Raw genomic sequence first — 72,089 nt, 5'->3', positions numbered from 1 at the left:
TGAATAAAAACAATTGATCAAAGGAATAAAAAACGTTTTTGAGTAAAAACAATTGATCAAAAAGAACAAAATGTGCAGCTTTTCAAATTCTACAGACCAGGTGAATTTAGTAGAGAATGAGCAAAGTAGTTTACAATATAAAGATTTCTGAATTCAGTGGTGTGTGTGTTCACTGCCCCAAAGAAATGAAAACAGAAAACATTGAGAACCCGTTAACGGGACAATCAGCAGAGAGTCGCTCTGTTTCCTTTTCACCTGCTACTTGGTCTTCATAAGACTGTCTCAGTTCCACCATCCTGGTCTGAAAGCCACTTTGTTGCACATGGCAGTGTGTTGACGTCAGCAAGAGCCAGTCTTTACAGATCTTTGCAAATTACTACCAAGTGTGACTGGGTATAGATAGCCCTTAAGCACTGCACCCCAATTCCCCAGTCTGCAATATGGAAATAATAAAATCTAACTCTGAGACATAATTTAAATTATGAAAAGGTACATTACAGTAGGTTATAAACAAAGGTTCATTCTCTTTCCTGCCTTTTATCATCTAATCTAGTTTCTTGGGAGGAGAGAGGGAGCTTGTGTGTTTCAAATGTCACTTATAAATAATACGCTACTGAATTAAAGACTGGGTCTAAAATTTTGTTTTTAAATTGATGATTTTGATCCACATATTTTGTATGATTTCTTTTAGAGTTGGATTTATTGTCATCATCTAGTTTTGTGCTTTACGTTTTCCTCCTGTTACTATGTTGTCCTTTTCTTTCCGTTTTTCTTTCCCTTTCCCTCTTTCTTTCTCTCCTCCCTCTCTCCTTCCTTCCCTCTTTCTCCCTCTTTCTCTCCTTCCTTCCTTCTTTCCCCTTCTTCCTTCCTTCCCTCCCTCCCCTCTCTTTCTTTTCTTTTTCCTTCCTTCCTTCCTTCCTTCCTTCCTTCCTTCCTTCCTTCTTCCTTCCTTCCTTCCTTCCTCTTTCTTTCTTCTTTCTTTCTTTCTTTCTTTCTTTCTTTCTTTCTTTCTCTTTTTTGACTAAATTTTGATTTTAAAATTATTTTTACCCTCTCTACTCGTTTGGAAGCCACAAATCCTTTTTCTAATCATTCTATGGTTGCTCTTAATAAAATCCAAAATGAATCTGTTCTCCTCGCTAGCAATGTTGTATCTTAATTCTCATCAATTGCCTCCTGCTTCACATTGTATTTTTGTGCATTATTTAGATTCTGCCTCCACATATTTACACTGTTTTTACTATTTCATTTATACCAGTTTCCTTGTTTATTGTTCCTTTTTTTCATCCCAGATCCTTTTTATGGAACCATTTTACTTGTATCTGAAGTTTTTCCTTTGGTAATTCCTTTAGCAAGAGTCTGATTATATTAAACACAGATTCTGCTTGCCTAAAATGCATTTATTGTGTCCTAATTATGATGCAATAGTTTGCTGAGCCAACATCTTGAGAGGGATGCTGTCTTCTGTCAGAATTTTAGACTAGGGCTTTGTTCCGGATCCACTGATACTGTTGGGAAAAATTGTTTTTCATATAACTGCTATTTCATGGAAGGTAAAGTTTTTACTCTGGCTGTTTTTAAGATCTTTATTTTTTTTTAATTTTGGTGGCCTGGAGTTGAAGTTTGTGCCTAGATGTGGGTTTCTTTTCATCTGATCTGCTTAGGAATGTTTGGTTTCTCTTATTTCTCCATCTTCACCTCCTTTTTTTTAATTTTTAATTTTTAATTTTATAGAGATGGTTTTTTGCTATGTTGCCTGGGCTGGGCTTGAACTCCTGGGCTCAAGCAATCCACATACCTTGGCCTCCCAAAGTGCTGGAATTACAAGTGTGAGCCACCATGCCCAGCCAGTCCTCGCCTTCTGGCCACTCTGCAGAACCTGTTGTGTCTTTGAGGGCTGCTCTTCATGTATCTTAACCTTCTTTCATATTTTGCATTTCATTATCTCCGTTATGCCTCTGAGCTTCCTTCTAGTAATTTCTCTATCAGTCATTATTTTCTTAGCTACATTAATCTTTTGTTTATCTTACCTATGGAATTTTTAATTTGAGTGATTACATTTTCTGTTTGAGAGGTTCTTTTTGATTCTTTTTTCAAATAGCCTGATTTTTTTGGTATAGCATTTTGTTTCTAGTTCATAATTTCAATTTCTTTTTTGAATAATTTAAAAAATACTTATTTTATAGTTTGTATCCAATATTTTTATACTTGAAAGTCCTTGGTGGTTTATTTCTGCTGTTGGTTGTTTCTGCTAACTCTTGTATTTTGCTTTTTTAAAAATATATTTTGGATTAAGCTCACATTTAAATGTCTGGGCTTTATGTGCAAGAACCTGTCAAGGTTTAGATTGAGGGTGCACCTTCTGCAGAGAATTTGTGTTTTTGTTTCGTGAGCATTCCAAAGCATAACAGAGTCCAGGTTCTATAAAATAGCTTCTTGGTTTGAACTTTCCTGGAATTACCAGGTAGTATGATTTTAAACCCAACTCCAGAGTGTGTCAACTCTGTAGTTATTGTCATGAAAATCATCTATTTTTGTCACTCTGAGTCCAAACTAAGAATGGCATTTTTTGGTCATCTTTTGTCATCTTTTTAAACAGTGGATCTTTTGTCATCTTTTTAAACATCTGGAATTACAGGTGTGAGCCACCACGCCCAGTCATTATATATCTTTCTATATAATCTATATAAAGTATATAAACATTTACATCAATTTTATGGGCGCTGGCTTTATTCGTAGACCTTACTTGTAACTTCCTCTTCGGGCTGAGATCATGCCTCTCCTCCAGTCCCCTGTACCATGCGAAATGCAAGCCTTCAGGCCCAGAGGCTGCTGCCTGATCACTCCACAGTCGCAGTGATAGTTCACCATTCGGAATTCAAGTCTTCTTTTTATTTTTTGGCCTGTGAATATTTTTATGCCCTTTAAAGTTAATTATGTTATTATTATTTCTTGCCTAGCTAAATGTTTTAAAGATTTAGAAATATTTATTTATATAATATTTATTTCTATATATTGTATATGGCGAAAACTTTTCAGAAAACTCTTACCAAGATGGAATCCAAAATACAAAACAGTCTCTCAATCCGTCTCACCCTCTTCTTTAGCCTCTTTCCAATCCATTTTCCGGCAAGCAGCCAAAGTGATGTTAAGTGAAAATAGGATCATATTGTTACTGGAAGGAGGGCCTCGAATGTTGTCAGTTGTCCAGGTTCTTTGGTGTTTTGAACAAGGAATTGGACAAAACCCACAAAGCAACAAAGGAATGAGACACAGGAACAAAGCAGTGACAGCTGAATTCACTGAAGCAAGACAGCCCTCCACAGGGTGGGGCAGGAGCCCGTTTTCTGGGTTTGAAGTCCCCCTGCTGAGGCTCCTGTCAGTTGCCTCTTGTCTGGATGAAGGGTTTGGACCCTGGCTAATTAAGGGCTGAGGTGAACTGGTGGCCTCTGCAGATGGAGGGGTGGCTCGTGCTTGGCCAGTCAAGGCCCTCTCCCTTTCCATCTGAGGTGTGTTGGAAGCAGGAGGGCTGCAGGGAGATTTGATCCTTTGTTGCTCGGTGTGGAACGTGTGGAGAGATGGGATTTCCCCTTCCGGTTTAGCTTTAGGAAGTTCGTGTTCACTGGCCTTAGGTTCCCTGCCCCCAGACCCAGGTGTCCTCCTTTTGATCCAGCTTTGAGAAGTCAGCACCAATTGGCCTCAGATCCCTTGAACCCACACCCTGGTGCTTTTCCTTGATTCAGCACAAATCGGCCTTAAGTTCCCTCCTCCAGACCCTGTTTTCCTGCCTCCATTTCACTCCCTTGGTAAAAATTCTTCAATAGCTTTCTCTTAGTGATGAAATTGCATCCCTCAAAAAGACTTGTTTAAATCCTAACCCTGGGTACCTTGACTATGACGTTGTTTGGAAATAGGATTTTTGCAGATATCATCAAGGTAACATGAGCTCATACTGGCTTAGGATGAGCCCTAGCCCACAGTAGTATCCAAAAGACGGAAATGTGTACACAGAGACGGAGACAGTCCAGGAGAAGCCATGAGACCATGAAGGCAGAGGTTGGACTGACAATGCCACAAGCCCGGGGACGCCAGGGACTGATGGCAACTGTCAGAAGCTGGGAGGAAGGCAGGAGACGGCTCCTCTCTCTGAGTCCCCAAGTAGGAGTCAACCATGCTGTCATCTTGCTTCCAGACTTCTGCCCCCCAGAACTGAGACAGAATAAATTCCTGTTGTTTGAAGCCACCCAGTTTGTGAGTTTTGTTATGGTTGCCCACTAGTAAATGAATGAACTAGTGAAGAAAAGTAGTACAGCAGACCAGAGGAAACGGAAACACAAGTGCTTTCGTAGGGAGGCCTGGAAGCGAGCTGATTGACATTGCAGAATAAATACACTTCCCCTTATAATTAGTATAAAGTAAAAGATCATTAGCATTGCCTAGTTTCATCTTTCCGCTCTTTACTTTTGAGCTTCAGGTTGCTGTCATTGCTTTCACTGGCCTTTTTTCAATTTCTTGAACAAGCTAAGCTCTTGCCTGACCCAGGGATGTTGTATATGCTGATCCCTCTGCCTAGGAGACTCACCTGAGTTTTGCTTGAGTAACTACTACTTATCAGATCTGTTTCATAACAGCTTCCCTCGTCCGTCGCTAAATTACGCCCCTTATTTTTATTTCTGCACTTTCTTTGTCTTCATTGCATTTATCACAGATTATGACTAGAATATGCATGTTGTTCGTAAGATGATTTTGAAATGTCTGTCTTCTCTGCCAGACTATACCCCCATCAGGTAGTGATGTGCCTGTTTTGCTCTGCTCTGTTTCCTGGCGAACAGCACAGAGGTGGGTATGGAATAAATATGTTTGAAGAAAGGAAAACACATTTTTTAGACTTGTAATTAGAAGGATGGATACAAAAAGAGAAATACCTATTTTCAAGTTGTTTTTATATTAAGGCCAGAGTGTTAGACACGTTGTTCCAATCATTCTTATGGAAGCAGCTGTTCTGACAGGTCGATAATAAATGCCACAGTATTGAAAAAGCAACCACCCTTCCTTGAAGCAGAGTCACTCCTTGAAATACACTCGAAATGTCGTATGTTAGTACAGTCAGTATTATTTCACCAGTTACAGCAAGTGCTGCTTAAATACTTAATGACTAGATTGGTTCAGTGTTCAAGCTCAATACTCTGCTTATACCAAGTGAGCAGAAACATTCACTAAATGTATTCTGAAGCATGTGCTTTCTTTAAAACATTAGCATAAACTTGTCATTTTGTGCTTAATTACAGGCAATATTTAGGGTCGTTTGGGATCTTCTAGGTAACAATGTACAAAATTTCTTCTAGCATGTGGTTCTTCAGGCCGCATCACAGATTTCTCTACCTGCCTTGGTTTGGCAGAGGGCTAGCTTACTGACCCTCAGAGCAGACTGCAAATTCATCTTTTAGACCATGTTTATTTCCTGACTGCTTTCTCTGTACTTGTGCCCTGAGACAGGTAAATTATGAAGAGTGCAATTCTATAAATCCAAACATGTTACAAATAATTGTGGCTCCAGAGCCCAAAGAGTTACCGGAGAATACAATGGAAGAAACAGCTACTACGTTTGCCACTCCATTAAAAAAAGAACCCATTCTCGCTAGCCTCATTTAGTAGGTCAACTTTGCAACAGTGTTGAAGAAAGTAAGAAAATACATAGGCGACCACACATGGAAATGCCACTTTGCTAAAATGACATTTTGATCTATTTCTTACGGAATACTGTGGATGGTCCTTAAATCTGTTAGAGACTTACGGTCTAATAATGTTACATGCTCTCAAAATTCTGGAAATGTTTTTACGGTTGTAACTTGCATTCAGCAACATTGATAATTGTGATTTGGAGTGACACCAGCAAGATGGCAGAATAAGAGGACCCAGGCTTCGCTACCATCTCCTGTCCCCTGCCACACACAGAAAGTTCAGCTAGCAACCACCTACAGACAAGAATACCTTGGTGAAAACCCTAACATGTGGGAATAAGCCAGAGTCAGCTGTGTGGTCCAGAATGGAATAAACACTACATTAAAGGGTAAGAAAAACAATCCCATGTTGACCATGTCACTCCTCCTCCTCCTAAGTCAGCACAGCACCTCACGGATAGAATTCCCCAGAAACTACTGTTCCCACAGAGCAAAAGGAGAATCAGAGGCAGACATGGAGCTGCCTTAGCATCCCGAGATGCTCCCCACTCTGGTCTCACCTCGGGGAATAGAGGGGAATGGTGTGGCTGGACCACCTTGGGTCTGATTCTCACCTCAGGGGGAATAGAGGGAATGGTGTGGCTGGACCACCCTGGGTCTGATTCTCACCTCAGGGGGAATAGAGGGAAGTGGTGTGGCTGGACCACCCTGGGTCTGATTCTCACCTCAGGGGGAATAGAGGGAAATGGCGTAGCTAGACCACCCTGGGTCTGATTCTCACCTCAGGGGGAATAGAGGGAAGTGGCATGGCTGGACCACCTTGGGTCTGATTCTCACCTCAGGGGGAATAGAGGGAAATGGCGTAGCTGGACCACCTTGGGTCTGATTCTCACCTCAGGGGGAATAGAGGGAAATGGCGTAGCTGGACCACCCTGGGTCTGATTCTCACCTCAGGGGGAATAGAGGGAAATGGCGTAGCTGGACCACCCTGGGTCTGATTCTCACCTCAGGGGGAATAGAGGGAAGTGGCATGGCTGGACCACCTTGGGTCTGATAGAAGCAAAGCGAGGAGACAGAGTCCACAGTGACAAGCAGACAGATCCTGGTTGTAGCTCTGTGCACCTGCCAGCAGTAACACCAAATCAATAGTACCAGCTAACCCCATACCCACCTGCAAATCTGAGCTGGTCACTCTCAGAAGTGGTGGGAAGTTCTGCCTGGCTTGAATCCTCAGATGACCAACCTCAGACCCTGCCCTGAGAACATGTCCAGGGAGCGAGATAACCACTGCAGCAAATTTTGGCAAAGACCCAGGGCTAGTGTTGTCGTACTCAGGAGTTTATCACTGTTATCACTATCATTTGGGACAGGGCCTTGCCATGTCACCTCGGCTGAGGTGCAGTGGCCTGGTCACAGCTCCCTGCAGCTTCGACTTCCTGGGCTCAAGTGATCCTCCTGCCTCGGCCTCCCAAGCAGCAGAGACTACAGGTGCACACCACCACACCTAGCTAATTTTTAAACATTTTGTAGCCATGGGGTCCCACTATGTTGTCCAGGCTGGTCTTGAACTCCTGGGCTCAAGCAATCTTGCTGTCTCAGCTTCCCAAAGTGCTGGGATTATAGGGGCGAGCCACCATACCTGGCCCCACCGAGGAGTGTTTAAATAGTACTTTGCATGGCCTCAAAGCCCACACCCATACCCCACCCAAGGAAGGGGACAACCACCACAGCAAACTTCAGCAAAGGGCTGGGGCTTGACCTCGCACACCCAGGAGTTTAATGCACAGCCTAGTCTCAAAGCCCACCCCAAGACCTCACCTAAGCAGGTAGGCAAACCTCAACTGCATTTCTACCAAGCACAGTAGGTGGTCCCATCATCCTAGTCAGTGACTCCACCTAACCGCAGAGTGCTTCCTGCAGCCCTGTTTAACTGCTGACTTTAAATTGAGGGACCATCTGGTCAGAGAATACTACACTTCATGGATCAGTCTAGTCAGAGGCAAGTTGCAGTGCCCATCCAGCAGTCCATCCTGATCGCAGAGTTCAGCTTAGTGGTCTTGCTTGGGAAGCAGGTCCCAGCCAGCTGCTCCACTCAAACTCACAGAAAAGGCAGCATGCCATCAATGAAATAGCCCCCAAAGAAGCTCCGCATATTCAGGGTTTTTATGAGTGGACCCACTCAGAACCACAGGCTACACTAAACTGTGAGGACTATTCCTGTCAAAGAACACCTGCCAAAGCCGGGGAAGGTGGCTGTCACCTCAAATATGCAGACACGAATGTAAGGATAGAAAGATAACATCCTCACAAGGATAACAAAGACTCAGGAAATCATGACACCTCCAGAAAGAAAAGTCAACTAAAATAGATTCAACAGTGAACCCCAAGGAGAGGACAATTTATAAAATGACAAAGGGTTTAGAAAAATCCTCTTAAAGAAGATCATGAACTACAATAATATAGGGATAGAAAATTAAATGAAATTTGGAAAACAATACATGAACAAAATGGGAACTTCAATGCAATAGAAATAATTCTTAAAAAACAACAGAAATTCAAGACTTGAAGAACACAATGACTGAACTGAAAAGATGCAATTGAAAGCTCCCACAGCAGGCTTGATCAAGCTAGAAGAAGAATCAGTGAACTGGAAGACAGAACATTTGATATTATCCAATCAGAGTGGCAAAAATTAAAAAAAGTAAGAATGAAGAAAGTCTGCAGAAATATGCACCACCCTCAACAGACTGAATATATACATAATATAAATTCCAGAAAGAGAAGAAAGATAAAAAAGGGTAAGAAAGCATATTTAAAGAAATAACGGCTGAGAATTTTCATAATATGAGGGTATATCCCAATACCCAGGTATATGAAGCACAGAGGTCTCCAGTCAAATTCAACTCAAAGAGGAGTTACCAAGACACATAATAATTAAACTATCACAAATAAAAGACAAAGAAAAAATTCTGAGAGCGGCAAGAGAGAAAAAGCAACACAGCACATAGAGTAGTTTCAATAGACTCTCACCAGATTTCTCAATGGAAACCCTGAAGGCCAGGAAAGAATGAGATGATAGATTCAAAATGTTGAAGGAAAAATAAAAATAGCCAACCAAGAATATTTTACTCAGAAAATCTGTCTTTCTGAAACAAGGGAGAAATAAAAATTTTCCCAGACAAACCAAAGCCAAAGGAGATCATCATCACTGGGCCTGCCTTACAGGAATTGCTAAAGGGAATTTCTTAAGCTGAAATAAAAGGCCAATAATTATTAACAGAAAATGTACAAATGCACAAAACTCAATGGCATAATAAAGAGTCATATGTGGAATACCCTAGGACTATAATGTTGATGTGTAAAGCAATTTTATTCCTAGTATGGGGTTAAAGACAAAATTATTAGTAATAACTTAGCTAAAATACATTTTCAAGAGGTAGATACTGTAAAATAATGTAAATTCTTACATCAAAAACATAAAATATCTGGGAGATAAAGGTGGAGAGTTGTGTGACTTTGACTATGTACAACTGTTACAGGCTAACAGTTATATGAACTGTCTAAATAGACTGCTATACGTGTAAGTTGTAAGATGTTCTATGTAAGCTTCATACTAATCACAGAGCAAAAATGAACAGTAGGCCCACAAGATAAAAATAGAAAGAATTCAAAGTATGCCACCGAAGAAAATCATCAAACCACAAAAGAAAACAGAAAGAAAGGAAGATGGAAACAAAGTATCTACAAAACAATCAGAAACCAATTCACAAAATGGAAGTAGTAAGTCCTTAACATTCGTAATTACCTTGACATTCATGTAACATAATTATGAATGGTAAGGACTTACCACTTCCATTTTAATGTAAATGTATCACATTTAATGTAAATGTATCAAATGCTGCAATAAAAAGACAGAGTGACTGAATGGATTAAAACAAGACCTGGTTATATGCTACCTACAAGATACTCACCTCAGTTTTAAAAACACATATCAACTAAAAGTGAAGAGATGTAAAAAGATATTCCATGCTTGTGAACTAGAGGAATTAATATTGCTAAAATGTACTTACTACCCAAAGCAATATGCAGATTCAATACAATCCCTGTCAAAATTTCAATGCCATTTTCACAGAAATAAAAAAAAAAAACTACAATTCACATGGAATTGCAAAAAACCTTGAATAGCCAAGGCAATCATGAGTAAAAAGAACAAAGCTGTAGGCATCACACTACCTCATTTCAAACTGTACTCCTACAGCAGCTTAGTACTGCCATAAAAATAAACACATCAAAAAACAAAAAAAGAAAAATAGACACATCAATGAATGAATCAGACAGCCAAGAAAGAAGCCAACCCAACACATGTATGATCAGTTGATTTTCAATAAGGTGGCCATAGCTAATTATTAAATAAATGAGTCTGGCTGCATTCATAGACCAAATAAAACAGATGATTGTCAGAATTTGGCCAGTGGCTTGAGTTTGCTGACCCCTGATCTAGGCATTGAGCATTAAAGACTGCCAACATAAAACAGATAGGGAGAGTCAACCAGATAGTACGTGATTCCTGATGGGAGAACACACTACAAGGTATATTCTTGTCAAATAAACCTCTGGATTCAGTTAGCAATTTGTAACAGAATCAGAGTTCGGAAGGCAAAATCAGCCAAGTCTAAAACCACAAGCACCTCTCCAGGTTCTGCAAAGGATCAATTATAAAACTAAATAAATACAAAGGATCAAAACCGAAAAGTGTGCCAAGAATACACAATATAAAATGAATAATATCTTTAATGTTTTTTGGGAAAATTTGATATCTATATATAGAAGAATTAAATTGAACCCTTTTCTCATATCATGTGAAAAAATTAACTCAAAATGGGTCAGAGACTTAAGCGTAAGATCTGAAACTGTAAAACTACTAGAAGAAAACAGGGAGAAAACTACCTGACATTCGTTTATAGTTTAGCTATAGAAGCTTATGATTCTATATGTCAAAACCCCCAGAAACTCTTAGACATCACCTGGCACTTTAAAGATCAGACTTCCCTAGGAAGGGAGTCAGGACCCTTTAGGACATGTATAAACCCAGTACAACAATAGACCTCATATGCCTGGAGGCTTAACTGACCCAGGTTGCTGCAAATGACCAAGCTTCTTTCTCTTATACGGCTAAATGGTATTTCACTGTGTGTGTACAGACCATGTTTTATTTATCCAATCATCATAATTAAAAATTCTGTTTTTAATTTTACTCTACAACCACAGACAACAAAAGCAAAAAGATGAATGGGATTTCATGAAATACAAAAGCTTCTGTATAACAAAGGAAACAACAGAAACAACCTACAAATTAGGAGAAAATATTTGCAAACCATACATCTGATAAGAAGCTAATATCCAAAATGCATAAGGAATTCAAACAACTCTGTAGAAAGAAAACAAATAAGACTAATTTTAAAAAGTGGGCATAGGACCTGAATAAACATTTTTCAGGAGAAGATATGCAAATAGCCTACAAATATATGTAAAAAGAAAAACTCTATCACTAATCGTTAGGGAAATGCAAATTAAAACCACAATGAGACAGCACCTCACACCTCTCAACATGACTATTAAAAAAAAAGAAGAGATTTAAAAATTTTGGTGAGAATGTGGAGAAAAGAGAACTCTTGTACTATGTTGGTGGGAATGTAAATTAGTACAACTTTTATGGACAACTGTACGGAGGTTTCTCAAAAAACTAAAAATAGAATTACCATATGACCTGGCAATCCTGCTTCTGTGTATTGACACAAAAACCATATCTACACCAGAGAGACGTCTGCACTCCCGTGTTTATTGCAGCTCTATTCACAATAGCCAAGTTATGGTATCAACTTAAGCGACCCTCAGCAGATGATTGGATAAATAAAACATGATCTATACACACACACACAGAGAAATACCATTCAGCCGTATCAGAGAAAGAAGCTTGGTCATTTGCAACAACCTGGGCCAGTTAAGCCTCCAGGCATATGAGGTCTATTGTTGTGGGTTTATACGTGTCCTAAGGGGTCCTGAATCCCTTCCTAGGGAAGTCTGATCTTTAAAGGTCTAGGTGATGTCTAAGATTTTCTGGGGGTTTTGACATATAGAATCATAAACTTCTATAGCTAAAGGAATCTTTTCTTATATTTCATTTATTCTTTTTCCCCTAGTTTAGAGATTAGATCTAAAGAGGTTCCTTGACTTGCCTGAAGCAATGCCTCTGGTTAGTGATGAACCAGTATTGGAACCCAAGTCTCCAAATTACCAGTCAGGTCAGTGCTTTTGCACTGAGCTCTGCCACATCTGAAAGACGCCTTGTTCCTGGTGTTCAGTAAAGAATGGTCTATAGATTAGACAAAAACGGACACATTTATAGACAAAAATAAAAACACCAACAAACAAAAACATTTTGCTGCCTAGAGACAGGCAGACCCTGTAAGTGCTGTTTGGTTCAGGATACCTTGGGCTTGTCCTAGACATGAAGCAACTCACCCCTTGACAGGAGCAAGACCTTGCAGAACACCCGTCTGTAAAGGATAAGGCTGCCAGAATCATCGCTTCCGTTGTCAGTTGAGTTCCTCTGGTCTAGACAGTCATCTTACAAATTCCTTCACCAGATTTTAAAAGGCAATAAAAGGACCAGTAGATAGAATGAATGAACCTAGATGTAGAACGAAAACTATATATGCATACATTTTTTTCATACAGGAAACAAACATTAATAATCAACAAACTAAATGTACATTATGGTTATGGTAAAATGTTAATAATCAACGAACTAAATGTATTTTGCATCATGGCTGTGGTATTCACTCCGAATCTTCCTTACTTCGTAATTCATGAAAATCAAAGCCAGAACTGGGGGAAAAGAGAGATCTCTGAGGTACGTCATCTCTTCGTCATCTAGATTGCATGTTGCAGGATAACTTTTCTGTTTGTCCTGCGCTGAGCGGTGTAGGATTGGTTCCCCACGTGGATCCTAGTGTTCAGTACTAATTGTGCAGAACTTTTAGAACTTTCTGAAGGGTTTCACATTCTAAATTTAAGTAAAGACAGCTTGGGGTATATAATTTATATACAATAAAAGGCCTGCATTTTAAAGATAAGTTCAGTATGGTTTGACAAACGTGTGTGCTGGTGTGCCCAGGATGTGGAACATTTGTGTGACTCTGGGAGTTCCCTCTTGCCCCTTGTCAGTCCGTCTTCCCCAGTAATTTTTCAGCCCCAGGAAATCACCAACTGCTTTGTGTCACTATAGATTGGTTTTGCTGGTTTTCAAGCTTCATATAAATGGAATCGTACAATATGTATTCATTTGTGTCTGAATTCTTTTCTCAGCATAAAAGATGGCATATTTTATCAAACATTTCTAAGGAAGGTGATTGCATTCAATGCATCCTGAAAATACAGGTTGGCCATTGTATCTTGTCAATAACCAACCCCTTCTGCTGGGTCTCTTCTCCAGGCAACCTCTGCCGTAGTGTCTGCTGCAGCTACAGGGGTTGTTGATCGGGACTAGACCTTCAGAGGTGAACGTCAATTATGAAGAAAAACTAGATTCCCTACCAGAAACTATTCTAGCCCTTCCCATATGTGATGATTAAACACCCCACGGCTGAAACTGTCGCGACGTTTAATGTGCCACCATTTTGCTGCGACTGGTGGGCACTCAGACCCTTTTTACCTTAGACGCGTTGGGCTTGCGAGGACGGTGTGAGGACGGCCTTCCTCAAGGGGAGGCCCTGGTAAAAAGTGCAAAGCAGAAGAAACCTGTCCTTGGTGCCTTTCCCATTACTCTGCTAGTTCCCTGCTTTTTCCTTGTCGCTCCCATCAGTCCCTCAGAGATCAGCAATCTCCTGTTGTTATTCCCATTAAGGCCTGTCTTCCATCCCTTTCTCTGCGGACAAAACCTTCCTTTTCAGGGTCTTATTTCACCACTGCTCCCAGCGACTTCCCACTCTAGACAAGATCGTTGATCGAGTCACCCTAAGTTACCGGCTGCAGCGTGTGTCCAGCACCGTGTCAGGCACAAAGGGTGAGGAAAACAAGGCCCTTGTTCTCGGCGAGTCCCCAGGGTGCTGGGGGAGATGCACACAACAACTCTCATCGACAATGGTCTTTTCTCTTCCCCTTAAGGGCCCCTCTCACGGATTCGAAGAGAGACTTGTGGGCCACCGCCTTGAGTTTCTCATGGGTTTTTTTCTCTTCCCCTTAAGGGCCCCTCTCACGGATTTGAAGACAGATTTGTGGGCCGCTGCCTTGAGTTTCTCATTTGGCCACCACTTCTCCAAGTCCTGTGCTTTCCCTGCATGACTGCGGACCCCCATTCACTTTGCCAGTAGGTGTGGTCTGGAACTAAGGATATAAACCCTCTTGTAGCCATGGCGATGGCACTGCATGCAACTGGGGTGGGGGGAATGTGTGACCGTAGGGCAGGTGTCAGTTCCCCTAATGAACCCCAGGGTCCTGTCTCTGGGCCACCATCATTGACAGTTATGTACAGAAACCAGCGGAATTGCAGCGCACTTGGGTAAACTTAAAAATCATCTCCCAATTATTATTTATCTTATTGTTGGAGACGAAGTGCCCAAGAATTAAATGGGAGGCGGGGTGGGTGTGTCACCTTATAGCCCAAGAATCATGAGTCAGGAGAGCCTATTTATACAAATAGCTTGCTAAGAGGATTTTTAAAGACCATAGAACACCACATTTCTGCACTAGTTTTACTAAAAGTGTAAAAATTAGACTTTTAAATAATTTGATTACAGAGGCAGGTTTTTTTTTTTAAATGTAGTTTTTGAGAATTATAAAAGGTATATTAAAAATTTTGAAGTTTGTCTGTTTTTTTTGAACCTGAAAATTAATATAATGCTATTCTTGTCAACTGAAATAGGGGACAGCTGAGGGACACAGCACGGAAAATAGGAGAGAGCTGAGGGACACGGCACAGAGAATAGGAGAGAGCTGAGGGACACAGCACGGAGAATAGGAGAGAGCTGAGGGACACGGCACGGAGAATAACATAGGAGAGAGCTGAGGGACACGGCACGGAGAATAGGAGAGAGCTGAGGGACACGGCACGGAGAATAACATAGGAGAGAGCTGAGGGACACGGCACGGAGAATAGGAGAGAGCTGAGGGACACGGCACGGAGAATAACATAGGAGAGAGCTGAGGGACGCAGCACAGAACCATAGTTACAGTGATCCAAAATTACTGGATACGGTTTGAAGCTCATGGAATAGGAAGAAATTTGGAACTTGAGAATGTGTAAGGATATATTAACCTTTTCTCAGGGGTTATGTAGCAGATGAGACCAGTTCTACAAAAATTACTGGCTTTAGTGCACGTATTCAAATACAAACTCCACAAATGGGACCTGAATGAGTAGATTGGCCAGGAAATTGTGGTTGAAATGAATGCTGCTGGAAATGATGAGTTTGGAAAATGAATGTGTTTTTATTAAGATGTGAAGCGAAGAAAAAGGGAAGAAGTCATATGACTCATGAAGATTTTGTGATCTGGTACTAAGCAATGTGAACTGGTTCTGGCGATTCGGCCTGTGTAGATACTGTCCCGTCGTCCGGAGATTCGGCCTCTGTGTAGACACTGTCCCGTCGTCCGGAGATTTTGGCCTCTGTGTAGACACCGTCCTCTCCTCTGGAGATTCGGCCTCTGTGTAGACACTGTCCCGTCATCCGGTGATTCGGCCTCTGTGTAGACACCATCCTGTCCGGAGATTCAGCCTCTGGGTAGATACTGTCCTATGATCATTTACAACCAAGGATCTGGGACTGAATACAGGACACTATTTGTATTGATCACATAGTCTTATTTCATCAGAATTTAGATCTTTAAAATAAATGGAAGGCATTTGATCACATTTGTATAGAAAATTGCTGAGATTTGATTGCAAGTGATAAGATAGAAAGAGGTTGAAAATAAACTGGTAAAAAAGATTAAACAACTATAATTGCCAGTGAAAGTAAAACTGGTTTATGTAGCTTTGGACTCAGGCTCTGTTTTCTTGTGGTTTGACAGGCAATCGAAACACAAAATTAAACAGCAAAGGATATGCCTTTAAAAATAAATGAATCTAAAGAGCCATATTTTTTTTAATCTCAGAAGGAATCCAAACTTACTGCAAATCTACTTTGTTGTCCCAACATTCCTTTCATGTCGTAAAAGTTTTTGTTTGCAGGAGGTTATGGATTTCTTATAAGATTTCGTCACTGAAGAGCAGCTTTAGTGAAATATGCAAAGTGATTTTTATTCCTGATCTTCCATCACAAAGCAAATTATGGTCACTTGCAGAACCTACTTTGGGATTTTTTTGGGGGTAGGGGGTATTACAGTTAATTTAATTAATTAATGAATTTATTTTGAGATGGAGTCTTGCTCTGTCGCCTGGGCTAGAGTGCAGTGGTGCGATCTTGGCTCACTGCAACCTCCGCTTCCCAGGTTCAAGTGATTCTCCTGCCTCAGCCTCCTGAGTAGCTGGGATTACAGGCGCCTGCCACCATCCAATCCCGGCTCACTGCAACCTCTGCCTCCCCAGTTCAAGCAATTCTCCCACCTGAGCCTCCCGAGTAGCAGGCACGTCACCACGCCCGGCTGATTTTTGTGTTTTTAGTAGAGACAGGGTTTTGCCATGTTAGCCAGGCTGGTCTTGAGCTCCTGACCTCAGGTAATTCACCAACCTTGGCCTCCCAAACTGCTGGGATTACAGGCATGAGCCACCGCAGCGGGCAATTTTATTTGTATTTTTGGGAAGTGCTGCCTGTTTTCCTGCCAGTCCCCACTCTCACAGAGGCAAACAAAAGATGGGTTTCCAGGATTTTGTTTTTCTCAGTGATCGCCCAGAAGAGTCCCTGGATCTTAGGGCAATGATGTGTTTTTGTGCTAAACCTGGGAGGCAGGATTGGTGGTGCGAGTGTGGGCCGTGCTCTCACTCACAAGTGCTCTGTGCTTAGCAGGGCCCTGTACCTGATTTAATGGTTTGTGGCTATGGTCTTGAAATACTTGATGACGTTTGAACAAGGGGCCTTGCATTTTTATTTTGTACTGGGCCTCACAAAGTAGGTCATCGGTCTTACTGATAGTAACATAGTAAGTGACATTGATTGTGTTCTTAGCAGGAACTGTTTTCAGCTCCTTACCTGTATCAGTTCATCTAATATTTGTAACAATCCTCTGAGTCAGGTGTTATGGCTCTCAGCTGCAGATGAGAGACTGAGCACAGAGAGGAGAAACTGCAGAACTCATAAGCTGTGGGGCAGATTCCAACCCAAATCACCTGCTTCCGGAGCTGGTGCTAACCGCTGACTGTGCTGCCTCCGCCTTGTTTGCATTCTGAACTTCTCATGGCTTGTGTGTGCTGGAACGGGCACCACCTACAGCAAACTGCACACGGTTTGTTTGCTGAGAATGCATTCAACAAATGCAAATATATGACCTGAAGAAGTCAAGCAGAATTCCTCAATCTCATCTAAAATTAACCAGCTGTTACCTTGAGCAGGTTTCAGAACCAGTGGAGGGAAGAAGGGAAATGAGCAAGGAAAAGAGGTTTAAAAGATGTGAAGGTCAGCATGAGCAGCAGAGTGAGATCCTGTCTCAAAAAACAATACTAAAGGTGGGGGCATAGCTGCATCTGGCAGGGTCCCCGGTGGTCAGCTTGGGAGGAGTGAGTTAGGGTAGGAGGGGGTCAGGCTGGAGAACAAGGGAACACAGGACTGAGTAGAGCCCACGCTGCCAGCTTAGCTGTTTGGTTACCGCGGATGCTGGAGACAAGTCATGCAGTTTTAAATTGTCTCAGGGACCAAGTGAGAAGAACATTTTTCTGGTTTGCAGGTGACTGCACATGTGAGTGCTGGTGGGTGAGTGGCTGGAGGTGGCTGATGGAGCCCAAATGTTGAAAAATGCAGTGAGACACCTTCCGGCAGGGGCGGCTGGGCCTGGGATTTACAAGCTGTTGCCAGGCTGCCAGGGAGACTTTGTTTCCAACCTTTAGAACACACCACCCAGTAGGCGACACAGAGTAGGCACCTCATAGTATGTGAGCAGTGAGCACGTGAATCTCACAGTTGCCCACTCTGCTAGTATTTAACGTGGGTTCCGTGTTCAACAATTCTTGTTCTGACTGACTGATTAGATCTATCAAGAAAATTTGGGACGTGTGCGGTGGCTCCTGTCTGTAATCTCAGCACTTTGGGAGGCCGAGGTGGGTGGATCAGTTGAGGCCAGGAGTTTGAGACCAGCCTGGCCGACATGGTGAAACCCTGACTCTACTAAAAATACAAAAATCAGCCTGGCGTGGTGACGTGCCTGTGACTCGGGAGGCTCAGGTGGGAGGATCGTTTGAACTGGGGAGGCAGAGGTCGCAGTGAGCCGAGACTGCACCACTGCACTCCAGCCTGGGAAAAAGAACGAGACTCCATCTGGAAAAAAAAAAAAAAAAAAGTTATAATTTGTTGTACTTCTTACCACCATTGTTGATCCATAGAGTAAACAGGGTCCTTGAGCACCTGAGTTTTGTTTGATGTTACCATCGCAGTGCCCAGCACACTGACTCTGCTTGGATGTTGTTAGGGTGGGATAAGAAGAAAGCCAATCTTTAGGTCCCGAGTTTCGTGTTTCCCACTGTCGGCTAAACGTGACGCCTGAATCTCAATATCGTGACGTGGTGTGTTCATTCCTACTAGACTCAGAGGAAGGCTTCTTGCTTCGAGCTGCTGTCGTGCTAAACAGCGGTGTGATACTGCAACATCCTGAGAAATATATATTTGACCTTCATCCCAGGTTCTTTGCTCAGAGTTCCCACAGCCCGTGTAATTTCCTAGGAGATGGGGTGAGAGGACCATCTTTTCTATTCATAATAAGCCACTTACAACTGCGTCTGAGTTTATGGTAATGACCCTGATGGGTCTGTAGATCGCTTCGGAATGGGGCTGGTTGCCAGGAGAACCAACTCTCTGATTAGAGGGTTGGGTGGACACATTAGCTTTGAAGGAGAATTGATTTTTGAGGAGGATATAAAGTACCTACTTTGTAGTCAATGACCTCCTTGGAAGAATGTTTTTTCTTTTTCTGTTTAATATCTCACCCAATGTGGAACTCAAAGAAGCAGTCGCTATGTGATTATAGTTAGAGATATTAGACGTCTGTGCCATCCCTGCAATAAAGTACATCCCAGCATTCCCAAGGCTGTGTTTTAACAAGGCAGTCCCAGGTGCTCCAGGCGTTTGCCTTCTTTCTGGAGATTTTACCTTTTGTTTTCCTTTTTTCTTTTCACATAAGACCTGTATTTCTGATCAGAGAGGTGAAGGACTGTTGCTTACCACTGTTTTAAAGCATGACCTTGCTAGGCCACCTCTGCTTATTTTCAGAGCCAAATTTGGGGATATTCTGTCCTACTTAAGATGGGTCTCTGCCCACCTCCGGTCGGAAGTGTTCTTTTTAATTTCTGCATTGATCTAAAAGGCATGATACACTAAATATAAAGAAGTATAGGCAAATACTAGGCATTTAAAAACCTCAATTGCACCATACCAAAAAATGCCTGTGTGTGGTTTAACGTGTTTACACACCTTGAAAATCTAAAATTCAGACATTTTATATGTGGCGTTCCTGCTCCTTGTGAGCAAGGATCTTGATTGTGATATTTAATGCCCTGCACCACTGCCTAGCGGTGGGCCTGGCAGATCCTTCCCATCTTAGCATTCTCGACCTTAAATTTTGAAGATAATCAAAATTATTGATAATTTTTAAGGGACACATGTGTTATTATCCACCTCCTAACCTGTGCACTTGAAGGGGTGATAGATTAGTCCCTAGACATTCTGAGCGGTGCTGCTGGATACATTGACAGAGGGCGAGAGGACAGAATTCACAGGACAAGAATTGCTATCACCCTTAGTTCTCCCTGTTTCCCTATTGAATATGGGGCTAGCGAGAGGACTAGGAAGGGAGCACTTGGAGGGGAATGTGGAGGATGGAAGGACGGGTACCACTGAGGTGCAGGTGTAATATGTCTACCATCTAGTCATCTCCTTCTCTGCAGAAACACCAGGGGAAAGGATGGTTTCTGAAAGAACATCTTAGGAATGCCGTGAAAACCAAGGGTGTGCATCTGTCCCTGTGTGGGTGTTCTCTGCTAATGAGTTTGGAAATGAGAATACCTTTGAAATAAACAGACCACTGCAACCATCCAAGGGGTTCCTTTTGCCCGCTGCCAAGATAGAGCCCGTTTATCAAGACCAGGGGATTGCAACTGAGAAAGTGTTTAATACACGTAGAGTCAGCTAAAAGGGAGACTCGAGCTTTCTTATGACTCAAATCAACTTCCCTGAAAATTCAGAGGCTAGGATTTTTGAAAGCTGATTTGGTGGGGTGGGGGCTAGGGAATGGGCCGTGCTGATTGGTTGGGCTGGAGATGAAATGACAGGGAGTCGAAGCTGCCCTCTTGTGCTGAGCTCGTTCCTGGGTGGGGGCCAAAAACCAGATGAGCCAGTTTACCCTTCCATGTGGTGCCAGCTGGTCCATCAAAATTCGGGGTCTGAAAATACCTTGAACACCAATCTTAGGTATACAATAGTAATGTTATCCGTAGGAACAATTGGAGAGGTTAGCGATTTGTGGCCTCTGGCTGCATGATTCCTGAGCCATAATTTCTAATCTTGTGGCTAATTTGTTAATTTTCCAAAGGTCGCCTGGTCTCCAGGCAAGAAGGGGGTTGTTTCAGGGAAGGCTGTTGTCATCTTTGTTTCAAAGTTAAACTGTTACCTAAATTCCTCCCATAGTTAGCGTGGCTTCCACTCAAGGATGCGCAAGGGCAGCTTGGAGGCCAGAAGCAAGATGGACTCGATGAGGTCAGATTTGTTTTGCTGTCATAATGTTTCTGTGTCAGAGTTTTCTCATGGTCAAAATTTTTGCAAAAGCGTTTTCACTACTAAGTCCTAGGAAAACATTTTCTCTTTCTGTAAGAAACCTCAGGAGGTTATGTACTTATCTATTTGCTCTTCCAGGTATAATTCTAGGTGGCTGCTAAAAGGTTAAAAGTGATCAGGTGGAAAATATTCATGTGGGCTTAGGGCACAGGGGCAAAGCACCCACCACCTCCAGCAGTTTTCACAGTGCTGGCATCTGCCGGCACTGTAGGCAGCAAAGAATATTATGAGTAATTCTTCACTTCCTCAAGTATGTTAGAATGTGAAAATCTTCAGGAGAAACTCCAGATTTTGGGTGGGTTTGAAACTGCATTACAAGTTGGTTCTGCAAAATCCATGTTGCCCGTAAGCTACAGCCTTTGAAACGAAACACATTTCACAAATTGGGCTTTGCCAGCGTTTCTTTCAGGGAAGCAGCTGTCCTGTTTCCTCTAAGAAGGCAATACGCCTGAAAATGCCGTGGAAGCTTCCAGGGTCAGTGATTAGATGGGTTTTGCCCACACAGGCTGAACGGACCCTCTGAGCAGCTGGACGGCCCCTCGGTCGGTTGCAGCAGCTCCTCCTCCTCTGTGGAGAGGGGGTTTGGCTGAGTCTCTCCTTCTCCTCCATGGAGAGGGAGTTCGGCCTCCATGGAGAGGGGGTTCCGCCTCCATAGAGAGAGGGTTCGGCCTCCGTGGAGAGGGGTTTGGCTGAGTCTGCTGTTCTATCATGTGGTGGGTTGGGTGTGGGGAGCATTGACTTCTAAGAGCAGAGCGAGGCTGCAAGGACCCACTTTCGAATGTCTAGGCCTGTTACACTGAAGCACTGGGTCTGACCCCACAGAGCACACCCTGGAGTGGGATCATCCAGGGACTGTTCCACTTACAGACTGGACAGACTCACTGCTTCTGCGCGTTGGAGTTGGGAAGGAATTCCATCCAGAGAGATTCTAAAGAGAGTCAGCACGACGCCAGAGGAGGAGAGAAATGGCTGAGAATGGAGCCTGACTTTCCCTGGAGTCCTGACTTTTTTCAGAATAAATGTTTCTCTAGAGCCTGATATTCTGCAAGTTTCGAGGGGCTGCTGGCCCTTCTCCCTTGAGCCCTGGCTGACTGAGCTCCTAGATAAGGTAGGGAGGAACATTTTATGTGACGATTACTGCCAGGGAGCTTTATCTCTTGCGAACGGACGTGGTGAAACAATTTGCACAATATGGTAAGAATAATAGCTTTTGATTCGCAAGGGCCCCCTGAAGCCAGGTCAGTTCCAGTGCTTTAGAAAGAGGACGGCGCTGCTGGTGCTTTTACTTACCACATGAGATGGGCATCGTCGCCTTCATTTTAAGTATGAAAAAGTGGAGGCTTAGGGAGGTTAAATGCCTGGTCTAGGATCAAACAGCTAGGAAGAGGCAGAGCCATGGTTCCACAGGCCAGTCTCACTCCAAAGCTTGTGCCTATAACCACTGCCCTCCAAGATGAAAATAAAAACGGGACGGAACTGCATAATATTTGTACAGTGTAGTGGTTTCAATCTCAGCTAAATGCTCAATATTCTAATTCTCCCCTCCCTCTTTCTTGCCATGACCCATTGGGAATTACTGATATTACACATGTAAACCTATAAAGGGCCTTCATGTCCATTTTCTCATTTACAAATTGTGATTTTTCCAGCTGCTCTATCCCTGACAGCTGTTTTATTTTCTTTAATGATGGAGCAAGTTCTAAAATACCATGTAAATCATCAGTGAGTAAAATTAGAGTAAGTTACCAGGTAAAACCCAAAACATCAATTAAGCTGAATTTCAGGTAAATAGCACATACTTTTAAAAGTTGTAAGTATTTACTAAGTAGTGCATGGGACATACACTAAAATATTTTTAATCATTTTTTGAAATTAAAATTAAATGAGGTAGTCTATTTTTTATTTGCTGTGTTGGGTAACCCTGCATTAAATTAAAGAGGTGTATGTCCAAAGAATGAAACTTGGATTTGGCGTTTCATGATAGTCCACAGAAGTCAAGGGAAAACTCCTGGGAAATGGGTAGCAGAGAAACATTGGGACAGTAAATACTTGAATCGACTTGCCTTGTATAATTAGTCTTTTCATATAATCTTGCTCACGTCAAACGGTGTTTTCAGTTGTCATTGATATTTTGTGTAGAATGAACGATTAGAACCATCTGAAGGATGATTTTGTCTTTACAAATAGTTCAGCTGAGGCTCCTCCAAGGTGGGACTCAATGCAAACCTTGTTTTAGTATTTCCATGTTTACTTTTTATCTGAATGTACTGCAGGTCCTTTGAGGGATTCTGGAAAAAAGTCCTTCCATCAGCAGGAACTTGAAATTTTCCGTTGTGATGAGCGTTTCTGCTCTGGAAAGCGGGTGTAGGGACTCCTAAGGCTGTCCCTTTAATTCTCGGTTCTGAGCGGCTGACTGGACACAGTAAGTTCTCTACTTACTTCCCTAATAGCTCTGACTCGGTCTCACAAAAGCTGCCTCTTTCCTTGTGTAACGAAACCATGAAGTGTTGAAGAATGCCTGATTTCCTGGGCAAAGGAGCTTCCTGAGTAATAATATTTAGTGGGAATTGAGGTGGTGGGAGTGCTGGCGGCAGCGGTCCTGTGGTGGTGTTTTTGTTACTGGAAGTTGCAATGTGCTTGTGGTGGTGTGTGTGCTAGTGTCAGTGGTGATGTTGTAATGTTGGTATGTGTAGTAGTGGCAATGGTGATGTGGTGGTCGTGGTGGTGGTGGTGTGTGTAGTAGCAGCAGTGGTGTTGTGCTGGTGGTGGTGTATGTGCTAGTGTCAGAGGTCATGTGGTGGTGGTGGTTTTTGTTACTGTAAGTTATGATGTGCTGGTGGTTGTGTGTGTGCTAGTGTCAGTGGTAATGGAGTGGTGGTGTGTGTACTAGCGGCAGTGGTGATGTGATGGTCATGGTGATGTGTGTACTGTCAGTCTTGGTGATGTGGTGCTGATGGTGGTGTGTGTGCTCGCGGCAGTGGTGATGTGGCGGTGGTGTGTGTACTAGCGGCAGTCGTGATGTGATGGTCATGGTGATGTGTGTACTGTCAACCGTGGTGATGTGGTGTTGATGGTGGTGTGTGTACTAGCGGCAGTGGTGATGTGATGGTCATGGTGATGTGTGTACTGTCAGCCGTGGTGATGTGGTGCTGATGGTGGTGTGTGTGCTCGCGGCAGTGGTGATGTGGCGGTGGTGTGTTTCCTAGCGGCAGTCGTGATGTGATGGTCATGGTGATGTGCGTACTATTGGCCGTGGTGATGTGGTGTTGATGGTGGTGTGTGTACTGGCCTCAGTGGTGATGTGGTGGCTGTGATGTGATGGTGTGTGTGCGTCTGCATGGAGGATGGAGGGAATAAGGTGTTTATTTCCTTCGTAGAGTAATTTTGGCCACAAAACTACTTTGCTCTGGGTATTTACTACAGGAGTATTTTAGAAATATATCTGTTCGTTGAGTACTGCATATTTTAAGCAACAAATCAGCCCGTAAACTGCATTGCCACAGAATTTATTAAGAAAGAGGTGCACATGGTATGTAGAGAAACATTAATGGGACTTTGTGAAATGAAATAAATGAAAAAATCTTCATTTTCGGACAGTATTTATGGTTTTTAAGGCCCCGATTGCCGGTGCTTTGAGTTGCCTTCGCTCTGATTGAGGATGTGTCCTGGATTTGGTTACTTTTCCCCACATGCAATTTCAGATGTTTTTCGCCGGGTGAATACGGATTGATAATATACAGGAGAGTAAAAACACACAGGAGAATTTTAATACACAATGAAAAGAATTCATTTGTAAGTGATCTGAGAGCCCAGTCCTCTCACCCACTCTTTCATTTAACAGCTCCCAGTCTATTAAGACTTTGCTTTACTCAATGATTTCATGTTAATCTTCTTTTGTTTTATAGCCCTTTATTTTCCTGCTAGAATCAATATCCCATCAACGTCACCAACCGCCTACTCTGTGATCTATGAGATGGTGCTAGTACAGGACTGAACTTACACCAGAGCAATTTGCTTTAAATGTTACCAACTCTTTATCTGAAACATTTCTTCCAGCTTATTCTCATAATTTTACTACTTCTTGCAAAGCTGCTTCTCTGCTTCTAGAGAGTGGAGAGTGACAAGCGAAATGTAAAATGCCTGTATAGAGCATATAGAGGTTGGGCTTGGAAGCACAAAAGTTAAATCCGTGAAATGATGTCAGTCAACCCGGAGAAGTGTTGGCTGTTTTCACACTGTGTGGCTGCTTATGACACAAACTTGATGAATTCATTTCCACCTAGCTAGCGAAACCAAATTGTTTCAGTGAGACCATATTTCAGAACAGTTTGGATCCTGCTGGTATATTCAGATTGCCTGAAAATCAAGCAAAATCAATCAGTTTTGGTGCCCTGTATCATATGGTGATCTTGGACCTCTTTGCTTCCCTAGGGTTACCCTCATTCGGCTGGGTGGACGTTGTCCTTCAGATCATTTGTATGAATCCAGCTTGCACATCACAGGGGACTCTGAGTTCTTTGCAAATATTAACTTAGAACTCAAAAGTACATTATCCTCCTTTAAAAATACATTACCCAAATTGTGATACCAGTGTTTTAAATACAATAAATGATTAGGTTGCTTCACTTAATCTTGTCACTGAATATAATTGCAGTCACTGAGAGGTGGACATTGAATTCTTTCTTGATGCCTGTTAAGACATTTTATCTCATTAAAGGATGTTACTGGTAATTAGGACACCTTGTGCTTTTCAATAGTTACATTTATTTTAAAAGACACTGTTTTCTTCTTAACTGGAATAATTTCCTCTCAACGTGGGAGGAGGTCTGATTCCCAGTGTCCACATGAGGCAAATATGCAGGCAGCCCCCTGTGTCTACAGGCTCCCCGTCTGCAGGTGGCTGAAGCCAGATGGAAAATAGTACAGTTGACCCTCTGTATCTGAGTTTCTATCCAAGGATGAGAAACCCATGCATAGGGAGGGCTGACTCTCTTTTAATTTGTTTCAAGATGTCTTTTTCCATTCTGTTTTGAGTATATAATGAAACAGTAAAAAGGCAAATTTAGTATCTGTGCAAACTCATTTTCTTGCTGAAATTGCTTAGACTTGGTCCTTTAAGGGAATGTTCAGAGAGCTAATTTTAGAGGTCAGAATCTAAGAAGACTTTTGGTTTTAGCTTTCTTCATTATGAAACGGGAATAGTAATTCCTGTCCTCATGTCTTCTCAGGGCTGCATGAAAAAATATGAAAACACTTTAAAAATGAAATTAATACAAAAATTCAAACTTATTTTAAAGAGTGTGAAGCATGTGAGGATTACATAAGACAAGGGACATGACAAGATATAGAGTCCAGTTCCAATGTTGAAAATTATTATAGGACTGTGTTAATTACACTTGTACTGACACCTTCTAACTTCAACCATGTCTTTTTTTTCCCATGTAACTCTTCCTAGCATTTGGTCTATCTATAAGAATATTCCTTTTGTAATTGTTTCTCTACCTACCACCCTGTTAGCTCTAGAACTTTTAAATAATATATTACAGCTTGTTGTATCTGGTGGTCAGCAGCAGATAGTGCTTAAACAGGTAGTTGACTTCCAATTACTCTCTGAGCATCCGAACACTCTAGGTGTCTGGCATGGCCACCCTGGGGGATAGTCCCCCTTTCTGGAAGAGAAGGTTGGTTCGTAAGAGGGTTTCATCTTTCCCCAGAGCATCGCGCAGAGTGGATTAGGCCACCTGCAGACTCTCTGCCAAAGCTCATTCATTTCTGACCTTGAACCCAGTGAAGTCCTCATAGACGTCCTGAGGATGACTGCCAACTAGAAACGAGTCTATTTGGTGGAGGTTTTGTCTCTCACTAATAAAACAGGGAAGAAGCCAGCGCTATTTATTAGGTAGCAGTTACTCAAAGGCAGTGTCACGCATTTATAGGAAAACTCGTAAATCTAAGGAAAAGTGATTTGCCCACAGTGGGAATAGATTAAGCAGAGATTAGAAACATTATTTCCTCCTTTTCTGCCTTACCTTTTGTATTTTATAAGAGGTTAAAAACGGCTCTAAAGTATTACTCCTGAGTGTTTTATTTTTACTGGCAAAGAGAAGTTTTAACCACATGTGAAATTCCACCACTTACTAATGACGTCTGCCTTTGAAGCATAAGTCTTTCATTGAAGGCATGAATTATGTTATGGATGTGATGTTGTGCTACACAAATGTGAATTTTTGACATGCTAATTTATAATGACTGGCAAATGAGAAGACCATAGGGGAAAGATAAGACTGGCATCCGAACAGCTAAAATGCAGAAGGATGATGGATTTAAAGATCGGCTTTAAGGAAAGAATTATTTTTAAAATGTGTATGTAAATGTGAGTAGGTAGACCTTGATTCCTTTTTAGATTGCCAGAACAAGGAGGCTGAGGATCGGGTGACTTGGGAGAGTTCGGACTTGTCCTAATTTGACTGTGAACCTAGCAAAAACAGCAAAAACAAAACCAAAAACGGAATGTCTGAGGGAATGGGTGTCAGCAAGGCCACTGGATGTCAGCTGTGCAGTGTGAGGCGGGAATCTAGACCCAACATGGCGGTATCACCCGGCGCAGCAGACCCTTTGTGAGGACTTCCGCCCTTCGCTTCCTGCTAAGACTCTCAGCGCGCGAAAAAAGCCACCCGCGCCAAAAAGCCCCCGCTCTGCGCAAGCTCCTGGACATGTCATTCCTCAGAAATCAAAACCTAACTCAGGAAAACCAAAACCTACAAACCCCGCCTACCTCGCCCTATAACGGGCCCCCGATACCCGCCCCAAGCGCGACTTCCTCGGCCCTCCTCCCGGTGACCCTCGCCCGCGAGCCCGATAGAGGCTACCTCTGTTCTCTGCCTGGTGTCTTCTTGCTCGGTCCCCATGACGTTACCTGCAGTGTGGTGGCTGGTCCCCTGAGACGGTCCACAACGTTCTGCCTCTCCCATGCGCTTCCTGCCCTTTCTGTCAAAAGCCCGAGCAGATTTCCCGTCCCTAGAATCCCAGCAGGCTTGTGACTGCTTTAGGACAGAACGTGACAGATGTCATTTGGAACTCCTAGGCCCAAGCCTTAAGTGACAGCCACTTCGTTTCTCTTGGAATGCTTGCTCTTGAGATCCTCAGTCTTGGGACCCTGTCTCCATACTGTAGGAAGTCCAAGATGCAGGGAGAGGCCATGTAGAAGGGGGTGGAAATGCTCCCTTAGATGCCCTGGATGGGCTCGCAGCTGATGGCCAGCACCAGTGACAATCACATGAGTGAACCATTGTGCGTATTTCAGCCCAGTTGAACCCCAGACAACCACAGTCCCGGATGCTATCACATGGAGCGGAACCCACAGAACTGGAGAAGGTGCCGGAGGGTTGCTTCTGGCGGAAGAGAACCTTTTCTCATTCCCTGAAGGCCCTTGTGGACTGGGCGTGGCTCTCGGAGTTCACGTGAATCAGGTCACAAGTGACGCCACCAGATAAGGATTCTGTGTATCTCAAGTTTACCAGCCCACAGTGAGCTTGCGCCTTCCTGTTTTTCTTTATAAGAGATTTTTGTGTTTTCAGTGGGTGATTGGGGGTGTGCTGTGCTGTTGACAGCTCAGGGAGACAGGGCGCCAGGGAGGTTCAAACGGGGAAAGTCGGAAGGTGGAAGCTGCTCAGATCGAGGCTTCTCCTCAGTTCCGCAGGAAGCGATGTTGCTTGTGGAAGTGACAGTGGGTGAGATTTCGTCACAGAGATCTGAAGGAACCTCGATCTTCGTTTAAGCAGGAACTACCATGGGTTCATGTTCTATTCCACGTGGCAAGGAAATGCAAGCTTTGTCCAAAAGTTACTTACAAACTTGTGCTTTGTGTGGCTTTTACATTTTACGTGTTTGTGTTATGTTTTAGCTTTTTGACACGCTTTATTTTAGCTCTTTTTCTTTTAAGCCAGTTTATTGTCAGCTGTCTTACAGGCAATAACCACATGATAACTCTGAAGAAACTGGGAGTAGACTTTACCTGGTGCAATTTCAGGTTGCAAGAAATATCTCCCCAAAATAATCACCACCTACCTTTTGGACCTGGAGATTCTGTTGAAAGAATTTCATTGCATTTCTTTAAAGTGTTTATCCCTGCTAGAACACAAGATTTAGAATAGTAAGATATTTTCTTTATTTAAACATGAAATTCACTACATCTTCAACTTCTCTTTTGAAAATACATAAAGATACCAGGCATCTGAAGAGAGAAAATAAAATGTTCACCAAAATTCTGAAAAAAAGTTTTAAGTTCCCGAAACAAAACTCTACAACTTCGTAGAATCAAAAAGAGGAGTTTATTATAACTTGCCTGCCAATCCACAGATAACAATAATTCCCACTGACTAAAAAAAATCGTGTATTGTGTTTACACTAACAACTTGATTCCCTGTAGAAATACATTTTGTTCTATTTTGACAGTCTAGAAATATCTGTGAATTGAAAACACATGATTTTGAAAAAATATGATGTGAAAATATGTTTTATAATCTCACTCTGTGCATAATTTTAGCTAAAGAAAATATTCCTTTTTATTTTTAACTGACAAAAATTTTGCATTTTTCATAGTTTTAATTAGCTTTTTTCCTGATCAAATCAGTGATCATGCTTTTATATGTAAATCTGTAGTTTATTTTTCAAATGTTTAATTTGCTCCTTACCTTTATTTTTTTCTTGTTAAAGATTATGTGAAAGCATCATAAAATTTATTTTATTTATTCATAGACCAGTCTAATATTTTCAGAAATTGGAGGTTGTAATTAAACCACCAAATTATATAGTATATGAAAGGGAAAGAGAGAAATTAAAAACAACAACAACAACTTTGATTTGGAAATAGTTTCACATTTACAGAAAAATTACTAAAATAAGAATAGTACATAGGACACCTGATTACCCAGAATAATCTACTTGTAGCATTAATTTCCTTTTTCTCTCTTATTTGCTTTTTTTTCTCTCTCTCTTTTTTACTTTTGCCCTAATTGTATGTACGTTTTATGCGTGTTTTAATCTTTTTCTTGGTATTTTTGTCCTGTATCATTTCAGAGTAAATTGCATTTGTCATGGCCCTAAAACTGCAGTGTGTATTTTTGAAGAATAAGGATATCCTCTTTAGAACAGTTAATATTGCTACAGTGATTCTATCCAACTGCCATCGGCGTTCCATTTTTGTCAGCTGAGCCCATAATGTCCTTCCCAGGCTTTTCTCTTCCTCTAGTACATGGTCCAGTCTAGGAAGAGATTGTCGTGCATTTTTCTAGCCTCCTGGAACATTTCAGAAGCCTACTTTTGCCTTTTATGACGTGGACATTTTGAAGAATACAGTCCGTTTTAGAAAGAGAGATGGTTTCTCATTTTGAGTTTGTCTGACGGCTCTGCATGGTTAGGTTCAGGTTCCTTATTCCGGGTCAGAAGTGATGTGTGTTTTTCTCTAGGGGCATGCGATGTCCATCTGTCCCTCAATCTTCATGGTAACGTTAATCACTGTAATCTCTGAGAGACGATGCAAATCATATGAGAATTTACCCCTAGTTTTGGCATCTGTGGGTGCCTGAACTGATGTTTACCATGGTGGCTGCAAAATGATGGTTGTTTCTCCACATTTCCCAATCAACACGTAGCACTATAATCAAGATCCCCCTCTTCCCTGCACTGATTTGTTACCTATTGATTATTGGCTTGGACTCATTAACAAGATCTTATAAAAGGTCTATAATTTGTTACTGTCCTTAATTATTTTGGTGTTCAAATTATCCCATATTAGGCCTACAGGAGCACCTTCCAGCTGCCTCCTGAGTCTGTGTGACGTGCCCCTGTTTTGGAGTCTACCTCAAGCCAAAAAGTGAGGGGCTAGAGGGGTGGGAATGAGTTTTCTAAATTTCCTTCACTTTCTTAGCATATCTGTGATCAGCCTGGATCACAGAGTTGGATTGTGAGCCATGGGATGAGGGAACCAGAGTCTGACCTTAGGGAAGTCCTTTCCCTGCTGCAGAGGAGGTGGAGAGCCCTTCCCTCAGGGCAGGCATCGCAGCCGGGTAAGGGAGAGAGGCAGGTAGACATGGCCAGGATTCGCAGCAGGTAAGTGAGAGAGAGGCAGGTAGACCCGGCCAGGCATCACAGCAGGTAAGGGGGAGAGAGGCAGGTAGACGCTGCCAGGTATTGCAGCAGGTAAGGGTGAGAGAGGTAGGTAGATGCAGCCAGGCATTGCAGCAGCAGGTAGACATTGCCAGGTATCGCAGCAGGTAAGGGGGAGAGAGGCAGGTAGACCCGGCCAGGCATCACAGCAGGTAAGGGGGAGAGAGGCAGGTAGACATTGCCAGGTATCGCAGCAGGTGAGGGGGAGAGAGGCAGGTAGACGCTGCCAGGCATCGCAGCAGGTGAGGGGGAGAGAGGCAGGTAGACATTGCCAGGTATCGCAGCAGGTGAGGGGGAGAGAGGCAGGTAGATGCAGCCAGGCATTGCAGCAGCAGGTAGACATTGCCAGGTATCGCAGCAGGGAAGGGGGAGAGAGGCAGGTAGACGAGCGAATGAGCATCGTGGCTTCCGTTCCCAGCTGAAATCTCACAGAAGAGTCGAGGCTGAGGGGACAGCCCATGGCAGGAGGCCTGTTCTCCTGTTCACTGTTTTGAACTTTGGTGGGAAGGAGCTGCGATCACAGAGGGAACGTGCTATTGCAGGGCAGAGGGAGCCTGGTTAGCCTGCTGGGGCCCTGAGGGCACAGGGGAGGTCCACAGTCACCAGCTCTGCTGGGAGCTGAGGCCCTTCTTGCAGGGGCCACGATGGTCAATGGGTGTGACCCTGCTGCAAAGGTCACAGACAAACTTCACAAGGCTGAGTCAGCTACTCAAAGCTACTTTAGGATAAGACAGAAAATGAATAAATAGAGAGACGTTTGGCCTTTCTTGTCTAGAAGATTCAATTCCCTGTTTATGGTCATAGAAGATAAACTGTGGCTGGTATTGGGAGGTGTTGTTCCTCTAACCTGACTGTCTAAGTCTGTTCTTTGCTTTGCTATGAAAATGAAGGGAAACATTATTGTCGCAATTAAAGATACAAATATACACAAGCACTGAAGAGGCTAAATGACATATCTGAAGTCTCACTTTGAAGAATGAGTGATTAAAACTCTGGGTCCAGCTCACTTTTCCAGAGTAAACAATTTTTTGAAAGCCTTATAATTCATAGACACATCGGAAAAAGCTGAATCTTCCGTGCTGGTCTGTATTCCAATAGGTGGCTAAAACTGGTCAGAATTGGAAGGATTCCCACTAATCAAATCTATTTTTAGAAGTGCATTAGCATGTGGCTTTGCAAACTCACATTCATTCTTATGAAAGGCAGTGAGTGCTGCCATAAAAATACTGTCATGATTTCCTGCCTCCTCATGAGACCCAGGGCTAAGCCAAAGGGTTGCCATGTACCCTAAACCTCCTCATAGCTGCTGCCTCTGAAACTCGACTCTGTAATTTGGTAAGTGTTTTAAAAAATACAACTAAATGGCTACCACATGGTGGAAAATTAGCAATCTGGGACTGGAACTTCTATATGGTATTAAATCCACATATGGAAAAAATTAAATATTATCCTCAATACCCTCCATGTGTTCAGTCGTATTAAATGAAATGCTTATAAAGCGTGACATTATTTAACTTTTACAAGGTTTGTCACATCTAGTAAAACTTATGACTGTTCTTTTGAAAAACTTCATGCAGGTGCCTTCTGAGCGCACATCAGTCTGGATGTCCTATAATATACATGTGATTTGTTACTGGATGTAGCACCAGGCAATCAGCAGTAGAATTCCAACCAGGATAACTTAATATATCACAGAATGCAGTCACCGGTAGTAGGCAGTGCTGTGGCAGGTCGGTCCACAATAATCTGTTTCTATAGAAAGGATTTTATAAAACATGCAGGGTGTGAGATGTACCATAAATTGTTTTGACAAAACCAACTCTAATATAAATGGCTCCAAGTATCTTGTATTTCTGAAATTTAAATGACACGGCCACGTGACCTTTGCAATCTGCCTCTGGGAATGCAACAGGGCTGCTGAAAAAATACCCTATTCCTATTGATGCTGCTGACAATTGTTATTGTCACTTGGGGGGAAGTTTGCCACCTTAACTTGGTTTACTCTGACCCAGGGAGTTATTTCCTGAGCCTGAAGTCTAGTTTCTCAGTTTGCAAGGGATGGACTCTGGTGCTAGATGCTTTAGAACTGAGATGGTCCTTCAAACTTCGAAGTCATCCCTCTCTCTCTGGTTCAGCAGTGTGGTTTGCACCCCACTGGTGTCCAAACCACCTGGAAGGTTCTTTAACACAGGAGATCTGGTCTCCATCCTAGACCTACTGCGTCTGTATGTACATGAAACTCTGCAGGCAATTCGTGTTCAGTCTTAGGTGGAGACTCTCTGACAGTCTGAAGTCCATTGGCTGGAGAGAAAAAAAAACAAGGCTGAGAAGGTGATCACGTGTCCCGACTATGTACGGCTAGACTGTGCAGAACATAAGGATGCGTTATTTTCCAGTGACCACAGGGGTTTTTAGTTGTACATGTTACCCACATAGAATTCAGTCCCTTGTTCCTGGGATAAAATGAGTTGCTAAGGTGGATTGAATAACCTACCATAATGGGAGGTCCATGCTAGAAGGTGTCACCTCAACATGTTCATTCCTTCTTTTTGAGACAGAGTTTCACTCTTGTTGCCCAGACTGGAGTGCAAAGGTGCAATCTCGGTTCACTGCGATCTCCACCTCCCTGGTCCAAGTGATTCTCCTGACTCAGCCTCCCGAGTAGCTGGGATTACAGGCATGCACCACCACACGCAGCAAATTTTTGTATTTTTAGTAGAGATGGGGTTTCACCATGTTGGCCAGGCTGGTCTTGAACTGCTGACCTCAGGTGATCCACCCGCCTCAGCCTCCCAAAGTGCTGGGATTACAGGTGTGAGCCACCACACCCGGCCACCATGTTCATTCTTGAATCTCCGCCTGGGAGACAGTGAAAAGGAGACCTGACTTTGCCGAGACTTGATACCCAGAGGTCTCAAACTCACCATAGAATTTGCGCAGTGTCCTTTTACATTCCAGTCTTGGAGAGTTTTGTTTAACCATGGGTCAAAAGAGTTTGTCCTGTTATATTTGTAATAGATCAAACTCTTAGGCAGTTTAAAAGGTGTACTTGGTTTCATACGGAACACACCAAATTTGCCAAGCCCAGTTCTTCCATGTAAATAACAGGACTGAAGTCTGCTTTGTCGTCACATACTGTGAGGCAGTGTGTGATGGAAAAATGTTTCAGGTTCTGTTGAAACAATCTTACTTCACAAGAAATACCTGGGATAAAGTCTCACCCTGAGACAAGCTAGAAAGAGTCAGTGACTACGTCTAAAGAAAAACAAGGCGTTTCCGAGGAGAATCTTGAGTTTCTCAGGCAGACCGACTCCTCTCACGATATGTTGCTGCGTTCTCAGTGATAATGTCATTCTGGCTCATGTTACAGTATCTTCGGTTCTCTGGGTCTAGATTTTTCCATACAGCAGCAAACTGCTTCAGGCAACTCATAGATGATTAAAGGCTCAACAAGCTGCTAAATGGAATATGACTACCTGTAAATGTCAGTGTTTTTTCAAATAAGTGTTTTTTTCCCTTAGTTCCGAATTCTGCACTGTACACAAATGTCACTTGGGAGCTGGCATAATAGTGTCTGATGAGAGAATCCCTGCAGCTACTTAATTCTGTATTTTCACAACAATTCTCCACAAAGCAGTGGCAAAAGTCCTTGGACAGTGTAATGTCACCCCACAAGAGCATCTCTTTTTGCTGTTGCCCGTAGTTTTTCTTCCTTTTGGGACCTCTCATGATGAGTGACCATTAACTGTTCATGTTTCACTGTCTTAGACATTCCTACAGGATCACTAGATCTGGGATCCTACAGGATCACTAGAACAGGGAGACAATCTTTTTTTTTTCCCTAACAACATCTCAGGCTGAGTTTTTTACTATAAAAACGTTGTCATTTTTTGCCACTACTGACAAAATATGAGTCCTTACCCACCATCAGCCAAGAGTCAGTAGTTTTCAAAAAGATTAATAAAATGCATGATCCCTTTGATTATTTATATTTCTGGTTGAGAGTACAGATGGGTAGCTCTTGGAGTTTGGAATCAACTATATTTTCTATTAAAATACGCTATTCCAGCTGACAGGACTGTCGACTGTCCAGTTTTGAATGTTACAGTTGGCCCTTGACTTGCTTTAGTCAGTGAAGGAGAGATTACAGATGCTTGGTCCAGTTGGATTAGGCTGTGGCTTCTTTCTCTGCATCATGAATGTTGGCAGGATTGGACTTTGGCATGACTTCCTGGGGCAGTATGAGTGTTGGGCACAAGGGAGCTGTTGTATTAAACAAAGCTGTGCCCCATAGCAGGGCCGCCTTCTGCCTGGCTTAGAGCCTCACCAACAGTCTCCCTGCCATCTGGCTCCAGTGAGGGCTGAAAACCTCAGTTCACAGCCCAAGTGAAATCTGCATGGGCCAATGACAGAGACACTTGAATGAAAGGAAAGTCAGAAACCACAGACTTGCTTCTTCACGAGTAATTGGAGAATACTAATTAGGAAAATAATAAAATAGGGCAAAAGTTATCTTGATTGACAAGATTCGGATTATTCGTTGATTAATCAACAGTCACGTGATATGTAAAATGTAGGTGCTAGTGTGCGTATGTATATATATGTGTAAATACAGGCATACATATATTACGCATATATTACGCATATTATACACATTTATTATTTGAACTTTAAAAGTGTACACAGATATTGGTTTGCTTTTTAATTAACATATAACATTTGTATGTATTTATGGGGCACCTGGGACATTTTGCTACATGCATGGAATGTGCGATGGTCAAGTCTGGGTGTTTAGAGCATCCACCACTTTGAATGTTTATCATTTCTATGTGTTGGGAACATCTCAAGTCCTCTCTTCTAGCTCTTTAGAAGCATACAATAGAGTTGCTAATTTTTCATGGGGATCCAAGACCTTTTCTGTCATGGTGGGTTGACTGATTATAATCCTAATTGTCTTCCTTCCAGAAAGCACAACTCTAATGCATTATCCGTTTCTTTCAAATGGAGTGACAATTTAAAGATACTTGCAGAGCATCCTGAAGGCAGAAACCTTATGGAGTTTTATGTTATTTTATAACTATTTTTAATAGGAACTCACCCCTTCTGAGCTATTTCAAAATAATCACTTCAGTTTTTTAATGAATAGGAAACAATAAATTTCTTTGTGCACTCTCACTCCAGTTTCAGTAATAGTTATTTACTTTGGATGATTACAATGGCAACTGGCATAAATGGACTTGGTAAACTGACGCAGGGTACATGGTACAGTGGACAGACTCGTGGTACCCAAACAGCACCTGGGAGGGGAGAAGGGAGCAGGTGTCCTGGGGTGCTTGGGATCCAGAAGCAGCATTATTCAGCATGCTTTGCAGAGGAAGTGGGAGCTTGGCTAACTAGGGGAGATGGCTTCAGAGAAAGTCAGCTAAAAAGTTTCTACTGTACTCAGCAGGAGGAAGCTGATGTCCACCAACTGTTTCTGTGGTAGGGGCCCACACTTAGAAAAGCAGCGGGCTGGGAAGGATCAGTGTGGATCTCTGTGCTGGGAGTTCCGTGACTCATACCCATTAAGGGCCTCTCTTAGGGATACCTAAAAACAATTCTTACTCCAAACAGTAGGCTCTGAATGTGCACAAGCTGCTGCAACTTCTGTGACAGACGTGAGCCTGGCCGGGTGGGAGAGGCCAGGATGTGGAATGGGTCAGGGCCAGCATTCTGGGACCTTGCTCATCCCTCCCAGTCTTACTGGGAGAGTAGGCTCCAGTTTGCCTTTGCTTTTCTATATATATTGCTACATACACACACACACACACACACACACACACACACACTGAGACTTGACAGCCACATTAAAAAAAAGATATTAGTTGAAGAACAGAGCTGGAGTCCAACATCTGGTTTTGTGCCCGATTTTACAGCTGAGCTGACTGAAGTACCACGAGCTCATGAGCTGTGTAGGGTCAGCGCGTCAGGCAATAGCTCAGTGGCTATATGATCCCCCAACCCTTGTAACTTTCAACCCTATATTTTAACTATTAAGCCACATGGCCTGCTATAGAATATGCCACAAAACACCCCAGATGTGTGTTGAGAGAGATCCTTCCGTGACCCAGCTAACATCACATCCCCTCAGGACTCTCTGACAATTGTATGTTCCTGGTGACCTGTCCTGCAGTGTAAGCACATTAACCCAAATGTTATGAGGATTTCCCCACATGACAGTCTTATACGATTTTCTTATGAGGTCACTTCCTAGGAAGGCAGGGATTTAAAAGCTGCCACAACAGGCCATGAAGTGAGCAACATGTGGCTTTGGCTTTCAGTCTGTCATTTTAAGCAATGAAGAACGTATGGATAAGGTTTCTGATATAGCTGATAGAGCATTTTTTGTTTGTTTATAGGCTTTGGATTCACCTTGAAAACATCCTCTCTGAACATCAGAAGTCCACTTGGTCCCCACACGGTATATTAACTTCTGACATTTCTGACTTCCAGTCATGGAGATTTCAAAACCAATTGCATACAGCAGCAAAGCTTTTCACTTTTAATGGAACATTTAGGAGAAGGGCAGCTTTTCCTATTTTCTGTGTTATCTTCAGCCCGTTAACTGTTATCAGCCCTGGAGAGAAACCATCCGTTCTCCTTAAAAACATGAACCACATACTAAGTTGTTTCTTGCCTCTTATTCAGGTCACTCAGGTACATCATACTGAGACAGGACACTCAGGTACATCATACTGAGACAGGACATGTTGATTGTTGGTGTGTATTTCTCCCAAGCCACCACTCAAACCAGTGTTTGATTTCCATGGAAGTTGGCTAATGGCTTTTAGCTTGAGCCTCAACAGTGTGACTCCATATAAGGCAATTTTTTCAGAAATATCATGGAACTTTAGGGACATTATATTATTAAATTTATAAAACCTAATATGTTATTTTTTTCAATAAAGTTTATGAGTTTACTGAGTCTTTCTTTTCCAAAATAGTTAATGAGCTTTTGAGTCACGTTTTTTATGAAAGGATTGACTTTCCCACGGCGTCCAGCTCTAGATAATCATCCAAAACAGATTTGACTGCATTTGTTTAGCAAAAGGCTGCCTAAACCAAACTCTGCTCTGAATTTTTTGTTTTTCCACACTTATGTGCTAAATCTGTGTAATTTGGTAGTTTGTCTCTCCAGAACCACTACTGGTCTTGCGTAATAATCAGCAGAGGCAGCAGCCTGATGGGTCCACAGAGACAAATGAGGCAGCGGGAGGAGTGCAGTGGCCAGGCAGACGAGGGACCTCAGGACCAGCAGCTCAGCCACATCCTTGCCTTTTCCCAAGGACGCACTGAGCAAGTCAGGATGGCGAAGAAAGTCTCCGTCTCCAAACTGAACACAGGATTTGTTGAGGCTCCTCCTGGAGTTGAAGTGTGTTTGGGGTGATATCTACAAACTTCCATCACTGCTTCACGGGTGGCCTTTGGAAAATCACCATTTTTGTTCTGTCTTGTTCTGTGGGTTATATTCTGAAAAAATAGGACAAATGCTAAAATAGTGATGTCAAATTTAAGTTTTTCATAGAAATAGCATAGTAGGGAACTATACTCATTTTTATAAGGAACACATTGTATCATTACTCTTTCCCTTCCTGTGTACTTTCCTGAAGAAATATTGAGTGTTGATTACGTACCAAAGAATAGAATATGATGGGAAACAATACAAGTATCTTATTACATGTCATATAGTATAAATCTTTAAATTGTGAATATAAATTAAACAGAGCCACTCGGTGTCATGGCTCATGCCTGTAATTCCAGCACTTTGGGACGCCAAGGCAGGTGGATCACTTGAGCCCAGGAATTCAGGACTAGCCTGGGCACCATGGCAAAACCCTCTCTCTACAAAATGTACCAAAATTAGCCAGGCGTGGTGGCTCATGGCTGCAGTCCCAGCTACTTGGGAGGCTGAGGAAGGAGGATCACTTGAACCCTGGAGATTGAGGCTGCAGTGAGTTGTGATTGTGCCACTGCACTCCAGCCTAAAAAGAAATAAATAAATAAATAAAAGAGAGCAACTCAGCAATAACTATATATTTAATTATTATAAGTATTATGTTTAATAATTATATTTAAATATTACATTATGTAACACATCAAAGTGTATCATACGAAGTTTTTCATTTCCGTCAGTCTCTCTTATTTTAATAGTAATGATAAAACACTGGCCTTATTTTGATAGTAATGATAAAACACTGGCCCAACTTAGTCCTCAGAATGTGTTTATTGAATTAAATGGCAGCCATGGAATTCAGAAGAACTTACTGGAAGAGCTTTAAAAGGGCGATAACACTTATGACTTTCCCTATTACAAAAGTATTTGCTCATCATAGAAAATTGGAAAATTCTGGAAAACACGAGGAATAAAAGAACAATCATGCCTAATTCTATCATTCAGAGATAGCAATTGCTACTAATATTTTGGCATATTTTCTCTAGCCTGTGTGTGTGTGTGTGTATCTGTATGTATGTGTGTGTGTACACAAAGAAAAAGTAGAGGAAATGTCATTTTTTATACAAATATAATATAAAACAAAAATGAGATCACACAGTATACATTGCTTTTAGACATCTTCTTAAAATTTATTATATCGTGAGCATTTGCTTTTGTTAATAAACTTTTATAAAACATGATTTTTAATGGCTGCTGATTATTTCATTACATAAATGTGCATAACTTAACTAATCCCTTATTTTTGGTCATTGAGGTTATTTTAAAATTTTAGGCTGGGTGCAGTTGCTCATGCCTGTAATCCCGGCACTTTAGGAGGCCGAGGTGGGTGGATCACCTGAGGTCAGGAGTTTGAAACCAGCCTGGCCAACATGGTGAAACCCCAGTTCTACTAAAAATACAAAAATTAGCTGGGTGTGGTGGTGGGCGCCTGTAATCCCAGCTACTTGGGAGGCTGAGGTGGGAGAATCGCCTGAACCCGGGAGGTGGAGGCAGAGGTTGCAGTGAATCAAGATGGTGCCATTGCTCTCCAGTCTGGGCAACAAGAGTGAAACTCCATCTCAAAACAAAACAAAACGTTTTAACCAGCATAAATAACTCCCAACTGAGTATCGTTACATATAAACTTTGTGTATGTTTTTGACCATTTCTAGAATAAGTTCCTAGACGAATTACCAGAGGTACCAAGCCAAAAAGGGATGAGCATTTTTCAAGCCTCCTAATTTCCCTCCAATATTAAGTGCACGTGGGAATAATTGCTATATCTTTTTCAACTTTGGATATCAAACTTTAAAATTATTGTTTTGGGGGAAGATTTAGGCAGATACTGTCTTCAGATTATAGAAATGTCAACAGAAGTGGCCTAAGGGAAGTTATACAGTATAAAATTTGACATCTGAATCTTGGAAACATTTTCAGTTAAATTTATATGTGTTATTTACTTCATTAGTTGCAGTGTCTAGGTACACAAACTGATCAAACAAGCAATGTCACTGAGTCACAGAGACTGACTCGAAACTCTCAAAGGTGGCCCAATCTCCTACCAAAAGATTAAGCCCCTCCTGCAACATTTCTTACTAAGGGTTATTTAGTTTCTGTTTAAACACTCCCAAGACCTAGGCCTTCCTCACTTTACCGGGTGCCCTTTAAAGCTGGTTTTCACTTATGTAGAATAGGCTCATGTGGGCTTACCCATCTCTGAGTCCTTGAATGGGATCCAGACCGACTTCACAACAAATGTACCACGTTGTGGGTTTGTATTTCCCATAAGTTGTCAATGGTACATATTATCTTCATTCCATATTCTCAAACTTGCAATCAACTAGGGACAATCCTAAAAGAACCTAGGAAGTATTGGCACTGGACGTAGGTCAGTTTCAAGCAAGCTAACTGTGGTGTCACACACGACTATGTGAACTTCTAACTGTGCCTTTACCTCTGACCATGATGAATTTGCTACTGAAGAGAATGTCTTCTTGGATCATATTCATTCCCTGCCGTATGATCCTGCAGCATGGATAGGGAAATCGGGCCACGTTCCCAGGCATCTAGAATTATTGGAAGGTACAATGCCTTTGTAGGGTCACCAAATGTGATGGCTTCTTGTTTGTGAGTTAGGGCTGCCAGAATAATAGTACTTTGTGGTCATAAATTCTTGTACAAACATTATCTTCTTTGAATTTCTAAATAATCCTGTGAAGTAAATATAGTCATTATACTTTTCTTGGTATTATTAGTTATAAATACATATTCTCAGTTTTAAGGATGAAGAAGTCAAATTTCTGAAAAAGTCACACATCTAATTAATTTTAACTGATAGGTAGTGCTTGAAAATCAATAACAGAACTTCAAACTCCACATTCTGTGCTGTTTTTACCACTTAATTTAATATAATACCTTACCTGGCCCATTGTTTCTGACTTAATGCTTACTGATTTTACATGATACTGTGAAGTAAACTCTTAAGAGTCCTATACGAGTTTTAGGATTTCTCTAATGCAGAACTAGGTTAAAACAATCCTGTGGATGTTGACCAGATACAGCCCTTCAGAAAAAAAGTCTGCATTTGTGTACTGTGTCCACACAGCCAAAAGATTTCTTTTAATATTTGTGCAAATTTCATCAGCAGGAGAAAATAAGGGCCAAAACCTTTCTTGTTGGATTCAATTGCTTGTCCCCCCTTGTCAAAGAGGACACCTAAAACCTGAGAAGCCAGTAACTGGCAAATGGGAAGTGTATGCTGAAACGGGGCACCTTTGCTGTTGATGAAAAAAGAATGGGCCAAGTTGGAGAGGCCAAAAAATGGGGTCATACAAAATGACCCCATTTGTATCTAATTTGTATTTTTTTGATATCCATCTGCTGCACAATTACAAACGTTGGCATCTAGACTGTGGAAGAAAGAGACAATATAGGATGTCTGAGCCCAGCATGACCTTTTAGCTCTTTGAGTGAGAGCTCCAGAGTGAAGATAAAGGTCATGTTGCAAGTGAAGTATTGAGACTTTCATTAGTCCATGAATCAGAATTGTATTTCAGCCTCACTCTTCATGCTGACACCCTAGGGTGTAGTAAAACAGAGTTCTAATCAAAACAGCATAATGAAATATAATCTACAAAGGAAAAGGTTTATAGGTTAGCTTTCAAAACAGACAGGTGTTTTGGCATTTTAAGAATAAAATTCTCTAACTGACAAGTTTCTTTTGTAGTTGAATAGGATCTGTAAGATGTGTTTTTTTTCACAGAACTTCAGCAGCCCACAGTAAGACCCTTCAAGGTCACATAAACAGAATGAAAATGGGGCCCAGAACATCATCCATGCTAGAAGCTGTGGAGGGCAGAGGGGATAGTAACACTGTTTTCTGTGTGGCTGAACTAATTCTACTCGATCAATTGGTTTGTTCAAATAGTCAGTGTGAATAAACAAATATTTATTTAGCAGTTATTTAGTCGGCCCTCAGCAAATATTTATTGAGGGCCTACTCTATGTCAAGAACATTATTAGATCTTGTAACCCTACCTAGTCTTCCACTGGCACACACGGAAGAGAACGATGAGGAAGTGAAAGAGAAGTTGTAAACTGAAGAATGAAGCCATCTGATACGACATCATGCTATTTGCACAGTGCCATGTTTTCCCCGGCTCATTGTCTTGAGAAAACTCTTCAGCTACCGTTTCCTTATGGAGATTTAAGACTCTAATTCAAGACATTAAGGAATTAGGGATTCAAATCCCATATTTCTCCATCTTTATGTTATCATTAGCTTTTGAAAATGAAGAATGATTTGCCATTTTAGTCATTGTGTCAGTGAAAACTCTATGGATTTTGTGTTTTAAAAAAAATTGTGTGACACCCTCATTTTTAATATATACAGCTTTTATGCATTAAAAATGCATGAAATGTAGACAAATTTTAATGCTGACCATAGCATATGTTTACTTACGCCAATTAATGTTATGTTCCGAAGTTTGAGTCTAAACCTTTGTCACGTCCTAAGTCTAAGGTTTTTCCTGAATCATTTTCCAGTATCTTCCGTGATGGCAATATTGCGGTGACATCACATCTTGCAACCCATGTTCCTGCTCAGGCCTCCTCAGCACCAGGACAGTGACTGGCTGCCATGCCTTGGATGCACGTTGGAAAAGCCTGTGTCTATTCTTGTTGTTGTATGTCTTCCTTGTTTGACTTTGGCTCTCATAAACTGCTTGATGCTGTTGATAGATAGTATTTTTGAGCCTGTGTTGTGGTTCTTCATGGGTTCACCTCCCCTTGCTCTAAACATTTTGTCATCTATTCCAACATATTTAGCTATGCTCATACATGTACAGGCAATCACATTTCTTTGAACATAGATTTAAAAATTACTCTTTATTTCAGAATTGTTAAAATATGAAGACATATAATCTCGGAATCAAGGAAAAGAGGGCAACTGAAAACCAAGTATTCATGTTGCTTCCCAGGAAGACGACGGGCTGGACAAAGGAGCTGAGAAGTCAGGTTTGTACCTGCACGGTGTAGGGTCATCACTTAGCTCCATGTGCCTCCTCTGAGGGCACGGGTGTATATGTTTGTGGTTGATGGCTTTGATATATTCCATTTTGGTTTTAAAACACCCTGAGGCAACAGTGACCAAACTACTTTTATCCATTCACAAACATACGAAAACTAAATGTGGATCTAGGAAAAGAGATTGTTAAATAAATTAATTTTTGCTACTACTACTCGTATTTTTTAAAAAAATAGCGCTGAAACCAAACCAAAACACAATTATTTTTCTTAGCATAAAAATTCAATACTCATACTCAGAAGTTTAAAAAAATACAATACTTAATGAAGTAAATGAATATTTAATTTTTTACAATTAAAAACATGCACCAAATATGCCAAGAGAAAAAGAAAGACAATCAAAAGGTCTTCTTTCTAATACTTAGTAAAAATAGTTCACAGAGAATCAGTGCAGGTGGTTCTCCAGAAAAGGCTGATTGATTATCAGTTACTAGAAATAATTTATACATTAGCACAATGTTTATAGTTTTTTTTTTGAGACGGAGTCTTGCTCTGTCACCCAGGCTGGAGTGCAGTGGCCGGATCTCAGCTCACTGCAAGCTCCGCCTCCCGGGTTCCCGCCATTCTCCTGCCTCAGCCTCCCGAGTAGCTGGGACTACAGGCGCCGCCACCTCGCCCGGCTAGTTTTTTGTATTTTTTTTTTTTTTTTAGTAGAGACGGGGTTTCACCGTGTTCGCCAGGATGGTCTCGATCTCTTGACCTCGTGCTCCGCCTGTCTCGGCCTCCCAAAGTGCTGGGATTCCAGGCGTGAGCCGCCGCGCCCGGCCCTGTTTATAGTTTTTATTCTAAAAGTTATAAGCACAAGGCAAAGAATGATTTTTCCTTATCCTTTTGAGAACAAATTACTGATCGAATACCCCATTGCCTCTGACTATTCTCTGCTGTATTTCCTATAAACAAGAATATTCCTACATGTGCTCAATATAATCATCAAAATCAGATAATTAATATTGATATGTTTCTACTATTTAATTTGCAGAGACATTTCAAGTTTGCTAATTGTCCTAACAATATTATTCTTCATAGCAAACGTGTCAAGTTCAGAATCCCCTGTTGCCCTGAGATGTTGGTGTGGTCTGGCTCTGTGTCCCCACCCGAATCTCATCTCAACTCCCCACATAATCCCCACAAGTCAAGGGAGTGCTGCGGCCTTCTTGTTTCCTTCACTCTGGAAAGTTCCTCATTTTCTCCTTGACCTTCATTATCTTGATACCTTTGAAGACGACAGGCCAATGCCTGTGGAAAGCCCAATAATTTGGATTTGTTTGATGTTTCCTCATGCATCGCTGGTAGAAATACCACAAAAACATGGCAGAAATACCATGAAAAACAGACACTTTGCTTTCTTCTTTCACTGCATCACAAAAGGAGGTGCCCAACATTGATTTGTCCCATTACTGATAATGTGTAGTTGGATCACTTGATTAAAATAATGTCTACCAGTCTACTTCACTGGTAGATGGAGTATTCAGTGCTGCCATAATAATAGTACTTTGTGTTCATAACTATTGCACAAACATTATCTAGTATATAATATACTAGATATTATAGTTATATAATATATAATGTTAAAGTTAAAGTTACTCATTCAAGTTATTTATTTTCCTTTGCAATTAGCACATATTGGTGGAAAGTATGTTGAGACTATAAAAACATGAGGTTTCTCATCAAACTCCAATTGATTCATGTATTTATTTACATCTTGAGGATTTATGTTTTCTGTTTTATTCAATAAATTATATCCTGTTACCATCATGTATTTGATGGTGATTTTGTTTTCGAGCTTTTGCTAGTGAGAGCCTCTTTCAGGTGGCTTGGTGTCTTTTGTCACAGTTCTGTGTGGGGGCCCTTCCTACCCGGCTTGGGCTCTGACACCGGCATCTTTGCGGCCTGGCCCCGCTTGGCTGCCCTCCTTTCCCACCCAGGCTCTGCACTGTGCTGGGGCCACCTCACTCTGTCCCCGTCTGCTCACTGTGGCAGAGTTGTCTTTCCTGCCCAAACCCGCTCGGTGGCCTTTGGAATGAATTGTTCAGGAAGGGAAGAGGAAGAAGAATTTTTGCTTCTAAGATTTTCTTTCAATGGCTTCATCCAGACCTTCATTCATTTAGTCACAAATGTTTTGAGCATGGATATTTTGCTGAGGTCTATCTTGGTCTAGTAGATATAAAGGTAAGACACAGATGCCCATTTGGGGGCAGAAAACATAGCAGGGAAGAGGAAACGTGAGCACAGCCATCTAAACTTAGGGGCTGCTAATGTTCTACCTGAGGGAAGAGGAAGGGATGTGAGAGGGCCGCTCTCCACAGGCGGGAAGATGGCCTCAGAGGTCAGTTTCAAACAGGGCACATTCTAGGACAAGGAAACAGCATTGGCCAAGCTGTTCTTGCCCGTAGCCCACAGGCCACATGAGGCCCAGGATGGCTCTGAATGTGGCCCAACACAAATTCATAAACTTTCTTAAAACCTTATGAGATTTTTCTGTGTGTGATTTCTTTTTCTTTTAGCTTATCTGCTATCATTAGTGTTAGTATATTTTATGTGTGGCCCAAGATAATCCTTCTTCTTCCAATGTAGCCTAAGAAGGCCAAAAGGCTGGGCACTCCATGGATAGGTAAAGGCACGGAGGCCTGAAAGTGCAGGTAATCTTTGGGGAATAGCAAGTGGTCACTGGGATCTAGAGGAGAATATGCATAAACGTGTGTTAAGATAAAAGCAGGGAAAAGAAAGGTTAGGGCCAGATTAGAAGGACGGTGAATGTCATGTTAAAGTTTAAACTTTGCATATTGGAGTTTGTGCTGTATAGAGAAAACGTTGGCAACAGTGTGGAGAAGAAATTGGAATTACATAGGAGACCGTTTTAAGAGAATATTATCCACCTGTTTTTTCCAACTAAGCAAAAGGCCCAGGATTCTGGTCTGCACCAAGGTCTCCAGAGAGAGTGAGGATGGGGAACTCTATGCCTCTAGGTCTGAGGCAGAGGGGTAGCTGGGTAAAAAAGTTCTAATGTACATCTGTTGCATTTCTGAGGTGTAAATACTCCCTCCATGGCCAGTTTTAGGCTATCAACATCTCATGACTGAGCAGAGTTCAGAAGGCATTAGCATAGTCAACTTAGCCAGTGCAGGCCAGCTCTAGCTTACTCCTAACAGGTGAGGACGTGTCCTGTAAGGGGAAGGGAAATGAGTGTAGGATCACAGAGAATGACTTTATGCAAAGATGTGGACTTTATGGGACAGGTCAAAGACCTGCTCTGCACCAGAACTAGCTGAGGCTGTCTAAGGCTGAGTCAAGCACCTGGTGGCCTGATCCAAGGAAAAGCAGGACTGGGCCCTGGTTCTGGTTGCCTGGGGAAGAGACAGTGTGAATAACAAGCTGTGCCACTGAGGGAAGACCCCTGAGGGCAGGTTGAGGAAACCCAGGGCCTATGAGGTATTTAGCAAGAGTTCCCTTCCCGGTCAAGGACAGGGCCATGGCAGGAGGCGGCTTCTGGGAGGGTTCAGAGCCACTGGCAAGCTATGTTCTCAGAGCCTTCCACTGGTGTGCACGGTCCCCTTTCCTTTACTAAACACTTCCACTTTCCCCTCTGTCATACACTTCCCCCAAGACAAGAAAGAGCTACGAGTTTGAATCAGGGCTGAGAATAATAATAATAGCAAATCTTAATGAGTAGCACTGAGCTCTGTGATGTTACAGACACTTTTCTAAATGCTTTATATGTCTTAAGTCTTTAACCCTTACTGATATGATTTTCATTTTATAGATGAGGATATTGAAGCAGGAAGAGATGAAGTAATGTTCAGGTGAAGTAGCTGAAGAGGGTATAGTATTAGAACATGCCGTAGCCCGCTGACTCCACGCCCATTACCCACTCTGCTACACTGGGGAGAAGAAAACATTCAGGGAGGACAAAGTATTGGCATCTCGAGATACCATGCACTGCATAATGAGGTAGGCGAGCCCATGACCTGGCGTCTAACAGACGTGCAAGTAATGTGTTTTGAATAAATAAACAGGCAACCTCTCTTGCATCAGTTAATCTTTGTATAGTGAGAGTTTTATAGGCCTCACTGTCTTGCGTTTTGATTTTGGGTATTTCAGAATTAAGATGATCTTTGAGCAGTGTGTTATAGTTTCCCAAACAATAATTTGAGAAACACTGGAAGAATATGCCCAGCTTCAGTTTTGAAATATTGCATCAGTTCTTCTACTCCTAGATCATGGAGCTCCTTCTCATCAATAGATTTAATTAATTTAGATATTTATTTACAACAGCCTCTTTTCTCTTGACCTATTCTGCACGAGGCAGGCCTGGATAGTGTGCTGAGGGTCTCACTCCGCGATAGCTGGTGCTCTACCTGAGTCTGTGCACAGCGGCTACATCCCTGTCTCAAATCAGTGCTCTGGCATCTGTCTTTACCCTCCTCTGAGCTTACTGTATAAAAAAAGTCTGCTTTTGAGAGACATCAAGAATGCACGGTTCCATCTTTATGATGAGAGACAGATCTCCCATTAAAGGAAAAATTCTGCATTCTGAAAAACTGAGTAGGTTGGCACTTAAAAGGGAATTCCAGCTGGTTAATTTAGGGTGCTGAAAAAAAGATCCAGCACAAGAATGTTTTCTGGCTGTGAGCCCACTGCATTTTCAACTGATTGCAAACTGGAGACATTTTCATCACATGAGGGACTTTGCTTTTCCGTATCACGTTGTTCTGAGACAGGAAAACAACAGTTTGGCCCTGGTATCATAGCTATATTCACGAACATGATCAATGCCAGTTGCATCAGAACCAAAGATAGCCTTACGTTTGCTGATATATTAAAAGTAAAAAAAAAAAAAAAAACTGAATGAAAATTTAAAAAATATTTTCCCTCTTGAAGTTTTTTTATTCTTGCCTCCTAATTTTCTGTTGTGTCTAAGAAAATATTCTGAAGATATGAAAAGAGCTTTAGGTAAAAGAACAGTTTTGAAAATTGTTAATTTCATGTGGTATTTTTTGCCCCCAGTGGCTAAATGTGAAAAAAATGTATAGGAATCCTCTGTGGGTCCAGGCAGCTCTCCAGGGCCGCTGTCCTCTGTGCAATGATCCAGCAATTCATACAGCGTTCGCCTGCTGCTCTACCAGCTCCACACCAGACCTGGTTCTTTGACAGAGAATGAGAAGCTCAGGTGCTGTGGAGAGGCTTTTCACGGTTTGGCCTGAGAGTGACACATACTGCTTCGGCTCCTGTTTCCTGGGCCAGAAGTTGTTATGTGGCTCTGCCTAACTGCAAGCGTCTGGGAAGCAGAGTCTCCCATCTGCCCAGAAGGAAGAAGAGAGCTGGATACTGCTGAACACTGGTAATGGCGTGTTGTCCCATCATGCTTCCCAGACACCGGCATAGTCCAGATGGTCCGTGGTCCAAGTGAACAGAAAAAAACCCTAAGCTTGCTGCCACCTATGCAAACTAACAAAGCAAAACACCCCCCATTGTGATTTCTTGTTTCTCTGGAGTGTTGAAGTTTCCCTAAATAAATTGTCCCCTTCATAGACTTTTCTTTTCCATGTTTCTCTTATTCCTTTCATTTCAGCCAAAGGAACGTTGCTCCCGTCTCTAGGTAGAGTCTGGACACCTTTTGCAGCAGCTGTAGACCCGAGAATTGATGCCCTCAAAGCATGTCCACATTTGAATTACTTCAACTCTGCGTGTTCTCTGTGCTATTTATTGTCAAGGCATTTAAAGCCGTAGGATGCAGGTGGCCTCAGTGCTGTTAGTGCACTGCCTTGGTTCCCCAGCCTGCTGGTAGGACTGATCCTCTCCCATCAGTACCACTCTGGGGCTGGCTACCAAGTGACCAAACTTAGGGATGGTTGGGACAAGTATTGATGTCCTAGGGATCCAATATTCATTTATTCTGTTTCTCACACTGTTCATTGCTTTGTATAAATCAAAGTTGCTGTCTGGTATCATATTTCTTCCTCCCAGAGAACTCCCTTTAACATTTCTTATATGTAGGTCTGTTGGCAATGATTTCTCTCCGTTTTTATTTGTCTGAGAAAGTCTTTATTTCTCCTTCATTTTCTCTCAGGGAATAAAACACCGAGTTGATGTTTTTTTTCTTTCAGCACTTTCAAGATATCACCCCGTTGCCTTCTGTATGGCGTGATTTCTGACGTGAGATCTACTGTAATTTTTCTGTGCTCCTTGTTATACAATTTGTAAGAACTATAAAGGGTGTGAGCTTTTATCCTACTTTTAAGCTAAAAATTTAACCTGCCGTAGTTTCATAGATGCTGGTAGAAGACAAGAGACAACAAACAAATGACAACGAGCCATCAGTGACACACTTCATAAAATGCTCAGAAACAGGAGAGAGCTGTGGAAAGCTGGCTCCCAACAGAATGTGTTTCATTGGCTGACTTCAGGATTTCCTATCTGTGCTTTGTTTTCAGTTTGAATACAAAATATATGTGTTCGCGCATGCACATGTGCTCGTGTGTGTGTATGTCTCTGTGTGTGTGTATATGTGTGTGTCTGTGTGTATATGTGTGTGTATGCGTGTGTGTTGTGTGTGTCTGTGTGTGTCTTTGTGTGTCTGTGTGTCTGTGTGTCTTTATGTGTGTGTGTGTATGTGTGCATGTGTCTGTGTGTCTTTGTGTGTATGTGTATGTATGTGCGTGTGTGTATGTGTGTGTCTGTGTGTGCGTCTGTATGTGTCTGTGTGTATGTATGTGTGTATGTGTGTGTCTTTGTGTGTATGTGTGTGTGTATGTGTCTGTATGTGTGTGTATGTATATGTGTCTGTGTATGTGTGTGTGTGTGTGTGTGTCTTTGTGTGTGTGTGTGTCTGTGTGTCTTTATGTGTGTGTGTGTATGTGTGCATGTGTCTGTGTCTTTGTGTGTATGTGTATGTATGTGCGTGTGTGTATGTGTGTGTCTTTGTGTGTATGTGTGTATGTCTGTGTATGTGTCTGTATGTGTGTGTATGTATATGTGTCTGTGTATGTGTGTGTGTGTGTGTGTCTTTGTGTGTGTGTGTGTCTGTGTGTTGGTACTCCTGTGTGGTATTCTCTGAGCTATGTGGCTTGGAGATTTGTTGTCTGTCATTAAGTTTGCGACACTCTTGGCTATTATTTCTTTTGTCCTGTTCTCCTCCTCTCTTTTTCCTTTCGAGACTCCACGTAAACGTGTGTTAGATCATTTGATATTCTCTCACAGTGCTTGGGCGCATTATTCTGTTTCTGCTGCTGTGTCTTAGCCTAGGTACTTTCTATGGACCTGTCTTTAAGTTCACTGATTCTTTTCTGGCTTACGTGAAGTCTTCCAGCAGGGCTGTAGAAGATGCTTTTCGTCTCTATTACTGTCTGTTATTTCTGGGATTTGAACTACATTATTTGTTACGGTTCCATCTCTATGCTGAAATAATCTGTCTGATCTTAAACATCATCCACCTCTTTATTGAAGGCTTTAACTTATTAATCATAATTATTTTAAGCTCTTTATCAGATAGCTCCAACATCTGTGTCGCACCTGAGTCTAGTTATGCAGATTCCATTTTTTTTTTTTTTTTTTTTTTGAGGCAGAGTCTCGCTCTGTCTCCCAGACTGGAGTGCGGTGGCGCCATCTCGGCTCCCTGCAAGCTCCACCTCCTGGGTTCAAGGGATTCTCCTGGCTTAGCCTCCCGAGTAGCTGGGACTACAGGTGTGCACCACCACGCCCGGATAATTTTTGTGTTTTTAGTAGAGATGGGGTTTCACCATATTGTTCAGGCCGGTCCCAAACTCCTGACCTCAGGTGATCCACCTGCCTCAGCCTCCCAAAGTGCTGGGATTACAGGTGTGAGCCACCACCCCTGGCTGCAGATTTGTCTCTTGGCAGCACATTGTTTGTTTCTGTCTTTTCACGTGCCTTGTAATTTTTTGTTGGAAAGTCACACATCTTGTTCAGGACAGTAGAGACTGAGCTAGAGGTTTTTATGTGTGGAAGTGGGTGTTCTGCGGGGCCTTTAGTGTGGGCATTTGTGTTCATCTGGTGAGGAGTTGGGAGGGGTCTGAGATTTGTGGTTGCTGTAATTATCCTCCATGCTCCACAGTCTTCAGATTCCTCTAGCGATCCTCTGTATTCGATGTGGGGACAGTTTCCCCCAACGTGTTTCTCAAAGTCTGCTCCACTCTCAGTGTTAGGCCCTCCCTCCGTGCTGCGTGGTGGAGAGCGCCGGTCTCTTCTAGCTCTCCCCACAGTGTCGCACCTGGCTCCCCGCAGTGTTGCCCTTGGCTCCCCGCAGTGCCCCGCGGCACCTTGCTACTCGTGCTCCAAGCTTGTTGGTGTGGGGAACGGTGCCAGACACATCCTCTGCTGTTCTGACCCAGCCTCGGTCTCCACCTGCGTCCTTGGCTCACAGAGGTGTGACCTTCGTGAGTGTTTCTCCTCCTCAGCTCTAGTTTTGATCCCGGAGCAATGCTCTTTCTAGATCTCAACATCACAGATCGGAAATCAGAACTGTTAGTTTGTTTTTATCTCTTAATTTGTGGTCTTTGATTTGCCCATTTAATGTAAGGAAAATAGTACGATTATTCGAACTGTCCCAGATGTAAAAGCCAATCATTTAGGCATCTAGGGAGAACCACCGAGATACTTTGTGGGAAACAGAAGTCATGTTGGACATTATTCCTACTTCCCAAGAGCATGTGGTCTAAATGGCAAGTAGTTTCTGGTAAATCCATAGTTAAAATCTGAAATGTGTGATCTGCCAAGAACAGTTGAGTGACATCCGGGAAGGAAGTGAGTGACCACTGAGGTCAGCTGCCAGGAGGAGGTGGGGCTTGGAGTTGCATCTGGAATGCAGAGGGCAGGGACTTTGCTGTCAGACTCGGCAGACGCAGACTCCCAGCTTTGCCTCTTGCCTGGCGTAGCATCTCAGTTAAAATGGCTACACCTCTCTCTGTCTTAGTGGATACAGTTGTACTGATGATATTCGACCTTCAGGCTTACCAACGGAACTAAAGGAAATAATATGTGAAGACCTTTGTATAGTTCTCAGTTTATAGAAGGGCTATGAGTCATTAGAATTTGTTTTTGTTTTTTCTTCTCAAACCCCAGTTTTTAAAAATGGTAGCTTTTGGAGAGGCGGAGAGAAGCCAGAAAAGAACTCTAGAGGAGGGAAAAACAGAAGTGAAGTGCCTGGATTTAGCAGTGATGATGATAGGTTTGTGGCACACTGAGACCAGCCTAGCTAGAGCAGCTACTGAAAGTGACAGAAATTAGTGTAACTCGAGGGCAAAACACAGGCAACAAGTGCACACCTCTGACGGGTTTGGTGCTGAAACCCGCACCTGGTCTTTTAGGCCAATATCAGACCTGCCTCATCAGGGCCCATACATGAAAGACTTGCTGCTGCCCTTCCTTACAGCGGTGCACTAGTGCCTTTCCTTACAGCGGTGCACTAGTGCCCTTCCTTACAGCGGTGCACTAGAACAGTCTCTTGGGATGGGACAGGGTACACCCAGTTCACCACAGCAGGATGTGGCTTAGCCTTTTGGAGGCTGTATTAACCAGGTCTTCCTTTCTGATGCTTTGACGTCTGCAGTCTTGCATGCCGCTCCCGGAGTTAGCCGATTCCTAGAGCTAGTAAAGGGTTCACCTTCTAGTGTGTCTTTCAAATGCAAACCAACCAATCCAGAGCCGTACCCCCAACCCACTTATTTAGGAGCCCTGACTCAGGGCCATGGCTCTGCTGCCTTGATCACTCAGGGCCAGGTCCTGGACCACTGGGGACAGCCCCAGGGGCCATTAAGATAATTCAAACTAGCCAATCCTAAACCTGCTTATCCTGCCTCATGGACCTTCCTGTGGGAACTGTAATGAAGACTCTTGTCTGTGTCTTCCCCTCACTCCCTCTTGCCTCCTGAGTGACATCAGTGTTTTCCACATGGGCCTCTGGCATGCAGGGCCCACGTGTCCTGGGAACTGTGAGTAACAAATCATCTTTTCAATCGTATTGTCTTCTGACCTGCGGGCCTCACCACATCTGAACAATCATAAAGCATACCTTTTAAAACAGACACAAATCCCCTTACAAGGATGGGGCAGATACTGGTTATATGTTCACATCGAGAGTCTGGGCTGACAGGAAGAACCTAGTGACTGGAAGACAAGGAGCAAGAACAGTGAGTTAGGTGGGAGGTGGCTGAGTGGAAGGTGTTTTGCCAGAGTAATGGGGGTGACATGGAGAAGGAATGAAGCCCAGTGACGACTCTGTTGAGAAATACATCCAGGCAGGGGCTTGCAGTGTTTCTCAGGGTTTTTGCACCCATGGTAGTCAGGGGTTGGTACCCACGCTCTGAGAGACAGGGCCTCAGGCTAGAGGAGAGAGACATGTTTCCAAATGAGAGACTTGGAATCTGGGTAGCACAACTGACGTGAAAGCTCAATAATAAATCTTGGGAATGAAGCACAAGCCCAGCTGTGAAAACTATGGCACCATATCCATGCTGGGCAATACAGGGCAGTGCTGCCCAACCCAAGGATATTGGCCAAAGCCTTCTTCAATACTTTCTATCTAAGGTCAGCATTAAGTCTAGGAAAGACCAGACTGGGGCTAAGCCTGCCAGGGAGGTCAGGTTGCCACAACTGTGCGGGGAAACCAGACCAGCTCTGGCAGAAGCTGTTGTCAGGAGTCTCATTCCAGCATCATCCACTCAGGGTTCTAGTCCAAGTTCCTTTCTCACAAGTCTTGCTGTTCCTGTTACAATCAGCCCACTCCCCCGTCCACACAGTTTCTTGACCCCAGGGGCCCATTTTGCTCTCATTACCCTATGGAAGGTGCCTCTTGAAATTTATGGCCCCTAAAATCCTGCAAATGCGTTGATAACAGATGTCTACTTGGCTACATCTGAGAGGGCTTCTCTGTTAGGAGCACCAGCCTGCAGAGTGCTGTTCCCAGCTGCTGCTTCAAGGAGGGGTGCTGACTGATGGAATTTCTGCAGGGATCCTTTCATTCTTCCACATTTTTCTTCCTGAGGGGAAAACTTTGCTTTATTAATTAAGTTTTCTGGGACTGACTGCTCAGGTGAGTCTGACACTCTCCTAAATCTTACTTACTTTCACAGCTTCTCATGAGGTGGTCGGAGCATTACAGACTTTGACTCTCCATTGCAAGGGAACAGGGGCCAAACCCCCTCCGAAATGGCTGTGGAATAGGGGCTATCTCTGCGTTATGCACCCTTGAATCTCAGTTCCTCAGCTCTGACTTTCCCTGTTCTCAAATCTGGAGAGTAACCCACAGTGAACTATCCGCTCTAGATCCAAGGTGATTCTTTTGCATCACTGCTCCTAGGAGAAGAATATTCACAAAATCTTTAAGGTATACACACGTGTACATGTATACACATATGTCGTAAATACATATACGTATCTGTGTACACTCGAAAGATGGAACTTGGCCCCACAATCACGCAGTCATTTTAAGCAATTTCTTTCATGGTACCAGAGACACCACAACACGATTTGCAAGTTGCTTTGGGACCTGTTCAAGTTGAATTGTGCTCTCCAATAATTCACATCTTGAACTCCTAACCCCCAGTAGGTCAGAATGTGACTGCATTTGGAGACAGAGAAATAAGGAGAAATGTAGATGCAGGCAGGTGCAGAGCAAAGGTGATGTGAACACACAGGGAGAAGACAGACACCTGTGAGCTGAGGCGAGAGGCCTGAAACAGGTCTTTTCTTCACAGCACTTGGAAGGAACCAGCCCTGTTGACACACCGATTTTGGTCTTCTGGCCTCGGACCTGTGAGACAGCATATTAATGTTGTGTAAGCTGCCCAGTTGTGGTACTTTCACAGTAGCCCCAGCAAATCAATACAGGGCCTACAGGCATGGATTTCTGTTTCAGTTACTTTGCTTTGCAATAAATGTCCCTAAAACTTCAAGGCGTAGAGCAATCATTTTGTTATCTTCATTGATTCTGTAAGTCTAGCATTCAGAAGGGACACAGGGATGTCGGCGTATCTCTAATCTGTGATATCTGGGTCATTAGCTGGAGAGACCTGATAGTTGGACACAATGGTCTCACTCCCAGGTCTGGGCTGGAATGATGCAAAGACTAGGCTTGCTGCCAGGAGGGCCTACATGTGTCCTTTCCGTGTGGCTTGGTTTCCTCACAGCTTGGTGCCTTTGGAGCAATTGTCTTTCCTGTATGGTGGCTTATGACACCAAGCACGAATGTTCCAGGGTACAAGCAAAAGTCAGATCCTCTTCTATGACCCAGCCTGGGAGTCACTCAGGTCACATCTGCAATCTCCGTGGGTCTAAGCATCACAGTCCTCTCCAGAGTCAAGTTTGCAGGATGGTTGTGGCGATGGAACAGACCCCACCTTTGGATGGAAAAAGTGCCAATGCATGTTAGGGCAACGTGGGCAGTGTTGCAAAACCTTCATGCTTAATCCAAAGTGTGTTACCCCTTCATACAGGTCTTTGCAAGCTTTGGCCACATGGAGATAGAGACATAGGGAAAGGACGGATTAAATAATGTCTCAAAGTCAAGTGCAGAGAATTGGGCATGATCAGATAAGAAAATAATACTTGGTTTACGTTTTTAGAGATAATATGTGAAGTGCAATGAATGGACTTTTTAAGAAGCCAAAGATCAAATACATCAGAGTCAATGTGATCCTCTGAGAGTGCTGATGTGGAAGCGCTTTCTGACCAACATGCTAATGAAAGCCTCCTGCCTTAATCTAGGCGAGAGCTTGCTTGAGCCAGAAGCTGCTTGACAGAATTAGAAATACTGAAGCTCCAATGTCGAAAACGATGATTGCAACCTGCGGTTTGATATGAGTCGGTGCCGGACAGATGCTGTCTCTTCTCCCTGATGAGAACAAAGCCCTTTCAGCGGGAGAAAGGGCTCCTAATGCAGCTGCCAGTCAGCTCCGCTCATGGAGGAGGCCATGCTAGGTGTTTCGGGAGGTCTTGAGCTGCATTAGGCTGAGGATTCTGCTTTCAAGGAGATTATAATTTAGTTAGGAAAATTTTCATAACAAGCTGATTTTTCCATTAATACCTAAAAAATCCCAAAGTACAGAAAGGTTCAGTATCATGGCCAATAAAGGTGAGAGATTGTTCTGTTTATTCTAAAGTAAGAACTCTTTCTATTCTCATCGATGTCTCTTTAATGAGAAAGCAAGTCTTACCTTCTATTTTTCTTTAAAAAGCAAGAACTTTGGATGAATGGCTTTCAATTCTAAAGCCAGGAAGTAGGCAGGAGGAGCAAGGTTCTTCGGGTACATCTTCTCTCTAAAACCAGAGCATATACCAAGCCAGACTTTGAGTGAGTGCAGCGTGAGGATTTCTGACCTTCTGCAAAAGGATTCCAGATGTTTCAGAGACATTTAGTGCTCTTTGAATACCCGTGTGCTCACCCACATGGCGCAGCTTGTGTCTAGTCAGACAGGAGCCGTTTGTGGGGGCTGAGGCAGAGTGTGGGATTTGTGCGAGCTGCGGGGTAAAGCACAGAGCAGCAGCTGGGAGTTCTGCAGTCAGTTATTTATTTATTTATTTATTTATTTATTTATTTATTTTGAGGAGGAGTCTCGCTGCCGCCCAGGCCGGAGTGAGCGGCGCCATCTTGGCTCCCTGCAAGCCCCGCCTCCCGGGTTCCCGCCATTCTCCCGCCTCAGCCTCCCGAGGAGCTGGAACCACAGGCGCCGCCACCGCGCCCGGCTGATGTTTTGTATTTTTAGTAGAGACGGGGTTTCACCGCGTTAGCCAGGAGGGCCTGGATCTGACCTCGCGATCCGCCCGCCTCGGCCTCCGGAAGTGCTGGGGTCACAGCGCCCGGAAGTTCTGCACTTGGGCTGTTCCCCGCCTCGGCACTGGGGCCGCTTGCTGAGAGGTCAGTGTCCGCCGATGGGTTCCTGAATAGGCAGGTGGAGCCGAGCCCCACTGACCCGACGGATTAGTGAGAAATACATCTTTATGGTCTTAAGCCAGGAAAAGCCGTTTTCTTGTGAGAGGAAATTAACTTCCCAAATATCACGTGTCCCCATGATATTTGGGAGTGACCATGTATCAGGGGGACACATGATATTTGGGGAGTTAATTTGCTCTCACAAGAAAACGTGGTTTTCATGAGTAATACAGCAAGGAATTTCAGGAGGGGCCTGAGAAGTAAAACGGGTTGAAAATAAGTGGTGATTGATAATTATAAATCTCTATTTACAACTTGAATAATCCCTCTCCAATTATAATTTATTATAAGATCATGTAAAATTATTTATTAGTCAACATGGCATATACTGCTATTTCAGACAAAGAACTTAGAGTTTGCAGGGAAATACCTGGCTCGTGCTTTACCTCATCCTCAGGTTTTCTCTCTCCCCAAGGAGGTAGAGAGTGGGGCCCTCGCTCTGTGACCCAAGGCATCGCTCCCCATCCTTGCTGCCCCTGGGTTGCCAGCCCTGCGGAGGAGTGTAGCCAGTGCTAAAGAGCATGCCTTGCTCATCCATCCTGGTTTTACTTTGTTTCTGTTTTGTTTTGTTTTGTTTTGAGACAGAGTCTTGCTTTGTCACCCAGGCTAGAGTGCAGTGTTGTGATCTCGGCACACTCCGCCTTCCAGGTTCAAGTGATTCTCCTGCCTCAACCTCCCTAGTAGCTGGGGCTACAGGCATGCACCACCATGCTCAGCTAATTTTTGTATTTTTAGTAGTAGAGATGGGGTTTTGCCATGTTGACCGGGCTGGTCTCAAACTCCTGACCTCAGGTCATCCGCCTGCCTTGGCCTCCCAAAGTGCTGGGATTATAGATGTGAGCCACTGTGCCTGGCCCATCCAATCTCTTTTTAAGAGTGAGAACATTCATACTCTTCAGGTAAGTATGTTAAAATGATTCATCAGTTCTGCTTCTTAGAATTTATTTTCCAGACTATTTCCATATTTCTACTACACATTCAAGTTTAATAGGTTTAAAAATAAGTGAAGGAAAAAAGCTAGCTTTCCTCCTACTGGAGGCTAGTCAAAAGTCCATTTCCCAGCCTTTCCATCTTACCAAGAGAAGATACAGCTGTAGATGTATTCCAATTTAGCAAGTTTGCTATGCTGTGAAATGTGATCCTTGAGAGGCCTTCCCTGGGAGCCCATCCAAAGGGCTGAATGACTACTTTATTAAAGGGGCCTCCTCTCTAAGGTGGTCTTTTGAATCGATTTTGAGACTAACAGAGCATCGTGAGTCTCTTTGTATGAAAGTCTCAGGTTGGCACATCTGTATTTTTCTGCTTCTAAGGATTAATGGAGACTTGAAAATGAATCTTTGTCTAATGCAGATAAATACACAAATGCATAAGCCATTAAGCTATAAGTCAGGCAGGAAGGTTGCCTGTGTGTTTATGAACTTCTCCCATAGAAATGACTTCTGGTTTTACAATTTAAGAGAAGATATACCTAATATATATGTTAAATCAGGTAGATAAAAGGAAAGCTGAGATTTGTATTTATATATGATTCTCTGTGGTAGAGTATTTCTTCTTAACATTTGGTTAGTATTTAAAATTCTGGATTTGTGCAGTGCTATATTGACAAGTCAATACTCCAAAAAGAGTGATGCATTATATTAATATTTGTTCAGACAGCACATGAACACAAGTGCTACAAAAATATTGTCAGAGATTTTTAAAATGGCTATGTATCTTCATTCATAATTATATGTATGTGCATGCATGACACCAAAGACGAAATGGTAATAACTTCTGCTTTTGAATGCAAATGCCTGGTGCTGCTGTGGAGGCATTGGCAAGTGAATAAATGAGTGCCAGCACTTCCAAAATCATTCTTCAGGCAGGGATTCTGCTAAACTAATCACCCAAGGAAACAAACACACCACAAAGAAGTAATTAGGAAACCTGTGAAATTAGACCTGGTGGGTGGGGTCCCTGCTGGGGAGCAGCCACAGAAGTGACATGTGACAGGTCACCTGTTGTTAAACCTGGGAGACAGATCCAAGCTCCAGCCCAGTCTAATTACATCAGAGAAGGTGCTATTTGTATTCATTTCTGAAAGACTAAGTTGAGAGTGAAGTACCTTTGTAATATATTGCAGGAGATGGGATGCTGAGGGTGCTGGATGTGGGCAAGGACTAAGCTGTGGTCACACCACACTGGAGGTTGCAGGCAGGGCTGTTTAATACTATAATGAATTCAGACAGGAATGAAATGAGGCAGAAGGCCTACGCTATGACTGGATGAGCACTGCCTCAAATGTCCCCCAAAGGTGGGGGGTGCAGGGCACAGGAAGCCAGGGGGTGGGCACATCTGTGGTTAAACATCTCATTCCCAGCTCTTCCAAGGCACTTCCCTTTCCTTCAGACCTTCGGATTTTATTTAGTTAGTTAGTTTTACATTAATGTGCTCAAATGCAGCTTTTGTTAATCTATTCACATTCCTAACACAAGGTAAATCCTGTGTATTTTAAAAAATGTGTTTAGACTATAGGCTTATTTCTACCCAGATTAAAGAAAAAGTCCCTCTCACGATGCTGGTTTGTAGGAGCTCTCGAATCAGGCGTACTCTCTGCTTTCCATCCTGCCTTTTGGGATTTGAGGTGAGGCTCACCCTGCCTACTCCACATAGTTCAGAGGGTGCAGCCGTGTATGCTCTAGAAGATTCTGGCAAGGGGTGGGTTAAAGCAGCATTATTACATCTTTTGGACCCCACTGGGCTACATTCTAGTCTTGGTTTCTTCTTGGGTGAGTCCATTAGGTCAAAATTTATTTCTAAAGTAGGAGAACAGAACTGGGTACCTTTTAAGCTACTTCTGGCTTCTGTAATCATGTGAGGATCATAGAAATGGCCTTTTATTACTTTCCACTATTTCCTAAGCACTTAGAAAAAGTTTGCATAGCAATAGTTTTAAAAGTACGGGACTGGAAGGACTCTGAGAATCATCTAGTGTCTTTCCCCAGATGGATTTAAATTATCCAGTTACATAAAGAACTCACCACGTTTGAAGGGAACTGGGGAGAGAGAAATGAATGGGCATTTGTTGAGCATTGGCCATGGGGCAGGCTACTGGGATTCGCAGAACAGCATGGGAGGAGGCCTGTTGCTCTTGCGGGTGATGGCAGGGAACTTGGGCTTGGAGTGTCACAGGTGATGGAGCTGGCAAGTGGCAGTGCCTGGATCTCACCCAGCCTTGTGGACTTCTAGAGTCAGTGCTCTTCACTCTGTTCTACACAACCGCTTTATTGTTACTATTATTATTTTTGGAGATGGAGTCTCTCTGTCACCCAGGCTGGAGTACAGAGGTGCCATCTCAGCTCACTGCAGCCTCCGCCTCCGGGTTTAAGTCATTCTTCTGCCTCAGCCCCCTGAGTAGCTGGGATTACAGGTCTGTGCCACCACACCTGGCTAACTTTTGTATTTTTAGTAGAGATGGGGTTTCACCCTGTTGGCCAGGCTGGTCTCGCACTCCTGACCTCAGGTGATTCCCCGCTTCAGCCTCCCAAAGTGCTGGGGTTACAGGTGTAAGCCACTGTACCTGGCCCACACAACCACTTTAGAAAAGACTGATTTAAATATTTCTCAGTACCAAGAACCCACTGGTAAAAACAAGTCGTCTGAATGACCATGAAGTGAGGCAAGTGTGAGACTGGGTGTCCCCTTGTACAGAGGTAGCTGCTGAGGCAGGGAAACGTTAGGATTTGTCCCAGATGGTGGATATGTCAGTGCAGCCTCAGGGCTAAGGCGCTGGGTGTTCTCTCTTTGACTTACCTTTTTACACCTAGCTCAGAAGGGTCTTGTCGAGAGAGTCGTATGTACAGGTAAGATTATGTCTCTGAGCCTGAGACAAGGTGGGCCGTGTGTGACTGCTAGTAGCCTCTTCTGCGTGTGCGTTCTGAGCGTGAGCTTTACCTACATTTAGGTAGGTAAACCTGGGCACCCCACGGTGTAGTTGGGAAAATGTAGGTAAAATGTAGGTAAACCTGGGCACCCCACGGTGTAGTTGGGAAGCTGCACGGGCTGGTGCGTGGGCAGAGAGGGGAGGGGCTCAGTAAATGTTTCCTTCCCTTCCAAATGAGCTGGATTTGGAGGGAAACAGACTTGCCGAGAGTCAGCGGCTTGTTTTTAAGGTAAAGTTATTACGACTGGAAACTGGACACACTAATTTTTTGGTTTGTTTTTGGACTTAGACTGCCTTCACATGGCTTCATTCTGTGTGTCTAGGCTGCTGTCACTGTCTAGGCCTGATGCCAAATACAAAGTGATTTTCAAACTAAGTCAACCCCATGGCAGTGTGCACTTCAAGACAACATTTAAAGAAGGTGTCGGTTTCAAAAACAAAACAATTCTACAAACGACAGACATGTGTCCTCAACTGTAACGTCACTGACCTGTGAGACAGGATAGCTTTTCCTGTTCGTGCTGGTGTCCCCATCTCTTTTCACATACCGCAGTGGTAATTGTTTTCTGTTATGAATACATGTCAATAGACATTTTTCACATTGACAAAAGCTTTTTCTTAAATATATAGCAACTACTTAAAAAGAACAATTAAAATATTTCAACATCACTCCTTGCTTTGAGTCATCCTTTGGTGACAGGTAGTTTATCTAAGCAGTCACAAGAGTCATGCAGGGTCATGGCCCAGATTAGGCCTTGTGCACTCAAGATCTCTTGTACTGAGGAAAGTGTTGCCAGCTGCAGGCTGAACTCCTCACAGGGCCAGGAGTCAGTGCAGGAATCGCCCTTCGCCTGTGTGTCCAGCAGAGGGCAGGGACGTCCCAGTTTTCTTTTCTGACCTGTTTGCTTTTGCATGCTGCGGTTGCACAGCGTTCTGAAGCTTTTGGGTGGCTGACACATAATTGCAGACATTAAGCATTTCTTAGGAGAGGCATAAAATGTATTGTGAGGGCAGTGAAATTCTTTGTCAAAACTTCTCTGAAAATCTGACCCCGTGCCGTCTCAGTATAAGGCTGGAACGTAAGCCTGTCACTCACTGGCTTGAAGTCTCTTGTGTCTTGTGAACCTCATTGACCAAATGCTTTTGTGTTGCTTTGTTTTGTTCAAGCAACAACAGCACTCTCTGTGATTGTGTTAGGATACAATTTTACCCAGCTGTCAATAAATGAATTATGTCATTTTTCGTATCAAGTATGTCTGAGATTCCAAATTCTCTTGAGCAGCAGAGTATTGGAACTTGATAAGAAGGAAGGAGGTTTATGTCTTCTCTCCCCACCTCTCCAATCATCCTCCTCTCTCTAGATTTTTCCTGGGAGCTGTCTGGCCGTTTGACTTAAGTGGAAACCACGGATACTTTTCTTTCTTTTAAGAGAAATGAGTTCTCGAAAGAGAGAAAGAAGAACAGAGAATCCTGGTGAAAGCCTTTGGCGAATTCTCTTTGTGTTCTAGGTCAGTGCTGGGTCTGGGTGGATGGAAATGCTCCATGTTACTCATCAAAGAGGTTGCTGCCTTATACGGGCCACAAAACTCTTTATATGGGCAAACTGTAATGAAACACTATGGGCATAAGTAGTTCACAACCACTAATGCTTATATCTCTTTGGGAAAAGTCATGAAAAATACGGGGTGATCAAAGCAGGGTGTGGTGGGCCCCATTTAGTTTGTGCTCTGCGCGCTCTGCTGCTTGTAATCCGTGCTGGAGCTGACCCGTGGGCAGTCACATTGCAGAGCACACCAAAGTTTTTTTAAGTAAATGGAGAAAAAATACAAAGGACAAAATATATATTCATAGTTTGGAAACGTTTAGAATAACCTGCTGTGCATGGTGGCCCCAACTTAGTGATGCAGTCGCTCTGGGACATCGGGAAGCCCTCAGAGGTCAAGGTTCTGTTTCTCTTGGAGAGTTCTCAGAACAGAAGCTCTTCAGAGTCAGCCATTTTGTTCTCCTCGTAGAGAAAATACCAGCACTTACATCATAGTGAGTCTTCAGTATGCTATTGTTGAGAGCATGAACAAATGAATGAATGAATGAAGCACATAGTCATTTTTTAAAAATTAGGACCATATCTATTGAAGGTTACTTTTATTAGACACATATAATCCATATTTTCCCATTAAAAACTGAAATTTTTTTATTAAAAATTTATTTTATTCTATCTAGGTACGGTAGCTCACGCCTGTAATCCCAACACTTTGGGAGGCTGAGGTGGAAGAATTGCTTGAGGCAAGATATTTGAGACCAGCCTGGGAAACACGGTGAGAAACCATCTCTAGACAAAACTTTACAAATTTTCCAGGCATGGTGGCACTTGCCTGGAGTCCCAGCTACACGGGAGGCTGAGGCAGGAGGATGGCTTGAGCACAGGAGGAGGAGGCCACAGCGAGCCATGATTGCAGGACTGCTCTGTATCCTGGGCAACAGAGCGAGACCCTGTCTCCAGAAAAAGATGACAGAGAGAAAACTGAACTCAAATCTTTATAAAATGCATGTATTATACTGCAAGTTTAGATAAAATACACATGCCTAATCATGTCCCAGCGTGCTGGGTATAGCGAGGTAAACAAAGAAACTGGAGGCAGAGTCCTCGCCCTGGAAGTATGCAGTGTAACGGTGAGATGATGCCAGCCCACGTGGAAGTCCTAAGAAGGTGTAAGATGGTGTATCACGCAGGCTAGAGTTCTCTTCTTGGACACTGAAGTGGAGCTTGCCTATGCCTGTTGGAACACCTGTCATACTCTGGAAATTATTTACCTGGATATCCTATCTTGCCTGTTAGAGGTATAAGCTATTGAGAAGCAGGGAGCCTGTCTTATGTATGTGAACATCCTTCACCGGGCCTGGCCAATAGTAGCAGGTAATAAATACTGGCTGAGTAAAGGAGCAGAGGCCGAGAGCTGGAAACCAGCCTGGCACTTGCCTGTAGGTGTTGGGTGGAGAGGAGATGTGGCTTGGTAAGAAATCCTGCTGACTGGAGCAGGGAGTTCATGTGGAGAGTAGCAGAAGTGAGTCTGAGGCAGCTGATGGGTGTTACCATCAAAGTAATCAAGGAGGAGTGTGGATGAGACATGGCAGCAACAGGGAGCCGCGTGAGGAGGAGATTGGCGCAAAGGGAGCGCTCCAGGCCATGGCCTTGGCTGTGACGCACAGTGTGAGTTGCAGGGGGTGACGGAAACTATGACCAGAACTGGAGTGCAATAAAATTTGACATACAAATGCTTCTAAATCAGCTAATTTTTAACCTAAAATGATGGCTATACATGAATAATTTATTGGTCCACGTAGTTTCATAGAGATGGTTCTTTTTCAACAGAAGATAAAACATTTTTTCCTAAAAGAACACAATAAAATCAGCAAAGACCCTTTGAAACAATGCAGCGCTTATTCTGTCAGCATGTTCCAAGCAGATTTTTATTACTTAATGAATCATAATTTCAGTAATAAACAAGGGGATAATAAATGACAACCATTAACAAGTAATGAACAGACCTATGTGGAATATGGGGGAACCTCAGTTTGAAGCAAGAGATGGTCACTCTACCAGGATGATGTTGAATGTTCAGGGGAAGCGTCCCTTCGACGTACAAACGGTCTCACTAGGTTTGGAGAAGCCGCCTTCCCCCGGGGGTGTTGTGCACAGGAAGCCTCAGACGGTGCGACGTCACCGAGTCAGCTGGCTTGTGACCATCCACGTGGTGTCACCTGAAAGGAGCGAAGCAGCAGTGACCGTGGGGTTAAGTCCCGGAACGAGCTCCCAGTGGGTCTGCGCTTGAAGCCAGCAGTCGGGGACTCTACGGAAAGGCATGTCTCGGTTGGCAGGGGTGTTTGGTTTAGGCTTTTCTCCTCATTTGTAAATATGAAAAAAAATTGTCATCCAGGTTATATGTGAGGCCCATTCATTCTTTAAGTTCAATTCAAATAATCCATCCCAGCTCAGTTTTCTCTCTGTTCCCTTGACTCCACTTTTCTGTAGTGTTGAGGATTTTGTATGGTATTTATAGTGACACTATTTTATTTTTAGCACTTCACAATTTAGTGGCTACTTATATGTCTCTCCCTTTCTACTAGACTCTGATTTTCTTGAAGGAGAGGTACACATTTCTTCATCATTATCTTCGCATCTTCAGGACAATTGCTCTGGGGAGAGATGAGTTAACTCTTGACTGAAGACAGCACGGTGTGGTGGCTGGAACCTCAGCTTTAGGCTTAATTCTTGGTTTAGACAAGCTGTGAGAGTTGAAGCACATTACTTAAGCTTTCTGAGCCTTTTCTCCTAATAACGAGGATAATGATACATACCACCAGGGTGAAAAAGAATCGGAAGAGACATTGTGGGCCACTGTGAAGACTGAAGCCACTATTATGATCTCCGACCGTACCTGAGCCCTTTGTGCTGCACAGAAATCCTGTTTCCTCGATAGCATCTCTTTCCATTCACAACAGCAGCCTTATATGCTCACTTAGCCATTGGTTATTGACAATTAATTGACACCTGTGTATTTAAAACTCATCTGTCTAAAGTTGAACTCATCCTCCGCCTGTACCACTTCTTGTGTGCCCTAAAAGTTAGCAAATGGAATCACCATCCACCCAGAAGGCCAATCCACACACGTGGAGTTTGTCCTTGACTTCCTTCTCCGCTGTGCCCTCCACACCTCTTTAGCCATGAAATTCCATCCAGGCAGCGCCGTCTCCTCACCTCTTCTGCCTCAGCCCCGGCCACCAACATTTCTCGCCTTGTTTCTTATGATCATCTGTTCATGGTCATCTGGCCTCCACGACCTCGTGACCCTCTGATCCACTCATAGTTGTAGCACACAAATGTGGCGAGGTCCCTGACCACCCTCCCTGGCCGGGAGTATCTGTGTAACCTGTGCGTTTCTATCACGGCACCTGCCATGCTGCATCAGGAGGTGTTGGAATCCTTCCTACTCTGTAAACTCCTGGGCGGGGGGTGTCCTATTGGCCTCAACCCCGCTGTGAAGAAGCTGAGTGGAGGGCAGGCATGCCGCAAGTATTTGGGAAAGAAGAAGAAACAGCAGCCAGTACAGCTACTGGGACGTAGCGTCTTCTTTCCTGCTCCTCCTTATTCCTCCTTTTCTCCCTTCTCTTTTCTGTCCCCTTTTCTCTTTTCTCTCCTGGTTATTCCAGTTTTGGGCTATCATCGCCATCATTGTGTCATCCTCATCATCACCGACGGTCACCTATGATGACCTCTATTGCAGAAAGAAAATAAAATCTCAGAACCCTAGACTCACTATGCCGAAGGGAAAAGTTGAACTTGGAAAACTGAGTCATGCAAAAAAACCCTACCTCTCCTTTTGTTCCTAAACAGACAGCTAGAGAAAGAAGGCCGCGTGTCTCCCCAGGTGGCCTCCCTCACCCTGACAAAGTAAACTAACAGTTTATCTTCATGGTATGGGACAGGAGGAGGCGAGGCACAGTCCCTCGCCCACCTGAGACGAATGCATATTTAGCTTCTTCCTCTACTCCGTGTTTATTTTACCTCAGGTAAAGTGCAGATTTACTCATGCGAAATGAATACGTCACTGATTGTTCCTCTACCTCCTTTTCACGTGCGACATGTGGGTTCACTGACTGCTAATCAAAGCCTCAAAAAATGTTACTATACCTTCCCTCTCTTCCTTTTCCCTTCTTTGCCACCTGCCTACTCTTCCCCTTTAAATACTGAAGATCTCAAAATCCTCCTTGAAAACAGTGCTGGCCACAGACCCAACTGTGACTTGTGTCTCTTTTCCCCAGGCATATCCTCAGCCTTGGCAAAGTAAGCCTCTAAATTGGCTCACCCCCGTCTCAGACACTGTTTTTTCTGATTTCACTGTCATAGCAGGGGATTGCTAGCAACAGTCAGGACCTGGAGGGAAGGCCAGAAAAGGAGGCCGCTGGACACTGGTGACGGCAATTCAGAAGACCTGGGGGAAGGAAGACACCCAGGACCTCGTCAGCCTCCTGCCTCCCCCTTTTTTGGGAGGCTTCCTTTGGAGGAGAGCAGCAGGTATTCTCAGAATGATCTGCCGGGCATCGCCTACTGTTCCTAATGGAAACAGAAACGTTACCTCTTACGCTAGTGGGGGAGCCCCTTGGACTCCACCTCGAGTGCTCACAAGGCCAGGATTTTGGATGAGCAAGATGAACTTTAATCTTCACTTCTTGTACTTTGGTTCTCGTTTTCTGCCTCAGTGTCTTCTTCTCTTTGTTCATGGAGTCCCAGAACTCTCATGCCTGGAAACCAACCACCTGATTACATAGAGATCAGGGGATGAAATTGTCAGCAACTTGCTGAAAGTCACAGGCCACTGTCTCCACAGAGCAGGCACCGAGGCTGCTGTCCCCACAGGGCAGGCACCAAGGCTGCTGTCTCCACAGGACAGGCACCGAGGCCGCTGTCCCCCACAGGGCAGGCACCGAGGCCGCTGTCTCCACAGGGCAGGCACCGAGCTGTGGGTTCTCTGGATGACAGAACAGGCTTTTCCACATTAACTTAACAGGTGAGGACCCACTGGCTGGAAAGCATAAGTTTGGCAACAGGCAGAGTGAGATTGTGCGTGTGTGTGTGCACGCATGCATGAGCAGATGTGTGTTTGCGAGTGTGTGTGATTGTGCGTGTGTGTAAGCAAGTGTGCACGTGAGTGTGTATGCGTGAGTGTGTGTATGTGGGAGTGTGTGTGGGAGTGTGTGTGGGAATGTGTGTGTGCACCAGTGGGGGAGTGCATGGAGTGTGTGTGGGGGGAGTGTGGGAGTGTCTATGTGTGAGTGTGTGAGGGTATGTGTATGGGAGTGTGGGGGGAGTGTGGGAGTGTCTATGTGTGAGTGTGTGAGGGTATGTGTATGGGAGTGTGGGGGGAGTGTGTGTGTGTGAGTGTGTGTGTGGGACTGTGGGAGTGTTTGTGGGACTGTGGGAGTGTGTTGGGGGAGTGTGTGTGTGGGATTTGTGTGTGTATGAGTGTGGGGGGACTGTGTGGGGGAGTGTGTGTGAGAGTGTGGGAGTGTGGGAAGTGTATGTGTGTGAGAGTGTGGAGGGAGTGTGTGTGTGTGAGTGTGTGAATGTGTGTGGGAGGGTGTGAGCGTGAGTGTGTGTGAGCATGAGTGTGTGTGAGAGTGTGGGAGTGTGGGAAGTGTATGTGTGTGAGAGTGTGGAGGGAGTGTGTGTGTGTGAGTGTGTGAATGTGTGTGGGAGGCTGTGAGCGTGAGTGTGTGTGAGTGTGAGTGTGTGTGTGTTTTGGGGATCGGTGGTGAGCAAGGGTCTTTTCTTGTCCATCCCTTTCTCCCTGCCTCCTGCCACCATCCTTACTCTCTGCTTCCATTCCCTCTTCTCACCACTGAGTCGTTCCGTTCTATTACGCTGTCCCCAAAATTGCCGTCTTCACTCTTCCCCAAATCTCGCCTTAATTTGTCCTTTCTTAGTTCTTGCCCAGATTTATTCTGAAGGTTCAGTGGACCCCTAAACATATGAAATACTGCATTTTAAGGGATATTAAAGATATGTAATTTTGATTAATTTACACTGTAGCCAGTTATGTAAGAACTATTTGATGTCCAATGAGCCTTTGAAAAGTCTTAAAGTTTTTCTCTGAAAATTTAGCATTACATTTTTTGAGGAAAACTGAAACACTTTAAGATCAAATTCTTATGGGAACTTTATTTCTTTGCTCACTAAAGGGTCTGCACGCCTATCTTCGCAGTTACAGAAGCTGCAAGAATTGAACACTGAAAACTGAGAGGTGAGAGACATTCTGTCGTATGTACCCACATCCTGTCCGTGAGGGCGGTGACAAGTTTGGGAGGCCACAGTTTGAGCACAGCCTGAGTGAAACACTCTGGTGTCAGGGTGGGGCCTGGCAAAGCAGGATCTAGTTAGGATGAGTCTGGATAGGCGGGATGTCTGGACGGAGGTCTGCGGGACCGGAGTTCTTGCTGAGCGGGGGGTAGGGATTTGAGCCTGGTGCAGCCTGGAGTCAAGTTCTGGGTGCAGAGGTCCGAGGCTCCGCTGCGGGAACAGGAGCTCCTGCTGCTGTTACTGTGGGCAACTCACGTCTTCCTCCACCCTTTGTTTCTGAGACGGGACTTCTGAAAGGGCCAGGCATAGAAAAAGGCACAACTCAAGTTCTTGTGGGAGGGGCCAAGTCTTTATTTGTGGTGCATTATTCCTTGTCTGTGGGGAGGCCCACGCCTCCTGTGAACATGCGGATCCGCGATCTCTCTTTTAGCATCCCACCTTCTGCGGTCTGATGCTTTCTGGGAACAAGGAGAGAGGACAGTGGCAGCAAGCCCTGAATCCTCTTTCCATCTAGGTCCCCCCAGGCAGGAGATTAAGATATGGGCTTAGTGAGATATCAGACCATTGAGATTAGATGGCTCAGGGCCATTGGTAAAAGCCCTAGGCCTGTTTCCTACATCTCTCAGGCTAGAGAGTCTGGACTGTACATTTTTATATGGTTTTCATTTATATAGTTTAGAGAGAAAGATCAGAAATTATGGAGCCAGATTTCTCCAACTACTTGTGAACCGTGACCTCTCTGTTCCTCAGCTTCTGAAACTTTAAACTGTGCACACAATAGCGTGAAAGCACACACACAGTGGTTTCAGCTATTGTAGTTATTCAGCTATTGTATTTATTGCACCTTCAGCTGTGAGTGTAGCTCCGTGTCTCAGTTGACAGAGGAGAGGAAGTCTTCCTGAAATAGAACTCCAGGTACAGGCTGCTGGGAAAGACGAGCTTTGAGGCCTGGATGGTGAATCAGGTGCATTAGATTAATTACTCATCTGGGGTAGACGAAGGCTAAGCACCAATTTCCTCCTTTGGTTGCATCTTCCTGGACTGTAGCGGCTGCAGAGCCCAAAACTACGTTTCCCAGATGCTCTTCTGCCTGAGCTTCCAGATACAAATTGGCCTCACCAGTTAGATTATCTTACGTAGGGACTGGAAGTCAGAACAGAGAAGGTGCCCCCTGCTGGCGGGCTCAGCGGCGGGGACGGGGGTCTTCCTGCAGCCCTGTGCAGTGTCTGGCCACCAGCTCGGGAGGGGATGGACGGCAGTCGTCTCCGGATTCCTGCCTTCCGGACTGGGCCACCCTCTGGATGGCTCCGCAGGGTTGCTGGGGGTCCTTCCTGGAGACTCAGCCCAAAGCTCACTCCTCCTTTCAGTGTCATTAGCACCCAGTCTTCTGTATCACACTCCTTTCTGCGGGGTAGGCAGTAATTTCTGCTTTTTACAGCGTAACCTTGACATTACAGTTTCACAGATGATTATTTCACGTCTGTGGAAGGCTAAAGGAAGAGGCAATCGCTTCTGATTTTCCGAGGCGGGTAAAGCACACTTCTTAGTTGTACAGTCTCACTGGATTCCACACTTGCTAGTACTTTCCTCGGCTTTCTCATTTATCAGCTCATGCTATGAGGACTCTTAGTCCTTGTAAGGTGTGTCTAGGGATTTTCCTGCATCTCACTTAATTTTTCTCAGGTTGACTACAGGAGGGAGATGTGACTATCAATCACGGTATTGGTGAGCCCGGTAACTATGTGATGGGACCTGGATATGTTGCAATCAGTCAGTCTAACAAAGGGGAGATTAAGGTCCAATTGTTCTGCAGATACCACACCTGACATCCTGTCTAATGTAGACTCTCTGTGTTAGGTGCACCTGTGAACTCAACGTGGCAAATGAGGAATTATTTCAGTTGCGCCCATAGTTTTGTCTGCATATTTTAATCAGATATTTGATTCAATGTCAACTTAGATCTTCAGAGGCAGAAAACAGATTGAGCCAGAAGGTCACGTGAACTGATACCTATGATTCCAAACCCAGTTGAGGATGAAAATACTGGATGAAATGTGAACGGTCACTCCCGTTGTGGGGATCTTGTGTAACAGAACAAGGCGGGCACAGCCGTGTGGGTTCCTTGCCGGCTTGGATAAGCTGATGCTGAATGCTGAGAGGATGGTTCTTTCTCCATAGTGCATGTCAGTGGAAAGTTCCGTAGTTCAATTGTGCAAGCTAAGCAATTAGCACATGTATTTTTAGAAGTTATTTTTATTTATTTTCATTTTTAAACGTCTGCTTCTGAATATGCGAAATCTAAGCTCCGCGGAAGTAACTTGCATAAAATAGACACTCCCATGAGCGTTAAAAAACCAGCCATGGGTTCTGGAGGAGGGAAGGCTGAAGGTGGAGAACTGTGGTATGAAATTCAGCTAGAATCTCCACAAAGTTCCAGGTGCTGTGTGCACCTTGTTGGAGAACAGGTAAGTGTCTTCAGGTGACAGGGAGGATTTAGTGCCCAAGAATTGCAGTCGGACACAGTGGGGTGGGGTGGGGAGTTGCCAGGACCAGGCTTAGCTGAAGGCAGGAGAGATTGCTGGAGACTGTGGCGATGAGCACATTCAGTTGAACAGCAGGTTTTGGTGCATGTCGCCAGCAGGAGAGAGGGCCAGGGAGCAGTGAGGTGGGCTCTGGAAGCTGGGCTGAGGTGGCTCCACGTTTCTGCTCTCTGTGCCCGACCATTTTTCTTTGAGCCAGTTTAATTATTTCTCAAGTAAGTCTCCCTCCCTATCTTCCTCCTTCTCTCCCTTCCTGCTCTTCCTTACTCTTTTCCTTGTGACCTCCATTTAGTTTTAATTCTTCTTCGTTTTTTTTTTTTTTTAAGTTGCATTGTATAGTGTGAAGAATTAAATAATTCCACAGGATCTATTGTGCAAAATAATCATCTGCCATCCCCTCCTCCTATTACCTCTTTTCCAGAGGAAATGTAATAGCTTTAAACTTTAC

The 72,089-nt window shown here is 43.5% G+C and overlaps 2 long non-coding RNA genes across 3 annotated transcripts in view; both read left to right on the top strand.

The window, feature by feature from the left end:
* The first annotated feature begins 21,464 nt into the window (after nucleotides 1-21,464).
* On the top strand, nucleotides 21,465-48,904 carry LOC117086236. 2 transcript variants are annotated; one of them, XR_004438254.1, is made up of 5 exons: nucleotides 21,465-21,850; nucleotides 22,930-23,078; nucleotides 43,191-43,310; nucleotides 47,140-47,327; nucleotides 48,384-48,904. It is a non-coding gene; the product is annotated as an uncharacterized LOC117086236 (long non-coding RNA). The 2 variants fall into 2 exon arrangements; XR_004438255.1 differs by having other exon boundaries at nucleotides 21,466-21,764.
* Nucleotides 48,905-67,141: 18,237 nt separating this feature from the next.
* LOC117086235 overlaps nucleotides 67,142-72,089 on the top strand; it is an 8,896-nt gene continuing 3,948 nt past the window's right edge. Inside the window, exons 1-2 of the long non-coding RNA XR_004438253.1 lie at nucleotides 67,142-67,812; nucleotides 68,984-69,045. This is a non-coding gene — a long non-coding RNA (uncharacterized LOC117086235). The remainder of the gene's footprint in view (nucleotides 67,813-68,983; nucleotides 69,046-72,089) is intronic.

The sequence above is a fragment of the Trachypithecus francoisi genome, unplaced genomic scaffold (genome assembly GCF_009764315.1).
Source record: "Trachypithecus francoisi isolate TF-2019V2 unplaced genomic scaffold, Tfra_2.0 Lachesis_group1, whole genome shotgun sequence".
Lineage (NCBI taxonomy): Eukaryota > Metazoa > Chordata > Mammalia > Primates > Cercopithecidae > Trachypithecus > Trachypithecus francoisi.
The sequence above is the reverse complement of the archived record's forward strand: the minus strand, read 5'-3'. Positions and strand labels throughout refer to the sequence as shown.